Genomic DNA, 72,089 nt, shown 5'->3' with positions numbered 1-72,089 from the left:
AATGAACTGAAGATGAATTTATTCCCTCATTGTTTTTGTCTTAGTGAAGAAATGTCATGGGAGGTGTTGGCAGAAGTCTGACAAGAGCTGAGGATAATCATTTCCCTTCTCTTGGCATAGGGTAGAGCAATTAGCTGCTCTTGGAAAACGGGAGTAAAGTTTCAGGAAAAGCAACAAAAATGATTAGGTAATGTAAAAAAAAGAATCTGTGGGGGAAATGGCTTAAAACTGACATTGTTTATACCATGAAGAACACTAAGGTATCTTCACATATATTAGTTTCCATTTATGAAGCACATTAAAAACCCTTTCACAAAACACTGCCAGATTATCTGATTTTATCTTCATAATAACCTGTGAGCATAAGGTATTATTTCTATTTTATAGAGACATAGACTAAGAAGCAGAGTTTAAGGGATTTGACTCAAACCGCAGAGCCAGCTGATGGCAGAGACCAAAAAACAAAAAACAAAAAACGAACCTGTTCCAATCCATTCAACAAGGGCATTTTGGCTATCAGTCTTTATCTCCATAAAGGATGCCACCAAGGAAACTAGCTTTAATAAGTGAAATCAAAAGCACAGCAACATCAAAAGACTCCAGAAAGAGTTTCCTGGCATTTTCTGGACTTCTGGGTAAAGACAGAAAACTGAATACACATACCTATTTTCACTACCTATCAAAAATCCATTGAAATAGTAAAGGGATTTTTTTTAAAGGCACAACCCACAAAAACATGGAGAACATGAGATGAAACAGAAACAAATTCTGAGAGAATATAAAACAGAAGGAAATAAATATATGACTTAGCAGACACAAGAAAACTGAATCCTTAGCTGGCAGCAATAAACTCTGGAAATTGGCAGTATCAGGTATCTTTGGAAATGTGGGTAAAGGGAGGACTTTTAAAAAGAAAATTATCTGAACGTCTAGTAGATCTCACATCCCCAGTCTACTCTGAATAGCCAGGAAACCAGCAAAGCTCTGCAGCAGCAAAAGATTGGAGGTCTTTTCTTTAAAGAATGTAAGACAGAGGTACCTCCCTTCTGGACTGATGTCACTGAAAATAGCTCAAGGGTCAGCTACTAAAAATAGCCTACTAAAAATAGAGGACATTGCTACCCTATTGGGCTCACAGAATGCTGTCAGCCAGCAATCACCCTCCAGGAAGGAGACTTTAGATTCTTCTCTGCAGAATCTCACCAGCTCTAGAGGATATAAACATGAGAGGTCTCCCATTCCACAGGACTAGGTGGAGCAACCTGCAAGGAAGCTCTCAGTTGACAGTCTGCACTCATGTTTTCACATTCTTCGTGAAAATTAACCTTTTAGTTCCCTCTGAAAACTGAGCAGAAAACCACAGATCAGCAAACATCTAGGGAAAACTTCCTCTGTGTTTTTTTCAATGCCACTAAGCAATTGTCCAATTCTCAGTGGGCACTGACTGGGTATCCTACAATTTAACTCAATTCTAGCACTATCTACCTGGAAAGCATCAGATCCCACCTGTTAAGGACTCAGCCCCTCCCTTTCAGACTCCAATCACAAGTCCCAGTTGTCACCTGTGCTTCTGACTAAATGGCTATAATCAGAGGTTCCCACAACCCACTCCTTGGGTTCGGTTATTTTGCTAAAGCCACCCACAGAACTCAGAGAAACATTTGCTTATGTTTACCTTCTTATTATAAAGGGTATTTTAAAGGATACAGATGAACAGGCAAATAAAGAGGTGGTACACAGGGTGAGGTCCAGAAGGCTCCCTAGAGCAGGAACTTCTGTCTCCATGGAACTGGGGAATACCACCCTCCTGGCATGTGGATGCAGTCACCAACCCAGAAACTCTCCAAATCTTTTTGTTCAAGATTTTAAAGCTTAATATGCATTCCCCATGCCACCCACTTCCCCTTCCCAGAGGCTGGTGGATGGGGCTGTAAGTTCCAACCCTTTAGTCACTTGGTCTTTCTGGTGACCAGCCTCAACATTAGGCTGACTAGGGGCACCACCCTAAGTCACCTCAGTAAAGCTCAGGTGTAGGGACTTCCCTGGTGGTCCAGTGGTTAAGACTCCAAGTTCCCAATGCATGGGGCCTGGGTTCAATCCCTGATCAGGGAACTAGATCCCGCATGCTGCAACTAAGAGCCCACATGCCACAACTACAAGATCCTGCATGCCACAACTAAGACCTGGCGCAGCCAAATAAATAAATAAATAAATAAATAAATAAATAAATATTAAAAAACTAATAAAGCTCAGGTGTACTTAAAAGGGGCCCCTTATGAATGACAAATGACATTCCTATCACTCAGGAAATTCCAAGGTTTAAGGAACTCTCTGCCAGAAACCAGAGGAAAAGATCAAATGTATTTCTTATTATAACATACTTATAAACTAAAAGATGCAGGTGGAGGGAAGAATTGAGAGAGGAAAAAATGACAGAGAGACACTATGTAGAGAAGAATCACCCCACACCTCACCAAAAAAAAAGCAAAACAAAAACTATCAGACAATTTCCAATTTCAGATCACTGGAGACAAAGAGACCATCCCTCAAGCAACAAGAAAGGAAAAATGGGATTCAAAGTGACTTAATCTCAGTACTGCAAGCTAGATAACACTGGTGAAATCCTTTTAAAATTCTGAAGGAAAATTATTATCAAACTAGAATTCATTACCAAGCCAAACTACCATTTTTTATTAGTTATCTATTTTATACATATTAGTGTATACATGTCAATCCCAATCTCCCAATTCATCCCACCACTAACTGCCCCCCCGCCACTTGCCCCACTTGCTGTCCATACATTTATTCCCTACATCTGTGTCTCTACTTCTGCCCTGCAAACTGTTTCATCTGTACCATTTTTCTAGATTCCACATGTATGCGTTAATGTATGATATTTGTTTTTCTCTTTCTTACTTCACTCTGTCTCTAGGTCCATCCACGTCTCTACAAATGACCCAATTTTTTTCCTTTTTATGGCTGAGTAATATTCCATTGTATACATGTACCACATCTTCTTTATCCATTCATCTGTCTATGGGCATTTAGGTTGCTTCCATGACCTGGCTATTGTAAATAGTGCTGCTATGAACACTGGGGTGCATGTGTCTCTTTGAATTATGGTATTCTCTGGGTATATGCCCAGTAGTGGGATTGCTGGGTCATATGCTAATTCTATTTCTAGTTTTTTAAGGAACCTCCATACTGTTCTCCATAGAGACTGTATCAATTTACATTCCCACCAACAGTGCAAGAGGGTTCCCTTTTCTCCACACCCTCTCCAGCATCTGTTGTTTGTAGATCTTCTGATGATGGCCATTCTAATTGGTGTGAGGTGATACCTCATTGTAGTTCTGATTTGCATTTCTCTGACAACGAGTGATGTTGAACAGCCTTCCATGTGCCCTTCAGCCATCCTTATGTCTCCTTTGGAGAAATGTCCACTCAGGTCTCCCGCCCATTTTTGGATTGAGCTGTCTGCCTTCTCAATATTGAGCTGCACAAGCTGTTTATATATTTTGGAGATTAATCCTTCATCCGTTAATTCATTTGCAAATATTTTCTCCCATTCTCAGGGTTGTCTTTTCGTCTTGTTTATAGTTTCCTTTGCTATGAAAAAGCTTTTAAGTTTCATTAGGTCCCATTTGTTTATTTTTGTTTTTATTTCCATTACTCTAGGAGATGGGTCAAAAAAGATCCTGCTGTGATTTATGTCAGAGTGTTCTTCCTATATTTTCCTCCAAGAGTTCCATAGTGTCTGGTCTTACATTTAGGTCTTTAATCCATCCTGAGCCTACTTTTGTGTATGGTGCTAAGGAGTGTTCCATTCTCATTCCCCTACATGTAGCTGTCCAGCTTTCCCAGCACCATTTATTGAAGAGACTGTCTTTTCTCCACTGTATATCCTTGCCTCTTTTGTCATAGATTAGTTGACCATAGGTGCATGGGTTTGTCTCTGGGCTCTCCATCCCGTTCCATTGATATATATTTCTGTTTTTGTGCCAGTAACATATTGTCTTGACCACTGCAGCCCTGTAGTATAGTCTGAAGTCAGGGAGTCTGATTCCTCCAGCTCCATTTTTTCCCCTCAAGTTTGCTTTGGCTGTTCAGGATCTTTTGTGTTTCCATACACATTTTAAGATTTTTTGGTCTAGTTCTGTAAAAAATGCCATTGGTAATTTGATAGGGATTATACTGAATCTGTAGATTGCTTTGGGTAGAATAGTCATTTTCACAATATTGATTCTTCCAATCCAAGAACATGGTTTATCTCTCCATCTGTTTGTGTCACCTTTGATTTCTTTCATCAGTGTCTTACAGTTTTCTGAGTACAGGTTTTTACCACCTTAGGTAGGTTTATTCCTAGGTATTTTATTCTTTTTGTTGCAGTGGTGAATGAGATTGTTTCCTCAATTTCTTTTTCTGATCTTTCATTGTTAGTGTATAGTGCATTAATTTTGTATCCTGTTACTTTACCAAAGTCATTGATTAGCTCTAGTAGTTCTCTGGTGGCATCTTTAGGATCCTCTATGTAAAATATCATGCATCTGCAAACAGTGAGTTTTACTTCTTCTTTTCCAATTTGTATTCCTTTTGTTTCTTTTTCTTCTCCAATTGCTGTGGCTAGGACTTCCAAAACTATGATGAATAGTGGCGAGAGTGGACATCCTTGTTCTGTTCCTGATCTTAGAGGAAATGCTTTCAGTTTTTCACCATTGAGAACGATATTTGCTGTGGGTTTGTCATATATGGGCTTTATTATGTTGAGGTAGTTTCCCTCTATGCCCACTTTCTGGAGAGTTTTTATCATAAATGGGTGTTGAATTTTGTTGAAAGCTTTTTCTGCATCTATTGAGATGATTATATGGTTTTTATTCTTCAATTTGTTAATATGGTGTATCACATTGATTGATTTGTGTATATTGAAGAATCCTTACATCCTGGGATAAATCCCACTTGATCATGGTGTATGATCCTTTTAATGTGTTGTTGGATTCTGTTTGCTAGTATTTTGTTGAGGATTTTTGCATCTATATTCATTAGTGATATTGGTCTGTAATTTTCTTTTTTTGTAGTATCTTTGTCAGGTTTTGGTATCAGGGTGATGGTGGCCTCGTAGAATGAGTTTGGGAGTGCTCCTTCCTCTGCAATTTTTTGTAAAACTTTGAGAAGGATGGGTGTTAGCTCTTCTCTAAAACGTTTGATAGAATTCACCTGTGAAGCCATCTGGTCCTGGACTTTTGTTTCTTGGGATATTTTTAATCAGAGTTTCAATTTCAATGCTTGTGATTGGTCTGTTCATATTTTCTATTTCTTCCTGGTTCAGTCTTGGAAGGTTATACCTTTCTAAGAATTTGTCCATTTCTTCCAGGTTGTCCATTTTATTGGCATAGAGTTGCTTGTAGTAGTCTCTTAGGATGCTTTGTTTTTCTGTGGTGTCTGTTGTAACTTCTTTTTCATTTCTAATTTTATTGATTTGAGTTCCTTCCCTCTTTTTCTTGATGAATCTGGCTAGAGGTTTATCAATTTTGTTTATCTTCTCAAAGAACAAGCTTTTAGTTTTATTGATCTTTCCTATTGTTTTCTTTGGTTCTATTTCATTTACTTCTGCTCTGATCTTTATGATTTCTTTCCTTCTACTAACTCTGGATTTTGTTTGTTCTTCTTTCTCTAGTTCCTTTAGGTGTAAGATTAGATTGTTTATTTGAGATTTTTCTTGTTTCTTGAGGTAGGACTGTATTGCTATAAACTTCCCTCTTAGAACTGCTTTTGCTGCATACCATAGGTTTTGGATCATCATGTTTTCATTGTCATTTTTCTCTAGGTATTTTTTTGATTTCCTCTCTGATTTCTTCAGTGAACTCTTGGTTATTTAGTAACGTATTGTTTAGCCTCCATGTGTTTGTGTTTTTTTCCCTGTCATTGATTTCTAATCTCATAGCATTGTGGTCAGAAAAGATGCTTGACATGATTTCAATATTCTTAAACTTACTGAGGCTTGATTTGTGACCCAAGATGTGATCTATCCTGGAGAATGTTCCATGTGCACTTGAGAAGAAAGTGTAATCTGCTGTTTTCGGATGGAATGTCCTATAAACATCAATTAAATCTACCTGGTCTTTTGTGTCATTTAAAGCTTGTGTTTCCTTATTAATTTTCTGTCTGGATGATCTGTCCACTGGTGTAAGTGAGGTGTTAAAGTCCCCCACTATTATTGTGTTACTGTTGATTTCCTCTTTTATAGCTGTTAGCAGTTGCCTTATGTATTGAGGTGCTCCTATGTTGGGTGCATATATATTTATAATTGTTACATCTTCTTCTTGGATTGATCCCTAGATCATTATGTAGTGTCCTTCCTTGTCTCTTGTAACATTCTTTATTTTAAAGCCTATTTTATCTGATATGAGAATTGGTACTCCAGCTTTCTTTTGATTTCCACTTGCATGGAATACCTTTTTCTATCTCCTCACTTTCAGTCTGTGTGTGTCCCTAGGTCTGAAGTGGGTCTCTTGTAGACAGCATATATACGGGTCTTGTTTTTGTATCCATTCAGCGAGACTGTGTCTCTTCGTTGAAGCATTTAGTCTATTCACATTTAAGGTAATTATCGATATGTATGTTCCTATTTCCATTTTCTTAATTGTTATGGGTTTGTTTTTATAGGTCCTTTTCTTCTCTTGTGTTTCCCACTTAGAGAAGTTCCTTTAGCATTTGTTGCAGAGCTGATTTGGTGGTGCTGAATTCTCTTAGCTTTTGCTTGTCTGTAAAGCTTTTGATTTCTCCATCAAATCTGAATGAGATCCTTGCCAGTTAAAGTAATCTTGGTTGTAGGTTCTTCCCTTCATCACTTTAAATATATCATGCCACTCCCTTCTGGCTTGTAGAGTTTCTGCTGAGAAACCAGCTGTTAACCTTATGGGAGTTCCCTTAGTTATTTCTTGTTTTTCCCTTGTTGCTTTTAATAATTTTTCTTTGTCTTTAATTTTTGTCAATTTGATTACTACATGTCTTGGCATGTTTCTCCTTGGTTTATCCTGTCTTGGATTCTCTGCACTTCCTGGACTTGGGTGGTTATTTCCTTTCCCATGTTAGGGAAGTTTTCGATTATAATCTCTTCAAATATTTTCTCGAGTCCTTTCTCTCTCTCTTCTCCTTGTGGGATCCCTATAATGCGAATGTTGGTGCGTTTAATGTTGTCCCAGAGGTCTCTTAGGCTGTCTTCATTTCCTTTCATTCTTTTTTCTTTATTCTGTTCCATGGTAGTGAATTCCACCATTCTGTCTTCCAGGTTACTTATCCGTTCTTCTGCCTCAGTTATTCTGCTATTGATTCCTTCTAATGCATTTTTCATTTCAGTTATTGTATTGTTCATCTCTGTTTGTTGTTTAATTCTTCTGGGTGTTTGTTCTTTAATTCTTCTAGGTCTTTGTTAAACATTTCTTGCATCTCCTCGATCTTTGCCTCCATTCTTTTTCCAAGGTCCTGGATCATCTTCATTATCATTATTCTGAATTCTTTTTCTGGAAGGTTGCCTATCTCCACTTCATTTAGTTGTTTTTCTGGGGCTTTATCTTGTTCCTTCATCTGGTACATAGTCCTCTGCCTTTTCATTTTGTCTATCTTTCTCTGAATGACGTTTTTGTTATACAGGCTGTAGGACTGTAGTTCTTCTTGCGTCTGCTGTCTGCCCTCTGGTGGACCCAAACTACCATTTATAAATGAAGGAAAAAATAAATATATTTTCAAACATGAGAAATTTCCAAAAAATTATCTTCTATGAGAATTAAAAGGAAAGACAAGAAAAATCAGAAACAAGTTATACAATTCAAAGAAGAGGTAAAGAGCATCTCAGGATGATCATGAAAGAAGGCCCTGGGTGATCAAAGATACACCAGGCAGAGAAGCAATCAACAGATAGGTACAGATAAGAACAGTACAGGAGAGACTTCTTCTGGAAGACAAAATAGAAACCTGAATGTGAATGAATACATTCAAGGGCATTCTAGATAGTTGCCAAAGAGTCAGAGGTTGGATTAATAACAGGCAAGTTGAAAATTAAGCAAATAAACAAAAGATGAAAATATTAAAATCATGTAGTAAAGGAAAAGTAATCATATTTTTATGCATGGCTCAGCTGTGATTGGGGAATATTATCTTAATTTAGGAATAGTGAATATATTAAATGAAAATTTGATCATCACTGTATTGAGGAAGTACAGAAGATAAAGTTGCATGTGTATAGTGAGGCAGAGAGAGGAAAGAATTATAACCTAATCTTTCATAGACAGAAACCAATAGCTTGGAAAAATGAAAACATATAAATGAAATTGTGTAATTTAGAGACACTCACAGGCCCTGGAGTAAATAGTAGGTTGTGTGTCTCCAGCTTTGCTGGGAAATATGGAGCCTACCCACTCCACATGATGTCAAAAAGGTAACACAGCACAGTTGTTGAAAAGCATTTTGAGAGGTGAGCAAACCTGGATTCTAGTCTTGGCTCCACCATCTATTAGCTGTGATACCATGGACAAGTTCCTTAACCACTTCAAGGTGTAGTTTCCTCATTTATGACATGGAAATAATGATAATAATAATATCTAAACCATTACTAGACACTTGGTTGGCACTCAAAATGTATTTGTTGAATGAATGTTAATAAAGAGATAATATATGTAATATTTTAGCCTGATATATAATAAAGTCTCAGTAAAAATTAGTTTTGTGTTTAGAGCTAGTCTGTTTATTAGCATGTTCTAAATTTAAGCCCTCTCCCTTCTCATCAAGTTAATGGGGGAGAATTGGTTATTACACTGACTTTATTCTTAGCAACTCTACAGGCATGTTTAACTCCTCTCTTTCTTGGCCAATCTCTCACAACAATTACTCTATTCTATTAACTCTACTTTTATACTATCTCCCACAATATCACCTTCCTCTTCTGACTCCCCTTATTTTCTCTTGTTTATCTTCAGCAAGTTTCCTAAATGGTTTCGTTGCCTCAAATCTCTTTGTCTTCAACTATATCTTCCACCCTGCTGCTAGAGATACCTTTCTAAAACATAAATCCAATCATGTAATTTCCACGCTCAGACTTTCTAGAGCTCCTCGTCACTTGTATATGAGAGCCAAGCTCACTAAGAGCTTGCCCACTAAGCCACTAAAAAATCTCATCCAAATTCACCTAAATTTTGTCTCCTGAGAGTCTCTAACCCTCCTCTGCCCAACCAGCTTTCCTCCCCTGTATTGCCCAAGCATATGCTATTCCACAGTCCCTACATATGCTATGCTCTTTCTCACATCTGAGGCTTTGCACACACTGTTCTACCTGGAAAGCTTTCCCTTCTTCCCCTTTCCACTCAGCAAACGTGCTATAAATTAATTGTTTGTTGGTCTCCCCATCTATACTATAGGTTCCTTAAAGTTTGCAGTCTTAATTCCGGGTAGCCTGCCCAGCACCACACATATGGCCAGGCCCATATTAGTTGCTAAATAATTGCTTACTGACTAAAGGAAAGACATAGCCCTATATGAACAGTCACCCTCACTTTGGGGCTTTTGCCTACCAATAATTAAGGGAAGTTGATTATTCCATGTTACAAAATCATATTCCTTTTCCAAACAAAGGAATCAGATTTCTAGTTTCCCTTATTTACTGTCCAATACTCAAGGTGTTAAGTATGGAGAAATCTAATTTACTCACTGCTCTGTAAATGAAGAAGAGCTTCCACTGTACCTTAATTCTATCTCCTCTAAAAACAAAGTCAACTGGTACAAACATGCCTATTTTAACAAGCATAAAACTTGCATTTTAGGGGAGTATTTACTATCTTTTGTTTATTGGTTCTATTCCCACCCACCTCACTCCCTGGGAAGCCCAGGTTAACAACTAGTGTGTTTGCATTTTGCATATCTCTATATCTCTAAATATTGAGATATGTAGGTACATACACATATGGCACACCTGTATGCTGATGCAACAGTCCTCTTTACATGCTTTTCTACATCTCGCTTTTCTCACTCAGTGGAATCTGTGGAAAGTCCTCTAAGTATAATATTAATTCATGTTGCATTGGCTACATAATTATCCATTGTCAACTCAGATTTTTATGAAAGCTTTATCACCCTCTCATTTAAGCTACCTTGTTGGCCTGGTCAGTTCAGGCTGCTATAACAGAATACCATAGACTAGGTGGTTTATAAACAACAGAAATTTATTTCTCATGGTTCTGGAGGCTAGCAGGTCTAAGATCAAGGTGTCAGCAGTTTTGGAGTCTGGTGAGAGTCTGCTTCCTATTTCACAGACAACAGTCTTTTTGCTTTGTCCTCACATGGTGGAAAGTATGGGGGAAGGGGCTCTCTGGGACCTCTTTTATAAGAGCACTAATCCATTCATGAGGGCTCTGCACTCTTGACCTAATCACCTCCCAAAGGTCCCACTTCTAAATACCATCACGTTGGGGACTAGGTTTCAACTTATGAATTGGGGAGGGAAGGGGGGAGGGGCACAAACATTCAGTCTATAGCATGGCCAGTGAGAAGGAAGCACAGGAAAACTTCCTTACCAACGAAATGAAATGAAATCTATAATTCAAAATGGTTGGCAATTTCAGATTTCTGTCAGAATTGAGAAAATATAAACAAACAAAATCATTGCTGAATATAATCAACTATGAAACTTAGGTCAATGATTTAAATATGTATGTTGCTAGATGCATTTTTAAACAGTCTTAGGAATTTGCATTTGATTCATTTATATTCACTACAACAAAAACAGTATTGCAATTTATAAGGTACCTCCAGGCATTTCATTTGTTACACTGATCTACAGTAAACTGGCTTATTCCAGCATAATAAAGAATAGTCTTTGCTATATGCCATTAAAATAAATTAATCAAGGAATTTAAAATTGAGTTTTCACACCACAATCTTATTTTGTTTTCCCACATTTCTAAAGTAATAGCATCTATCATCATTTAAAACCAATAATATGATTTGTGCTTTGCAGAAACTAACAACAAATTAAAACCAAACTTTTACATTAGTAGCAACAGAAACCTCCAACAGTTTGAGAAATGAGTATGATTTTTCCTTCACTATTACTATAGCACATGAAATCTGGGAGCAAATGGAGCCTAGTACCATCCTGTGATTCGTTTAAAGGCTGTAACACTTCGGGACAAGCAAATGGCTTCTCACATCAAAAAGACATTAAATCGCTCAGCAATTTAGTAGAAAAGGCATATAACAGCTCTCGAATTTTAAAATACAATTCTGTGAAAAATTATCCTGGGGTTGCAGGAGACCCTGAGGCTACTGTAATGTACCTCTTCATGTGTTCTGTAAGTGATGGTAGCCTTCCCCAGGCTCTCCAGGGTTGAGAAAGGCATCAGTCCTGTTGCTCAAAATATTTAAACTGAGTGATTAATCATGAGCTGTGTCATAGGCATACAAAGTGATGAAGATGGAAAAACTGAAAAAAAACGAGTAGCTTTGTGGAGGAAGTGTAACCAACCCTTGATTAATTCTGCTAATGGAAAAGAGTGTTGTGGATAACACAAACATAATTAAATGTCAAATGAAAACCAGCCTGAGTATGTCCCAAAAATATAAACTGAAATTTTAAGATATGAAACACATTTTCCTCCCATGGAACTGTTATCCATGGGAGTGGGTCCATAATTTAACCAAATACTATCCTCAAAAGAATAATGTTTTGCAGTGTTAAAGAAGTTAGAGTAACAATATTTGACAAAGGGAAATACAGTCCAGATATGTTCTTTCTAGAATAAGCATACTTTTCTATGTACTTACCCACTTCCCCATGCCTATCCCCTAGCCTTTAACATAGAGAGGCTAAAAAACACAAAGATGAAAACTTAATTGTTGGAAATTTTTAAAAAATCTGCTAGGGTTTACCATAGTCATTGAGAACAGATACTCTGATAAAACAGATTAAAATAATCCTGATTTACTAAAGCTTTTATAGGTATACAAACTGGTCTGCTCCCCCAGATACACTCACCAAGACAGGGAGAACAGCCCTCTATTCATCAGTCATTTCTATCCAGCCTTGCAGCATGGACGTTCATTCAGGCTTTCAACAAATAACATTCAGTGGGTATAATGGCCCAGGCAGACTGCTAGATACTGAGGATGGATTGATGAACAAAACAAATCTTGGTCACTGCCCTCATGGAGTAAAACACCCAGCAACTCTTAACACGTAATAAGTGTACAATAAATATATTTTTTTCCTCTCCCCTCAGCTTCTTTTAGCTTGTTTACTCTTCTGTTAAATGAGAAAAACAATATATACCTTAGAACATTACTAAGACTAAGAGTTCCAATGAGAGTTCCAAACATGCTCATTGATTTTGAAATCTCTCTGCCTGCTCAGCCCAGCTGCTAAAATATCAACTGATATTAAAAAGAGGGGGAATGGGGTAGAGCATAAGCATTTAGGGCAAAATGCTAGCTGTCACTTCTGCTATAATGGGAAGTGTAAATAAGAACAGATATCAAATCTAGTATAAAATCCATGGGGGAAGAGATTTTTAGGAGTTTAACTGATGGTTGTCAATATTTAAGAACATTTAAGAAGTGAACTGAAAGGGCATCAGATTCCCAAGGAGATTGTTCTAAGTTTAGTGCTAACACAGTAGGAGATTCCAAAAAAGGTTGGGAAAATGTCAAATAAAAAACATACAAAATTAAAAATGATACTTGCTTACACCAAGTGAACTTTAGGAGTTGGGGAAGAAGGCAGGAAAATGCCTAGTCAACAAATGAGAATTATTCTTAAATATTTTTACTGGATCCCTTATTATTCACACTTACTGGTTGGTTTTATCACTATAAAAAAAAGAATCATAAGATTTTTGACAACCTACACACAAACATCCATGCCTCTAGAATTCCATCTGGAGAATTTTGCTATTTCTTGTTTGGGGCTATGGGTATGGGCATCAATTTTCTCCAATTTCCACCACCTATCATTCTGAGCATACAAAGCAGTTATATTCTCAATGGTGTAGTACCCGGTAGACATAAACACATAGAGTTGTTATGTATATGAGTGAAAAAATACAGGTGAGAACAAGCAAAGGTTTCTTTAGACTCCTCTCTGTACAGATTAAAGTTTTATAGGTTAAAGATTGAATTGAATTCCCTGGCGGTCCAGTGGTTAGGACTCCATGCTTTCACTGCTGAGGGTGCAGGTTCAATCCCTGGTGGGGGAACTAAGACCCTTCAAGCCACAAGGTGTGGCCAAAAAAAAAGGATTGAATTAAAGTTCAACTGAAAAAAAAGAACATATACCAAAAGCCAGGAATACTCTAAAAAAGAAAATAAGAAAGGACAAGCTCGCCCGATAATTAGACATGGTACGGAGCTATAGTAATTAGTTTGTGACTGAAGAAGCAGCATGTGTATCAATAGAATGGAAGAGAGAATTCAAAAATTGATGTAAACCCATTTGATAAATGAGTATTACAAATAAGTGGTCAAAAAGAATAGATTTTTCAATAAATGATTTGAGACAACTAGATGACCCATAAGAAAATTAGGGCTTCCCTGGTGGCAGAGTGGTTGAGAGTCCGCCTGCCGATGCAGGGGACACGGGTTTGTGCCCCGGTCCAGGAGAACCCCACATGCCACGGAGCAGCTGGGCCCGTGAGCCATGGCCCCTGAGCTGCACGTTCGGAGCCTGTGCTCCGCAGCGGGAGAGGCCACAACAGTGAGAGGCCCGCGTACAGCAAAAAAAAAAAAAAAAGAAAAGAAAAAAAAAAGAAAATTAAGCTAGATCCCTATCTGATATGTAGCAATTAAATAATTTCCAGAAATACCTAAGATTTAAACACTTAAGAATTTAGAGCGCACAGGGAGGTCCCTGGGGAGGACCCGTGGAGTCTCAGCACCAGCGGTTCTCTCCCCTCCAGCCTGCCTGCAGCTGTGCCTGCAGCACTTGGCTAAAAGTTCCAGCTGAGTCTCCTGACCCACCCGGACCGCGGCCCATCTCCTCCCCAGCTCTGCCCTGTGACCCCATCTCCTGCTCTCCTTGGAGGCCTGTCTTAGATTTCAGGCGAGGCTGTCACCCTATAAGCTCCGTTCCTTGATGGGCTTGGAATCATTTTGTAGACTATCTAGATTTCTCTTGTTAGGATGGGAGTGTGCCTCTTTCCAGCCTTCTGTGTCCTAAGGGGAAGCCAGAATATCTAACTTATTTATCCTAAGAAACTGGAAGGGGATGGGAAAGTGACAAAATGTGAACAGTCGAAATACTGGGTAGTAGGAATACGAGCTTTTGTATTGTTCCTTGTGCTTTTCTGTAGCTTTAAAATTTCAACGATAAATATAAATAATATTTGTAAATAAATATAGACAAGAAAAAAAAAAAAGAATTTAAACCATGAGTGTTCTAAAAGAATCAATAAATGCATTCAAAATCTGATAATGGGAAAGGCCTTTCTAAGCAAGATATAATTCAGAAATCATGTGACTACATTAAAAATTAGTCATTAAAAATTATATTCAAGACTAGGGAGGATATTCGGGATACATACAAGAAAGGAACAATTTCTTTAACATATAAGAGAAGTTATATGAATCAAGATTAAGATAATCTAATAAAAAGAAGCAAAGGATATGAACAAATAATTTATAGAAAAAACAAACAGTCAGTATGCATGGAAAAATTCATAATTCATAATTAAAGAAATGCAAACCAAAACAAGATAGTTCTGCCCACAAAATTGGCAATAATTTTTAAAGTTTAACAATGACCAAGGCTGACATTGTTGGTAGAAATATAGATGTATACAACATTTTAAAGGCAATTTGACAATATCTTCCAAAATCTAAAGTATATGTACCCTTGACCTAGCAATTCATTGCAAGGAATTTATCTACAGCCGCACTTGCAATACATATGATATAGAGTGTTTACTGCAGCCAAAAATGGAAACAACAAATCCTTTTAGTATTATAGTTCTTATGAAATAAAATATGACATCTATACTGTGGAATACCATACAGCCCATGATACAAGAGGGAAACCTATATTAGCTGATAATGGAAAGATGGCCAAGCCATATTGTTGAGTTACAAAGCAAGTGAACAATAATGTGTAAAGTATGATACTTTTCTGTGAATAAAAACCAGAAATATTTCTATATGCTAGTGTATGCATAATTTCTTTTCTGGAAGGAATCACAAGAAAACTATTAATAGTTAGTACTTGTGGATGAGACACTGGGAATCATTTAGAATGTTTCCATACTGTTTGACTAGGCTTATTATGAGCAGGTCATACTTACGAGCAGGCCATACTTTATTTTCTATGTCATAGACATTACGGGCAATTTCCTAAAATATATTTCACCATATCCTTAAAAATAAACAATGTTATTCTACATTAAAAGTTGTAAGTCAGTTACAGTAAGTCCCCTATATACGAACCGTCAAGTTGTGAACTTTCAAAGATGCGAACGTATTATAAACCTATTACAATATAGTAGTATATAGCCGATTGTGTTAGTTGGGTACCTAGGCTAACTCTGTTGGACTTATAAACAAATTGGACTTACAAATGCCCTCTCGGAACGAAACTCATTTGTATGTAGGGGACTTACTATATTTGGAACTCAGGATAAATCATCCATTTATCAAGATGAGGCTGAGAAATTTTCATCTAGTCACATGTGATGGCATGTTCTAGTTCCTATTTTCAGCTGACCATTGAAGAAAAAAGGGACATAGATAGCATTTCTGTTAATAAAGAAATTGGTTCTCTCTCCCTGTTAATTAAGATATCTGAAAACATAAGCATATACTTAAGAGTTTGCCTGTAGAATTTCCTTAATTAAAAAATCTATTGAGACCTAAGCAAGGCCTAACTGTAGAATCCAAAAAGGCCTCTGTACAAAGCAGGTGAGTGAGTTATGCTCAGGCTAAAAGACTGGCCCAGGCGACAGCAAGAGTCAATAACAGATATCTGAAGTTTAAGTGAGGAAAGTGCAGTTATTTACATTTCAGGCATTTGTTCAACAACAAATATTGGTTGAGCATCTACCACATACAGATACCACCAGGTCAGAAGCATTTAGTAAAACAGACTAAGTCTTGACCTCATGGATCTTATATTCTAACCAGAAGAAACAGTAAAGATAAATAAATACATAACTAATAAAGCATCAAGTAAGAGCCCAAGAATAAAATTAAGCAGGATAAAGAGATCGAAAATGAAAGAGTGGTTATTAGGGAAGGCCTCCCTGATAATTGATGTTTAGGTAGATTCTTGAACTAATGAGGAATAAGCCAACATAGACTGAAGAAGAGAATTCTAATCTGAGGGAATGGCATGTTTAAAAACCCTGACATGGAAGTCAGATTTGTGTGTTCAAGGAACAGCAAGGAAGCCAGCATGATAGGACTGTGGTGGACAATGCAGAGTGTTGTAAATGAGACACAAGGTGGCATCAGGGAATAAGCCAGGGCCAGATCATGCAGGGTCTTCAAGGAAATAACTTAGAATTTTACTCCAAGCATCAGGAAAAGCCACTGGAGTATCTTGAGCAGGAAACTGATGTGATAAGATTTATTTTCTTAAAGGATTCCTCTGGCTGCTTTGAGAGGATAGACTTATGGAGTGTACTAGTCAGGGTTCTCCAGAGAAACAGAACCAATAGAAGAGAGAGAGAGAGAGAGAGGAGGGGGGGAGTGAGAGAGAGAGTAGAGAGATCAATTTATTATAAGGAATTTACTGACATGATTATGGAGGCTGAGAATTCTCAGATCTAAGTCAGCAAGCTGAATGGAGACCCAGCAGAACAGGTGGTACAGTTCCAGTTTAAGTCTGAAGGCTGTGAGAACCAGAAGAGCTGATGGTGTAAATTCTAATCCAAAAGCTGGCAGGCTCAAGACCCAAGAAGAGCCTATTTGTCAGTTCCAATCTGAAAGCAGGAAAAAAGGCAAATGTCTCAGCTCAAGACAGTCAGCAGAAGGAGTTCCGTCTTACTCACAGGAAGGTCTACTTTTTATTCTAGTCAGGCCTTTAACTAACTGGATAAGGACCACCTCATTAGGGAGGGCAATCTGCTTTACTCAGTCTACCAATGCAAATGTTAATCTCATCCAAAACATCCTCACAGACACACCCAGAATGATATTTGACTAAATATCCGGACATCCATGGCCCAATCAGGTTGACACATAAAATTAATCAACACACAGGCAAGAAGAGAAACGGGGAGACCATGAGGAGGTTCTTGTCAGGCAAGAGATGATGATGGCTTGGACTTGGGTTGTAGCCATGGAAGTAGTGGAAAGTGGCAGGATTTAGAACATACTTGAAAGTAGAGCCAAAGGAAACTGCTGATCAATTTCATACAGGGTATGAGAAGGAAGAATCAAGGATGACTCCAAAGTATTTGGCCTGAGCAAGCAGCTAAATGGAGATGTCATTTACCAAGATAATGATAACAACAGCATTAAAATAACTAATAGTTAACTCTTAAATGATTCTTAGTAGGTATCAGGCACTTTTCCAAATGCTTTACATATATTGATTCACTTAATCCTCACATACATTATTTCATTTAATCTTCACTAATAAGGAAACTAAGGCACAGGAATTTTTAGCAACCTGTCTAAGGTTACACAGCTAGTCAATGAATATGTACTCACAACCCCTACTGCACTAAGAGCAGCTTTTCTTGTTTACTTTCCTTTTTTGGTGGGAAGAGGGTGACAATAAAGTAGAAATCAAGAATTTGGTTTAAGACACGTTAGAGTTAAGAACTCTATTAGATATCCAAGTAGAGATGTCAACGGTTTCATATAAAAGCCTGGAGTTCAGAAAAGGGATCAGCACTGGAAATGTGAATTTGAAACTCATACGGGTGGTATTTCAACTAAGGGACTAAATTAAGTCAACAAAGGAATGAGCATAGACAGAATAAAAGAGGTATGAGGACTGACCCTGAGGAACCCCAACATTTAGAGGTCAAGAAGATGAGGACAATCCCACAAAAGCAAATGAAAGCCAACAGTCTTCCAAGTAGAAAGAAAACCATGAGAGTAGACTACCCTGGAAGCCACATGAAGTCTTTCAAGAAAGAGATCACGTGTACGGAAGCCACTAAGAGCTAAGAAGACTGACCACTGAATCTCGCAACCATGAGTTCTTGGGTGATGTTCCAGAAAGTTTCACTAAATTTTATTACATTTTGTATTTCTTGTTTATACATATCCTGTAAGCAGAAAAAATTATACATTTTTGGTTTGTTTTGTTTTTATTTTTAGATTCTAAGGAGAGGAGCTGGCTAACCACTCATGAAGTTCTGATAATAATATGTTGGTGAATGGAATAAGGTCCTCAGTTTTGATGGCCTCTATTTTATCAGTTCACACAGAAATGTTTAGGTTCTAGAGAACCAACTCTCCCTGAAAGTTACAAATTTACTGATAGAATCTGATTTGTTAATCAAAAAGCCAGTGTATCCATTTTTATTAGGAAATACACCATTCTAACACCATTGAAGGTTGAAGGAGCCAAATGGAAAGGAGGTAATAGTAAAATGAGCCCTCCCAGGGTGGTATTACTTTGAAGAATTTACCATAGTTCAGAATCTAATCTTTACTCTGCCAGATATTAAACTCTGGGAGCAGATTAGACTTGAGAAGGCTGGCTCTCACTAATCACATTCAAAAGACTCAAATGAACTCAAAAGAAGTTCATCTGTAAGACAACTATAACTGAAAATTCAGGACGCAGATTAATATAGAAAACCAAACCATCATATAGTTGATTGACACAGATGGAATTTTTTTTAAATGTGCTTGCTACATGATTCATATTTTCAATGGCATATTTAATGAACATCCCTGTTATAGTAGCCACACAGGTTGTCTTTGGACCAAATAATCCCCTCTCCTGGCAGAGTGAACATCTGCTATTTTAACTTATCCGACATCTCCTTCCCTTCCGATAACAGTGTGAGTTTCACTAGACAACTTCCTCCCCTCTGTCCACACCCTTGACTCATTTGCCCTGCCTTTCCTATCTCATTTGTATCTCAGAGAAATCTAATCATTGTTGAGGGGAAAGGGTTTTCTTTATAGGGTATTCCAGCTAAAAAATGAAGAAGAAATGATAGGATTATAATATCACTATTCTGCTCCTCTTAATGAAATAATGGAATTAGGCAAAGATCACAGAAAGAGAGACAACTAAATAGCATGTGTTTCCTATTAGCAGTACACAACACACTCTACAACATATTTTTGGCAAAAAAGGAAAAATTATCAGACCTGAATCTGATCACCTCTTCAGATTTAACTACAGTCTATGGGAAATATAGAGGTACAGAAACATGTTTAATAACATTATAAGAACAAAAATCAGAAAAATCAGACTCCTCAGGGCAAAAAACAAACAAACCAGCATTTTCTTCAATAAATAAATTGCAACAAGAAAGACAGAGATAAAGGAGAGGCCACCAATAGATTAAAAGAGATTTAGATGATATATCCACAGTAGTAGTTTACAAAAAGTATCCCATTCTTCACCCCATCCTATGCAATATAACTTTGTAGTGCTTTCCAATCTGACACTGACTTGGCAATATCACTTGCTTTGGCCAAAAGAATGTGAAGTGATGGTGTGCCACGTTTAAGCCAAAACCTCAAGAAACTTGCCTGTTACTTCTTTGCTCTCTCACTCCTTTGCCATCACTATGAGAACGTGCTTGGGATAGCCTACTGGATGACAGACATGTGGATCTAGGTCAAATCATCCAAGACACCACATAGCCAACAGCCAGCCAAACCCAGATACACAAATAGCTCAGATAAGATCAGAATCTGCAAGCTGACCCCAGATACATTAGCCATAAATTCTTGTTTGTTTGTCCTGCAAAGTAATGTGTGTTTTGCTAAAAGCAATACTGAACAATAGATAAGTGATACATTCACCAAATTGCAATATAAAGATCTTCTTTGTATTCTGATTTGAACAAACTGTTAAATAAATGTGAGTCAATTGGGAAAGCTTAAACAGTGAATGGATATCTGTGGACATTATGGAAATATTCCTTTTTTTTTTTCTGTGCTGACATTATGGAGCTCATTTTTTTGCAGCATGATAATGATATTGTAACTCTGTATTTTAAGAGTCTCTTAAAGATACATACTGAAATGATACAATGTCTTGGATTTGCTTCAAAATAATCTGTGGACCAGGGTGGTGATAAGGATGGGGAAATAGATAAGATTGATCATGAGCTCATATTCACTGAAGATGGATGATAGCTATATAGGGTTTAATTACACTCTTTACTTTTATATGGTTGGAATTTTCCATAATTGAGAAGACATGCATCGGGGGAAAAAAAAACAGGCTTGCACCCAAAGCAAACAACAAAAACAACACTATATCAGGAGGAAAAAAAAAATAGGTTAGTTGAGGGTTTCCCCTGGTGGCGCAGTGGTTGAGAGTCCGCCTGCCAATGCAGGGGACAAGGGTTCATGCCCCGGTCCGGGAAGATCCCACATGCCGCAGAGTGGCTAGGCCTGTGAGCCATGGCCGCTGAGCCTGCACGTCCGGAGCCTGTGCTCTGCAACGGGAGAGGCCACAACAGTGAGAGGCCCGCGTACCGCAAAAAAAAAAAAAAAAAAAAAAAAAAAAATAGGTTAGTTGAAATTCAACTGGCTACTATTAAACATGCCATTTATTCATTCAAAAACTAAGCATGTGCCTAGTATTTGTCATGCACTGGGGATATAAGAGTGAACAAGGGGCTTCCCTGGTGGCGCAGTGGTTGAGAGTCCGCCTGCTGATGCAGGGGACACGGGTTCGTGCCCCGGTCCGGGAGGATCCCACATGCTGTGGAGTGTCTGGGCCCGTGAGCCATGGCCGCTGAGCCTGCGCGTCCAGAGCCTGTGCTCCGCAACGGGAGAGGCCACAACGGTGAGAGGCCCGCGTACCGCAAAAAAAAAAAAAAAAAAAAAAGAGTGAACAAGACAAGCAAAAGTACTTGCCACTGAGGAACTTACATTCTAATGAGGAAACAGACAATAAATAAGTACACAATATATCAGATAGTGATCAGAGCTATGGAGAAGATTCCTTCAAGTCTTTGCTCAAATCATATCTTCTCAATGAAACATCCCCTGGGTAAAGGGTTAACAACACCCTTTACCTTTTCCTACAAATATGCCCTTGGGTTAATATTTTAGCACTGTTTCCCTAAAAATCTGATAAAGGTAGAAGAGCAGTTGTGTCACTAAGCAACAGTGCTTGTGGTAAAAACAACCCTGGATTGATAAGTAGCATCTGGATTGAAAGTTATATCTGTGAACTACAAATTCTCCGTTGGAATCTATAGCTTTGGAATCCGTGAAAAGTGACAATTCTTGTAACGAAACACGTCTCTTGCAGGAACATACTGGGGAAACAGGGTTTCTAAGCCAGGGTGCATATTGTACTTACCCAGCTGGACCACCTCTTTTCACACCTGAACTAAAACTTTGGTCAGGGTGCAAAAAAGACTGGCTCCTGGATGACTGCAGGGATTGCTGCAAAGACTACTCCCTGCTGTAGAGAAACATTTGCCCGCCCGGCTGGCATGCTATTTTTCCTGACCTCTATCGTTCTAAGTAAAGCTTAGTGCTAGTATGGCCTGTGGTAGTTCAATTGAACCGGAGAAGACTTCCCAGGTGGCAATCATGTTAGGAGCTAAAGAGAAAATGAGCTGGGAATCAACCATGAAGCAGACCAGCAGGAGTATGGGAGAACTAGAAAGGTTCCAAACGAGATATCTGGGCATGTGGACAGTCCAGGAATGCAAGACTAGAGGTCAGAAGCTAAAGTCTGCAGGTACTAAAAGGGGCATCTGTAGCTTCATCTGCACAGCTACCCTCCCATTACCCACACACGTGTAGGATGCCTGCATTTGGCTTCCTGGCTTTTGGATGGATCCTGGGGAGCAAACTCAAACTCCCTACCACTGCTCTTGCACCTGTTGATGGCACTGATAACTGTCTGCACCTGGCTGGAGTGGGTGCCACAGCCAATCGGCAGCAATTCCTGGGAAGCCCATTCTGACAAAGCACAGTGGATGAGTCAGAGCCTTAAAGCAGCCAAAGCACTGCTGTGCCAAGGCAGCTCTGGCAAGTTAGTGGGAGCATGTGAGAAACTGCGTCTCTAGGCCCAGGATGAATAAAGCCTCGATTATTCAGGCTCCCTGTCTCTGCCTTGGCAATCAGGAAGTCTGGGTTTTCTAGGTGGGGCAGCTAAAAGACGGTGGAGGTTCTATCAGCCTCGGTTCTTGAGTGACTTTGTAGAGCCCAGAATGCCCCTTCCCTCACCATTAACCTTCAATGAACATGTAACATAAGCTAGAAATAAAGTTTTTTGTATTGAGCCACTAAGGACTTGGGAAATAATTGTTGTTGTAGCATAATCTAACCAATGCTTACTAATACAAAGCCCCATGTTGGTTTTTTGGTTTTTTTCATGTCTCTTACATTTTCAGAGGCCCTGCATACAGTCCTCAGACACCATGCCAGCACTACCTAGTAAATGAAACAACCCTAAGCCTACTAGGGGACACAGGAGATCAAATGAGAAGTTAAAGTTTAATCAATGCAATTCATTCAACAAAGATTTATTGAGCTCATGCTACATGGAAAGAGGATGAGATAAACTTCCTCTGAGTCACGTGGGCTCCATGAGAGTGTGGTGGATACTGGAACAGATTCAGAGTTCTGAGTAGGAGAAAGACAGTGGCTGCTCCGTAAACAACCACTAGTATCTGCCTCAGGGCAGCAACTCCAAAATTGATGACTTCTTTCACCAATGGTCCCAAACAAAAAAAGGATAAGACACTTCTGATACTAAGGAAAAGATGATTTCTCTGGGAAGATAAACAGAGACATTGCTCTGTGTTGTTTTAGTCTGCAGGTTATTAAGGAAGGCCTAGGAGGATGGGTTCTTATAAGGAAAAAGAGGCCGTTCCATTAAAGAGAGAGGAAAGCACTTTCTCTTCAAGTGGGGTGTGGAGAAAGAAACGGGCTACCTGAGAGATGTCAGTGACCAGAAAAAAAAATAAAAGGAAGAATGCAAGAAAAAAAGCTCTCAAGGATTCTGAGCCAGGAAGATTCTCTATCTTTGGCTGTTAGTAATCCTATAGTTAAAATATTACCTTGTACAATGCTCCTGTGAGGTTGAGAGACTGGGGTTCAGTCTCCTTTTTCTGTTGATATTTGTACTTTTTAAAATATAGTTTTCTGTATATTGCAACAGAAGCAAGCAATAATCACTTTTAAATTGATTTTATAGAGGTTAATTTAACTGCAGTAAAATTCATCAATTTTAGGTTTACAATTTGATGAGTTTTGAAGGCATAAAGTTGATCATTACTATCAAGATATAAAACATTTAACTTGCACCCCCCACAAATTCTCTGTTATTCCTTTGATATGTACTCTTTTTGAAATGTGGCCGTAAGAAAGTTTGCCAACCTCAGTTCCATGAGTGGACTCTCAATAGATTGCGTCAAAGGTGATAATCATAGACCCCTTGCTAGTGATTGGTTCAGGAATGAGTATGAAAATCTAATTCTGGCTTAGGAGAGGATTGCTATAAACTTCTGGGAAAGCATGGTCACCCTCTTATGCTCCTGATGGAGTAACTAAACGATGCTAGACATTTCACCATGAACAAATAGAAAACTGGACAAACTTTATGAAAGAACTGTTTTCAGACTCTAGACAACAGGTAGTGCAGGATTGTGATCCATTATGTTTACCCAATTTCTGCCCAGAGGAACTGTCTAGGCTGCAAAGCAGGGAGGTATAAGCCATGCAGAGAAGGCTCATCTACAGAGCCAGGGAGACAGAGATTAGAGTTTGGGAGGCTAAGCAGCTGAGATTTCTGAGGCAGAATACCAGAGAAAAGAGAACTAAACAGAGAAAATGCCAGAAATCTGCATTAGGGTCCCAAGTCTTGGCTAAATTCTAAGAGGCCACACAGCTGCTGGTCAAAGAGCAACTATAATGAAAACAACAAAATCAGGTTGCTAAAAGCTGAATACCTTAGCACTTCTCTCATTAGTCATGCCATCCTACTATTTTTATTAATAATCCTACAGCACGGGGGCCTCTGTTTCCTATACCCCATCACTTTCTACTCCCAACTCTGATGCACAGAGGAACTTCTCCCATAAAAATGCAATTATGATGGGACTTCTCCAGCGTTGCAGTGGTTAAGACTCCGCCTTCCAATGCAGGGGGTGCGGGTTCGATCCCTGGTCGGGGAACTAAGATCCCACATGCCGCATGGTGTGACCAAAAATATATATTAAAAAAAAGCAGGGCTTCCCTGATGGCGCAGTGGTTGAGAGTCCGCTTGCCGATGCAGGGGACACGGGTTCGTGCCCCGGTCCGGGAAGATCCCACGTGCCGCGGAGCGGCTGGGCACATGAGCCATGGCCGCTGAGCCTGCCTGTCCGGAGCCTGTGCTCCGCAGCGGGAGCGGCCACAACAGTGAGAGGCCCGCGTACAGCAAAAAAAAAAAAAGCAACAGTGTGAGTGCTCTAAGGTTAACTTGTGATTCTAAAGAAAAATTTGTTTGCCTTATGGGTGGTCCATTTAAGAAAATAAGGGCTCACCATTGCCATCCAAAGATGGAGCCTGAAATAGGTGTTCACCAGAACCCAGCAGGGGGTTGGGAAAAGGGAGGGGATGGAGGCAATAAAAGGACAGAGGGCAACAGAATGAAAAAGAGGGTATTTCTTGGCGCCCATCTGATGATTGCTCTGTTTGGACTGAAAGGTAACCCAACGGCAACAGGAAAATGTTCTATATCATTCTCTGAACTATGAATATGTTTGTAATAAGCCATTCATAAAATCAGATTCTTTCTTGTAATACCTGGACTCACCCATTTCCAAATGTTTTTAGACAGAGTTACAGTCTAAAATAAACCCTCTGGTTCTCAATAAGATAGAATCATTCCTCAACTATCACTTTGCTAACATCTGACTTAGGAACTACAAGGTATCCACAACCATAATTTAATTTCCAACATTCTATTTCAGATTAGAGTAAAACATCGCAAAGAATGGGATTAATATGCAGAGTACTGTAGAAGGAGGCTGGGGAGTAAGAAGACAAGCAATGGGGAGTTTAGAATCTGCACATAAGCAAGGAGCTAGGAAGAAAAGTTTTCAAGTCCTGTCTGCTTTTCAGTGCTGGGGTCATAGAATTTTCTTCCAACCCAGCAGGTAAAACAAAAGACAATGCCCAGCATCTCCTACTTGGCTCTGCTTGGTGCTCTAAGCTTAAAATAGCTACTATAGATAATGAATGCCATAGCATTGCTAATTTATTTAAATGAAAAGAGTCCTCATCCGTGATTTTCCCATCTATATCCACCTGTTAAACTGCCTGAAGCAGAGAACATGCTGGTGGTTACTAGACTATTACTTATACTCGTAGGTTTAGCTCATTAAAATGATTTTGGAGGCTCTCAGAACAATAAGCATGGCCTGTCACTATTTCTATTTTTATTTCTTTGAGATATCACCTAGAAAGGCTGGATTGGATTACAGCAAGTGACTACAGCTAAGTGTGAGGGGATGTGAAGAACAGAGTCTTCTTAAGCTTTTGCTACATTCTCAAGAATAGGTGGGAAATGACGCTGAGGAATTTAAAGTCAGTTAGACCTGGATTTGTCAAGGGGAATTTATTTAACCATTCTGAGCCCTGGTTCTCTTATCAGTAAAGTTGGACAATAATATATATGTTGCAGAATTACTGTTAATAATTAGAAGCAACAGGGACTTCCCTGGTGGTGCAGTGGTTAAGAATCCACCTTCCAATGCAGGGGACGCAGGTTTGATCCCTGGTCAGGGAACTAGATCTCACATGCATGCTGCAACTGAGTTTGCATGCCACAACTAAGAAGCCCATGAGCCACATCTAAGGAGCCAGTGAGCCACAACTAAGGAGCCCATGAGCCGCAACGAAGGAGCCCACCAGCTGCAACCAAGGAGCACACGTGCTGCAACTAAAGGAGCTGGCGAGCCACAACTAAGGAGCCCACCTTCAAGACCTGGCGCAACCAAAAATAAATTTAAAAAAATAATTAGAAGCAACATATATCTAATACACAAGACATCTGACAAGTGGTTGATCAATGGTACCTGTTATTATAGCTCTCTGAAGTTTGCCAAAAAATAAAATCCTCATTAAATCATGAGTTTTTCCAGTATATCCCCAATATTTCATTAAGGGCTTACAGATACAAGCACAGTAGCAGTTATATTGGTACCATAGAAAGACACATAACTATACAAAATAATGCTTATAATAAAGTGACTCTCCTGTCAATATAAGTAGAGTTGCATGAGGATTAACCATGAATGCAAGTGAAAGGGAAGGGAGTCTATTTCCAGCTCTAATAGCGTAACTTGTAGCAAACCAGTGAATTCTTCCATCAAGAAAAACTAGAAGAAACAAGATTTAAAAAAAAGAAAAAAATCTCTCTTTGAAAGCATTGAGAGCTGCTGAGGCAGCCAGGACTGAAGGGCCAAGATCCTAAAGAAAAGTGAAGAGAAAGAGGTAAGCCTGTAAGTTTCCCATTGGGGAATTTCTTAATTCTTAGTGTTGGCTAAAAGGCTAAGAATCTGAACAGAGTGTGTTCTTAAGAGGCAAAGCAGCTGAAAGAGTTTCTGGACAGAAAAGACAAAAAGTGGAGTCCAAAGACAACAGAGATGGGGGAGCGGCAAGCATGGCACAGAGTCAGCTTTTTAAGATACACAAAGCAAGAGGGTAAGAGTCTAAGGAAAATGCCAGTGAAAGCATAGGGGAGTTTACAATGGCCTAACAGTGCCAAGGAAATAAAAGTAAGAGCATATGACCCAGCAAAAAGAAGGGGCCCGGGCTTCCCTGGTGGCGCAGTGGTTGAGAATCGGCCTGTCAATGCAGGGGACACAGGGTCGAGCCCTGCTCTGGGAAGATCCCACATGCCGCGGAGCAACTGGCCCCGTGAGCCACAACTACTGAGCCTGCGTGTCTGGAGCCTGTGCTCCACAATGGGAGAGGCCGCGATAGTGAGAGGCCTGTGCACCGCGATGAGGAGTGGCCCCCACTTGCCACAACTAGAGAAAGCCCTCACATAGAAACGAAGAGCCAACACAGCCATAAATAAATAAATAAATAAATAATTTTTTTAAAAAGCAAAAAAAGCAAAATTCCTTTAAAAAAAGGGGGGGGGCCCTAATAAACACCCACAGTCTCTCAGTTAAGACCCTTGGAGGGCTATGTCCACAAGACTGGGGGCAAATCAGTTGGATATTTGTCTTAATAAAAATGACAACACAGATGATTCACGGCAACACAGTTGTTGATCACATTAAAGTGATCTGACCCACCCTCCCCCCAACCCTAGCTTCCTGCCAGAGAACAGGGTGAGCCCTTTCTGAGGGAAGATAAAATCAGGAACTGACGCAATTTTTTCATATACAATGTCCATCATTTAATGAAATATGACAAGGCATACCAAGAAATAAGAAAAAGAGAAAACCCAGATATAAAGTGACCTTCAGATTATCTAGATCACTGCTGTCAGTAGAACTTTCTGCAATGATGGAAATGTTCCATATGTGTGACATCCAATACAGTAGTGGCTGCACATATGTGACTGTTGAGTACCTGACATGAAAACTGAATTTATTTTATTTTAAATAATTTACATTCTTATTTGAATTTAAATAGCCACAAGTACCTAATGATCCCTGTATTGGGCAGCACAGCTTTAAATAGGATGCATACTTTTCATGCTGATAAAAGGGAAGAGATAATAAAAAACATTTGATTAATCCAACAAAGGAGGGAAAAAGGATAATAGAACAAACAAGACAAAAAGGAAAGAGACAGTATAATGGTTAATACATATCCCATTATATCAGTAATTATATTAATTACAGAAACAATATATACTGCAATAGAAAAACAAAGATTGTCAGACTGAAAAAAAACACCACACATTCAATTATGGAGATTTCGTCATATACTGCCTCTCCTTCACACTCTCTTCTTCTTCTCTAGAATGCTCATCATATTAGACATATGCTCACTCGTTCAGTCTATCCTCTATGTCTTCACCTTTTTTCCTATTTTTCATGTCTTTACTTATCTTTGCTGCATTTTGATTAATTTTCTCAACTCTTTCTTCCAATTCAGTAATTCTCATTTTTCCTGTGACATATCTACTGTTTAACCCTTCTATTGAGTTTTTAATTTCAATGATTACATTTTTAAGGGTTTTTTCAACTGTTTTTCAAATTCATATATTCTATTCTAATATCACAATATCTTACTCTTTCCTTTTGGTTTTTACTCCTTTGATCACTTTAATAATATTAAGCATAGTTACTCTACAGTATGTTTCAGATTGTTGTATTTTATCAAGTTCTTAAAGTCCTAATATTCCTCTTCATCATGTCTAATTATTCTCTCTCATGAATTATTTTCCTCTATGATTTACACATTTTAATTACTAACTCTTCATGGGAGTTCTTTGCTGCCCTGGACTGCTAGAAGTGTTGCTACAGAGAGTTTTGCTTTTGCTGGACACTCTAGGATTTCATTGGTATGAAAGATTAATGTTCACATTAAAATCCTAGGAAGACTGTCAAATGAGACTTAACATCTACATATAGAAAAAGCTTAGAGCTTTCATTTCTCAGGTGAATTTTCTTTATTTTTTGGTTTTAGTGTTTAGCTTTTCTAATTCCCCTTTCATTGAGACAGCAATCCCAAGGTCCTACCTTTATGCAGGGACCTAAGTTATAACTTTCTGCCTCACACAAGTCAAAGACTGCCTTCTGCCCTACAGCCTCTAGCTCCTAGGGGCTATATGCAGTCAACAGCATCCTTTGTACAACTATCCTTCAACTACATCTGATCCAGTAAAAACCAAACTTTGTATCAATGTGATGGTCTTACATTCACTCCTCAGTCAACTAGAAAGCTGAGCACTGAGAAAAATATCTCAAAACCATACTAATTGTTACCCTTACCAAATATGATCTCTCACCTTGGCTGAACCCTCATTCAGAGTTTCAACTTTACTCATCTCTGATCAGCTTGCTCTCCCAAACTGCGCAATGACTATCATATAATGGGCCCTCCATATCTGAGGGTTCCGTGTCCTCAGTTGGTTGAATCCGAGGATGTGGAACCCGCAGTAGGGAGGGCTGACTGTACTACACCATTTTATATAAGGGACTTGAGCATCTGTGGATTTTGGTATCTATGGGGGTCCTGTGACCAATCCCCCACTGAGGAAGTACTACACTTTCTTCTAAAGCTCCTACTCAAAGCAGATAATCTGGTTTCCTGTAACATCAATAGAATCAGACCCATCAAGCAGGATGTCTCTCAGTATTCTGCTTCCAGGCAGACATTCACATACATCACCACCTACTTTCCTTTAAGCTCAGAAGTTTGGTGTCCCAACTCCTATCCTAGGTACACTCCTCCATCTCTGAGCTCTCTCTCATTTCCTCCCTCTTTTGTGAGACCTTTTCACCAATATTCTCTCCTGTATCTTCAATCTCTCAACTGACTTCTTTCTCACACCTGACAAACATACTCAATTGTCCCTCTCTCCCTAAAAGACTAAAATAAAAAGAAATAAATAAAAATAGGGTCTTTTCTCCCAGAACCCACACCTAATGTCTGGCCTCTTTCTTCTTCTCACTGAAAACACTTGAAAGATTATTTATTCTTCTTGGCTGTACTTTCCAATCATTTTTCTACCACATGTAATCTGGCTTCTGCCTAACCACTTTATTGATATTGTTCTTATTTAGGTCATCAATAAATTCCTCGTTGGCAAACCTAATGGACAGTTTTCAATATATATTTTACAGGACCTCTCCACTGCACATGACATCATTGATCATTCCCTCCTCCCTATTTCCTCCTTCTCAAATTCCCTATTTCCTTTTTCTCCCATGGCACTGAACTCTCTGCCAATCACTTCTGTGGTCCTGTGTAATATTTCGCAAGGTGCTCTCCTTCACCCAGTATTCACCTTATGCAACGTACTTTCCTTGCTAGACCTCACTTAATATCTTGATTTTATTGACAACTTAATAACCAATGAATCCAGTGCTTCAGCAAAGGCATTTTCACACCCATACACATAACTTGTAGACAGACGTTGTCTTGTGGTCAACCCACAGGCCTCATCCTCTCTATGTCCCAAATCAAATTTGTCATCTCCTTTGGTAGAAGTACTCCTGCTCTATGTTCTCTTCTTCAATTGAAGACACCATCATTCACCTATGACAGAAACCTGGGAGTCATTCTTGACTCCCCCGTCTTCCTTACCCTTCACATCTATGTGCAGTAGTATAGCATGGTGACCGAGAGATTAGCACTGAACAGGTCCTTGCTCCTGATTTATTAACTATACTGGGCAAGTTATTAGATGGCAATTTCATAAGTTCAACCTAGTACTTAGTTCTCTTTAAGCTTATTTTCCCCCATCTACAAAAATGGAAAAGGTATGGTACACATTACAAAGAGGATCAGCATTAAGATTAAAGAAGGTAATACATGCAAAGCACTCAGCCTCTTGCTTCATACATAATAAATGCTCAATAAATGTAGCTAGTTTTATCAAACCCATCAAGCCCTATCTACTTCCAAGAGATATCTTGAAGTTATCTCCTCACTATTACCTCCTCACTATTTACTCATTCACTCATTAATTAGCAAATTATTATTGAACAGTCACATGTTCCACGTACTAAATTAGGCCTTGGGAATTCATGATGAACAAAGTAGACATTGCCCCTGCTTTAGTGGTACTTCCAAAATGGTGGGGTGGATAGACTGTTACACAGCTATTACATGAAGTCATAAAAAGTCATGACCCTAGGGTTTGTTCTGGTTGGTGAGAGTACATTCTCCAGGTCCCATCCCCTTTCCCTAGGGTCCTGGGTGAGGAAACACATGACAAGCCCAGAGATGAGAGAACTGTTGAAGAAACTCCTTCCAGAGCGATCTACCTAGACCACAAATCTGACTACGTCACCCACTGTGTAAACCTTTCTATGGTTCTTCATTGCCTTCAAGGTAAAGTTAGACTCCTTAAAATGACAGATAACCTACCTCATCTCTTAAAATGAGAGAAAGAGTGCTAAGATATATTTCAATAATACTGAACTATTTATATTTCTATATACATGCCATTTTTTTTTATGTTTTTATACCTTTGCTCCCAAGGCCCCTGAAACATCCTTCACCCTCTCTCTGCTTTGGTAACTCTTTATACAAGCTGGGATTCTTATGGAAAGAAGAAAAGGAAAGCAAGCCAACTCGAACTAGCTTGAGAAAAAAAGAGAAATTCATTATAAGAATACTGGGGTGTCTCATGAAACAGGACAGGGAAGAGGCTGCACAGCTATCATAGGTAACAACAGAACCAGAAGCTTGTATGCTGGGAGCATGCATTCTCTCCACAGCTTGTCTCTGCTTCTCCCTGTGAGTTGTCAACGTAACTCAGATTGTTGTTGTTTTTCCTCTACCACAAGGCAGAAAACAAGGCAGTTGACAGTTCTCAAGCTTCATTGGGACCCGTGTTGAAAAATCCTAGGGAGGGACACTGATTGGCCCAGCACATTTCAGGTGTCCATTTGTGGACAAAAACTTGTGGGCTAGGGACACAATGTAACAGTGAACTGAATGGCTGTTCTTGCCTTAACCACGTGGATGGGGGAGGAAAGCACCTAGAAAAGCTGAGGAGAGAGAACAGGACAGATTAAGGAACACAATGAGTAGAGTACATTCCTACTCATCCTTTATGACAGCTCAGGTGGTCCTCCTCCAGGGACACTCCAGACCCCCTTTATTGGGTTGAATGTCTATATTCTATGCACCCTTACTGCCCCATATGTATGCCTAATTGTCTAATACTACCATTAAAATATTCAATGATCTGCTTCTGTGTCAGTCTCTCATGAACTCCTTGAGGACAAGTGTGTATCATATTCAGTTTGATTCTTCAAACTCTGAGGATACAAAAGCAAAGCAATAATGAATGTGTAAATTTATTAAATATTTCTGGAAAAATGAGTAGGTGATTACTCGAACTGACACACGAATTTTATTTATGAAACTCTAGCTATAAAAAGTCATCATTTCAAACTTTCTCTGAAGTCACTACACATGTATCCTCTTACACAGCAAACTCCAGTGACTAATAATTCCAAACCTTATTAATTATCTTTCCTGAAGTAATTATTAGAAGTGAGAGAATCTATATAATGGATTTGATTATACATATTTAAAATCACTTAATTAACCCAATATTCTGAAGAAAAGCACCAAAAATCTCCTACTATGCTTAAGAACTTTCCAATCCCAGCTCATGTGACAGTCAATAAAGTTAAATAAAAACGCCAATTCATTGACAGAGGCATTCTCTGTTCTCCTTAAAAGTACAGGAAAGAGTAGCTCACCACGGTCAAGGCATTTATCAAATATGTACAAAAAATGAACAAAAGGTAAAACAGAGTGAGAAGAATCTTGGTGAAAACTGGCAAAACAATGTTCTGCTCTCCCTCTGCTGGCTCCTAGGTAGTATTGCTCTTCAAAGGCCTGCCCAAAGGCTCAAATGAGGGTTCTCTCATAGAAGCCCCAAAATATTTAGAATTGTTCACACTGTTCATCTAAATAAGCCCTCCTCAAGCCAAAGCATCCCCCCAAAGCCATCAGTATCTTTTCTCCCTATAATTAATAACAGCTAATAATCTGAAAAAATAGATATATACATGTGTGTATAACAGAATCACTTTGCTGTATACCTGAAACTAACACAACATTGTAAATTAATCACACTTCAAAAAAAATAAAATGGAATTATAAAAACAAACAAAAAATAATGGCTGATACAGAAAAGACAAAATAAGTAGACTAACGGCTGACACCTAATTTTTCAAGAGAGTAATTCAAAAGAACAGAGATATATGTAATATTATATTTTCTGGTTTTCTAAGAATATGATCCTTACTCATAGATCAAGAGGCAACCTGATAGAGTGGGGAAAACCTGCATTTTGAGTTAGAAGACCTGGGTATGATTCTTGAGCTTTCCCGATTATCTACTGGTTGTGTAACCTTTCCTACTTGTCACTTTTATATTGGTCGCATAACGTTACCGTTTCTGGAACTGAGTTTCATCAACCACTAAATGAAGATGCTAGGCAACAGAACTGTTGGATCCTTTTCTTGTTCTAATATTTTCTGATTTGAAGCTCTGTTGAATTACAAAATTTTAATGGTTTCTGCTTTTTCTTGACACCATTTGAGTCGTTCTCAGACATAAGCAAAATGGTTGAAACCTTTCCTGTCATCATCGGCTTCTTTCCTGGATGCAGTCCCAAACACACTGTGGACACCCAGATGAATGTTGACTGACATATCAATGGTTCTGAGGGCAATGAAGAGCCCCGGGGCTTTACTTCGGGCCGAATTCTCTCCTGCTTTTACGTCTAGAACTCTGAACAGCAGCTGTGAACAGATCTGTATCTCCTTGCCCACGCCACCCTGACAACTGTCTGAAACCTTTGCTTCAAACGGGAAAAATGAGAAACAGCTAAAAATGTACTTTCAATCTGTTCTACTGTCCAGTCATTAGTTAAATTCCCTATACCACATTTCTTTAAATCAACTGACTCTTTGATATTGTTGCAAGGAAGGAGGGTACAAAGTGTTGAGAGGGAAGTCAGGAGGTACAGTTTCAAACAACTCCACTTCTCAGGTTAATGTCCATCTTTCAAGACTAAAATACAACATGTCGTGAACGAGAGCACATGTGTGATCTGCTCACGCCAGTGCTTCCATGTATAATTGGCAGTCTATAAATAGTAGCAAACATAATTTTAGCTACCAGTTATTGAGAGCTTAATTGTGGCAGGTATATATGTATATATATACATTACATACTTAAGGAGATCATATATATATATATATATATATATACATATATATATATATATATATATATATATAGTTGTGCTATTGTGATCTGCAATAAGAAATTTTTATGTGGTTTTGGTCCCTTTTCCTGGCACAGAGCTCCCAAGATCCTTAGAACTCCCTAATTGATAAGAGTAGTAAACAAGCTCCTAACCATTACACCAGAGTTTTGTTAATGAGGGGACTAAGGGAAAGCCCCAAAGGCTAGTGGCTGGTTGCCAGGGGAACCAACTAGGTGAGTAGAGGGTTGGAACTATAGGCCTCATCCCACCTCTGGGAGGGGAATGGGGCTGGAGGTTGAGTTCAATCACCACTGGTTAATGATTTAATTAGTTATGCTTAATGAAGCCTCCAAAAAAACCCCAAAAAGACTGGGTTGAGAGAGCTTCCCAGGTTGGTGAATGCAGGTAAGCTTCTGGGAGAGTGGTGTGCCCCAGAAAGGGCATACAAGGCTCTGCACCTATTCTCACCTGCCTTGTCTTATGTATCACCATCTGGCTATTCCTGAGTTATATCCTTTTCTAATGAAGCAGTAGTCTAGTAAGTAAAATATTTTCCTGAGTTCTGTGAGCTGCTCTGGCAAATTAATGGAGCCAGGGGATCATGGAAACCTCAGATTTATAGCCAGGGGGTCAGAAGCACAGGTAACAACCTGGAATTATGATTGGTGTCTGAAGTAGGGAGGGGGCAGTCTTGTGGGACTGAACCCTTAACCTGTGGGATCTCACACTATCACCAGGGAGATAGTGTAAGAATTGAGTTAAATTGTAGCTGGTGTCGTGGAATTGTTTGGTGTGTGGAAAATCCACACATCTGGTGTCAGAAGTAAAGGACTATATAGTATAAAGAAAAACACACAGGAGGAGGTGTGGTATGTGTGTATATATATAAACTGTAAAAGATTCATAAAAAGAAACCTCAATTGAATGGAGTTGGGAGACCAGAAGGGGGCGCTCTCACACCCTGAGATGGTAGCAGAGCACCCCCAATAGGAAGAAGACAGACTCAGCCAATGAAAAGCCATGGACTCTTTGTTTACTACAGCCCTCCCAACCTCCTTTCCTCTCTATAAAATCATTGCCTCCCCTTGCTGTGCACAGACTTGCACGTGGCTCCCATGGTTGCAGAGCCTGAATTGCAATTCTCTGCTGATCCCAAAGAAACCCATCTTTGCTGGAGAAATATCTGGCAGTCTATTTGTTTCAACAATACCATAGAGGTATATACAGACATAGATAATACCACAGAGGTATATGTGTATACACAGAGGTTTGAACTGCATGGGTCCACTTAACAACGGATTTTTTTTTCAATAGTAAATACTACAGGACTCCAAGGTTCATTGAATCCATGGATGCAGAGCCATGAATAAGAAGGGACAACTATATATACTGTTAAAAGTAAAACTACAGGCCCAAAATGACATCACTTGCGGTAAAGTCCATAATGTCAAACCTAGATTTAATACCTAATCTAACTGCATCTGAACATTCTGCAGAAATGTAATCTCAATCAACCAGTTTGGAATTTTCCGGTCAGCACCTTTGAGGTAATCTGTCAAATGGGCCCTCTTCATCCCCCCCACCCCCATCCCGGAAGAAGAGGCAATCTGCATAATAAAACCTCTGCCATTCCTTTCCCTCCCTCCCCCCACTCCCCAAAAGGTGTCCCTTTCTTTCATTTGCTAATAGCTCCCTTGCCTCACCCCTCTTCCTACAACAATCTTCCAGTTTGTACACTCCTTGGGATGCCCTTCTAGTTGTTAGAAGACATGCTGCCCAATTCATAAACCCTTGAATAAAGCCAACTAGATCTTCAAATTTACCAGGTTGAATTTTGTTTGACTAGCATATACCTAAACTCTCAATGACTGGAAGCTATAATAATTCTTGCTAGTATATATACTTGTCAAAGAACAAAATTCAACCGAGTCCATTTTAAAGATGTTATTTTTGGGAATTCCCTGGTGGTCCAGTGGTTAGGACTCTGTGCTTCCACTGCTGGGGGCCCAGGTTCAATCCCTAGTCAGGGAACTAAGATCCCGCAAGATGCACAGTGCGGCCAAAAAATAAATAAAGATTATATTGTCTTTATTCAGCGATTCATGTACGGATTAGCAGATTAAGAGAAATTTTGAGGAACTGTACAGAATGAAAGGCTTTTACAGGTAAAAGGGAGCAAGAACAGGGAAGTCATACTAGGCATTTGCTGACTGATTAAAGTGAGGGTATTTTCCTTATATGGAGCAAAGGGAAGTCTAGGAGCCTGGTTAGGTAACGTCCTGAGCAGGCAAGCACTGATTGGTTTACCTTGGCCTTCCTTATTTTGGGAGAGCCAAGAATAGAAACTTTGTTAAGTTTTGGTTTGCTGACAAGGGACTTACTTAGCATGAGCGATTCCATCTTGGGCCAAAACTGGTTACTTTAATATATATTATTATACATATACACACAAACATGTATATGTATATATGTTTGCTACATACATACACACACACATACATGCATATATTTATTCCCCACAATAACCCTATAAGGCAGATGATATTATCTCTATTTTACAGATGAGGAGTTGAAGCTTAAGTTATTAAAGTAACTTCCATAGGTTATGCCAGCATAAGTGGCTGATCCAGGATTTGAACCAGGCATATAATTCCAGAGCCCACTTAGAGTTGTTTTGTGCGCCAAGTGGTGCAGTGAAGTAACTTAGTGTTAGAAAACAATTACTTATGCAACCTCCAGAGTAACTAAAACGAAAAACCAACAATAACAACTGATAAACCCAAGTGCTGGTGAACATGTTTAGGAGTATAAATTGGAGCTGAATGTAGTGTAAATTGATGCAACCACTTTGGAAAACTCTTTGGCAGTATCTACTCACACTGAACATACCCACTGCCTATTATCTAACAATTCCACTATTCACTAAATATCCACTACATACGTTCACACAAAGTGTGGAATACACGTGCACTAAAAGACAGAATGCGCACAGCATCATTATTTGTAAAAGCCACAAATGAAATTAACCCAATGTCTATCAACAGTGAAATGGATAAAATAACAGGTTCTCACCTTCATGTAATAGAAATATCATTCAGTAATGACAAAAAAAAACCTACTGCTACACCCAGCAGGGGTGGATATAATGTTGTGTCATGGAAGCCAGACACGAAAGAGTATATTCAGTACAATTTCAAATTCCAAAAACAGGCAAAAATAGTCTATGGTAAAAGTAGTTAGAATGGTGGTTACCTTTGGCAACAGGTGACAATAACTGGGGGCAGGGAGGGCAACTTAAAAGAACCTTCTGGGATAGTGGAATTTCTTGACCTGGGTAGTGGTTATATGGATATAAAAATTCATCAGAAGTACTTGTGTACTTCTGTGTGACATATTAAAATTCAATATGAAAGCTTACAAAAAAAGCTTACAAAGAAGAGGAGGAGGAGGAAAGCAATTACTAAGAATCCATCCTTGTTCATTTCCCATAACCCCTTTCAGAGCACCAGGCCATCTCATCTGAAACTTGGGACCCATTTCATGTTAATACTTCATGTTTTTCCTAGTTTGTGGTTCTTGTGCAATCACCTTCTTCCTCACATACATATCTAATCAGTTAGGAAATCCAACTAAATCTGCTTGCTTAAGTTCTATACTCTCTTGCTTTCTTAATTCCCTTAGTTCAGGGTTTCTCAATCTTGGCACTACTGCAATTTTGAACCAGGTAGTTCTTTGTTGTGAGGGGTTCTCTTGTGCACTGTAGGATGTTTAGCAGTTTCCCTGTCCTCACCCCACTAGATTATCAGTAGCACCCTCTAGCTGGAATAACCAAAAATGTCTCCAGTCATTACCAAATGTCTTGAGGGCAAGGGAATCACATCTCACTCCACAGAGCCACTGTCTTAGTTGATCGAAGACCTCATTATTAATCACCTGCAATAGGGCAAGAGATTCTACCTGGCCCTCCTGGGCAGGACTGTACCTCTTCCCTATTCTTCACACTCTGTACAGTTTTACAGTTTTCTCCAGGATAAAATCTAGTATCTCTAATATGGCCAAAAAAAAAAAAAAAAAAAAAAGGTATTATCTTTCCTCTACTTACCTCTCCAGCTTCCTACCTCAGCTATACTGAATTCCTTGCAGTTCCCTGAAGGATGGATGAAAGTCAGAAGAAGTGTTAGTCAGAAGTGTTAAGTACACTAGCAGTTTAGAGGATAAATGCAAAACTCCTAGGATATTTTATATATAGAAAATGAGTAAGCATGTACTTTGTGAAACACAGACAGAACTGTGTTAAATATACATAGTAAGTTAGTAAACTATAAGGCATATCAAAGTTAAAATAAATCAAAAATATGATGGAACGGAGCATCATTTAGAGTCAAAAAGGAATGGAAAAACTAAGATATGAATAATTATGCCATCTCTGGGATGACAACTATGTCACCCCTAAATCAGCCATCCATACGTGACACCTAGTACAGTCTCTTACATGCTCTACCCAAGAAAAACAAGTAAAACCCGTGTCTGTTCATCAGGCTAATTAGTAAGCTCTGGTTGTGACCAAGCACGTTTCCCTGCATCCATCCAACAGAGCAGGTGTGTGCCATTGGCCCAAAGCACTTTCACCTGTGGACCTCCTTGCTGTAACCTCAACGCTAGTCCTCATAAGCATAAGATCAGTGGAAAAGGCTGATGTGGCAGATAACACATGAACACTGCATAACTCATGACTCAGCTGATGTTGCCCTTCCACTTGCTTGCACCTTAGCCTAAGTGTGTCAGCTTGCCCCAACTCTTTCCCCTTACTTTTCACTAGATATTTAAATTGATTCAGTAAACCATGTTATTCAAGCATCTTAATTTGTCCTGTGAGCCTTCTGTTTCACTACCTCTAAGATAGATTGCCTAACAGTTTACTTGGAGGCCACCATTGCATCAAGCAGTTTTCCATAGACAATTCAATTCAGGCATTAATCTCCTCCCAGAATTTCCCTGTTGTAGCACCTCTCATTTTATCCTGTCCATATCCTTGCGTTTCTGATGGCATTTATCACAACACACTGTGATTAACTATTTATTCCTCTCTCTCATTAGCCTGAGCTCTTTGAAAGCAGGTATAAATTTCATTCTTCTTCTCCCATGATAACTTAGCAAAGTGCCAATCACAAAGTAACTAGTAAAAGAACTACTGAATGTCACCTCCTGTGGACACAGTTGAGGGGATTACCCATTGTTCTTGCCTTGCTCCCATTTCTAAGATGGGTGTAAATTAGGGAGCGGCAAAACCCTGACTAGGTTCAAAGCAGCATGGAGGTGTTAGGAAGGACCATTAGAGAGGTTCCCTGCAAAAAACAACTTACAGTAGGTGTGTATAGTATTGCCAGCAAGCTTGGGCTTTGGTGGATCTTATTTCCCTGTCTCACACTTTTCACCTGGCTAGTTAAAACAACAACAGTGGGGCGGGGTGGGGGAGGGGGTCCTCCTACCCCCACCTGAAAATGGCTGCAGGCTCAGACGCTTTGGTCTAAGGGATCTAGGGCCCTCAATGATTGTAGGTGAATAAAATCTGTTTTAGAAATTAATCAGCTCCTAAATTGGCCCAGACAGTAGGATTACAAGAAAGATACTGTGTGTGTGTGTTTCCCTTCTGAAAATTTGCAAGCATCTTCCTGGTGCTTACACTCTACTCAAAGTAATAAACATAGCTATTCTTATAATTTATAATAAAGGAGATGCATTTGGGAATATATTTCGCTTGTGTGAAAGAAATCAAAATGTGAGACCCTAAATAAAGGGTCTCTTCTGAAGGTCTTTTTAACTCATTCACTTCTCCTTCAGGGATTAGGAGGGTTGGGGTGCAAGAATGTGGCATCACGCACAGGCGTAGAGATTCGCGAACACAACCCAAGTTAGCCAAACTTGCATCTTGTAAAAGGTGGCCCCAGACACCGCCCAATTCCCTAACGTCCAACAGAAGAAAAAAATAAAAATAAAAAATCCAGACAGCCTCTGAAGCAAACATTGCCTCACCTTGGTTCATTCGCCAATTCACGCCGCCCCGCCCTTTCCGCCCCGGAGGCTGTGGGCCAAGCTCCGTTCCCCTCTAGGCTTCTCCCAGCCCTCTCTTTATGGTAGCGCTGAGACTCTCTAGCCTGGCTCGCCGCCCTCTCGCTGGTAGCGCCGGGAAGAGCCGAGAAGCCGGCGGATAAGGCCCAGCTGAGACTTTGCGGGTGTGGCCCGGACCCCGGCGATTGAGAGCTCCCGCTAAAGGTGGGAAGGGCTGGGGGAGGCTTTGGGGAGGAACGGGGGCGTGGAGACCGATCCCTGGGTGGGAGGAGGGCGCGGGCCAGGTGATGGAGGTCCCCAGGAGAGGAGGGGGAGCAGGTCGGACACGTGAGGGGGATTTTCAGCTGCTAGCTGAGGCCTCCGCCAGCCTACCACCCTGCAGCGTTCCCCACTTCCTCCGGTTCAGCTGCGGCCCCTTGTGTCAAGGCCCAGCACGGTTTCTACCACCGCATCTGTTGACCCCGCGGGTCGTCGCCTCTCTTAGGGAGACCTGGAGCCCTGCTAATTTTGACTTAGGCTTGTCTTATTTAGAGGAGAGCTTTGCGGCCTAGAGCCCCATCCACAGCTTATATCTCTGCTATTTGGTTTTTATTTTTTAAATCGGAGCCCTCCCAGCCCTAGCTGTTTGGTTGAGGCCGGATGCCGAATAAATAGTCTTCTTTCTTCCATTCCCGTACCGTGAACATGGTAGAGGCGCATATGATGTATCTGGTGGCTTGCAATATTCTGATACAGCCGTGAAGTAGGGGCGTTATGCATATGAGCACAGGGTTGAGGTGGGGATAATTGAAGGATCCTGAGCACCTAGTCACATTGATTTGGGCAGATTCAGCCTTCTTTGTGTGAGATTCTGGCAGTTTAGGAACATGTATTCATTCGAAAGATGTTATCTACTAAGTGCCAATATTGTGCTAGTTAGAGAAGCTACAGCTGTAACAGGACCCTGGTGATTCCTTGCCCTCACGGAGCTTAATACATAATGGGAAAAACTAACAAAGAAGAAAGCCTGTGATGAGTGCTATGAAAAGGGATGTCCCTGAAGTTCCTTACTCTTTTGCCTTGAGTGATAGAGAAAAAACACCATGTAGCTCCTGTCTTCCAACAGCTGAAAAGAAATAGAGTAAAAGTTTCAAACACAGAGGAAGAAGGACCTATAACAATAGTATTTGGGTAAGGCACAGCAGAAAGGTGAAGACGCTGGCACTGTCATGAAGGATTAGTTAGCATTGCCTGGCTTTCCAAGCAAAGAGACAATATGAAGACATAAAATATAAAAGAACTTTGCTAGTAGACTATTTTGACCTGGAGTATGTGACGTTTGAACAAGTAATGCCATGCTAAAGAGTCCAGACTTTGTTTTCTAGGAAGAGGTGGAAGTGTTTTCAACAGAATAGCTTACAGTTCAGTGTCACAATCATTTACCCAACTGTTTGACAGTTTTAAGTATAGTATTAAGTACTGTTTGACAATGTTGACCACATCCAGAATTCAGGTAGAATAAAGAGAGCTTTGCTCATTCATCTTAGTCTGGAAACAATCTTTCAGTTGTTGAAATCAAGGGATTCTGTTCTCTTTGACGGTTTAGGACCATAGGAATGGAGAGAAATCACAAATGGTGTTTGGAGACCTGAAGGGTTTGCTGAATTGTGCCAAATGTGAGCAGTAGGCAGTATATAGATGGGTCTTATTGTTTTAATCCATTCATCCAGCCTATGTCTTTTGATTGGAGCATTTAGTCTATTTACATTTAAAGTGATTATTGATAGGTATGTACTTATTGCCATTTTGTTGATCGTTCCTGGTTGTTTTTGTGGTTCTTCTCTGTTCTTTTCTTCTCGGTCTCTCCCCTCATGTTTTTTTTTTTTTTTTTTTAATAAATTTATTTATTTATTTATTTATTTTAGGCTGTGTTGGGTCTTCATTTCTGTGCGAGGGCTTTCTCTAGTTGTGGCAAGCAGGGGCCACTCTTCATTGCGGTGCGCGGGCCTCTCACTGTCGCGGCCTCTCGTTGCGGAACACAGGCTCCAGACGCGCAGGCTCAGTAGTTGTGGCTCACGGGCCCATCTGCTCCGCGGCATGTGGGATCTTCCCAGAGCAGGGCTCGAACCTGTGTCCCCTGCATTGGCAGGCAGATTCTCAACCACTGTGCCACCAGGGAAGCCCTCCCCTCATGTTTTGATGATTTTTTTTTTTCAGTGTTATGTTTGCTTCCTTTCTCTTTGTTTTTTGTGTATCTATTATAGGTTTGTGGTTACTATGAGATTCATGTATGTTGACATATATATATATATATCAGTTTATTTTAAACTAATTCTTGCATAAGTTTGAATGCTCTAAAAGCACATTTTACTCTTCCCCCCATGTTTTATGTTTTTGATGTCATATTTTACATCTTTTTATTTTGTGTATCTCTTAAATACTTAATTGTAGTTATAGTTGATTTTACTACCTTTGTTTTTTAACTTTCATACCTGTTTTTAAGCAGCTGATGCACTGCCTTGACTATAAATTTGCCTGCACCAGTGCAGTTTTATTTTCATATACTTCCTTATTTCTTGTTATGGCCTCTTCTACTCAAAGAAGATCTTTAACATTTCTTGTAAGACTGGTTTAGTGATGATGAACTTCTTTAGTTTTTGCTTGTCTGGGAAACTCTTTATCTCTCCTTCAATTCTGAATGATAACTTTGCCAGGTAGAGTAATCTTGGTTGCAGGTTTTTTCCTTTCTGCACTTTAAATATATCATGCAAAGTGTCTGCTAAAAAACTGGCTGATAGTCTTTCGAGGGTTCTTTTATGAGGGTTCTTTTGTATGTGATTAGTTGTTTTTCTCTTTCTGTCTTTGAAATTCTCTATCTTTGACTTTTGCTGATTTAATTATAGTTTGTCTTGGTGTGTCTTTAGGTTTATGTTGTTTGGAACTCTCTGTGCTTCTTGAACCTGGATATCTGTTTCTTTCCCCAGGTTAGGGAAGTTTTCAGCCATTACTTCTTCAGATATGTTTTCTTTTTCTCTTCCCCTATAATGCAAATGTTAGTATGCTTGATGTTGTCTCTGAGGTCCCTTAAACTTTTTAAAATTTTTTGCTTTTTGCTTTTCTGCTTGGATGACTTCCACTATTCTGTCTTCTAGATTGCTGACCCAGTATATTTTTCATTTCAGTTATTGTATTCTTCATCTCTGTTTAGTTCTTTCATATCCTAACTCTTAAGTTCTCAGTGTGTTCCTCCATTTTTCTCCCAAGTTGGTTAAGCATCTTTATGACCATTACTTTGAACTCTTTATCAGGTAAATTACTTATCTCTATTTCCTTAGGGTTTTTTCCTGGACTTTTATCTTGTTCTTTTTTCTTTTTTTTGGAACATATTTCTCTGTCTCCTTTTGTTTAACTCTGTTTTTGTATTAATTAGGTGAAACATCTACCTCTCCAAGTCTGGAAGGCATGGCTTTGTGTAGGATTGTCTTCTGTATGGACCGTGTGTGCCAGGCAGCTTTGTCAGGCTGGTTGGACCTGGAGCAGGTGTGGGCCAGTGTGTCCTGGAGCATGTTCACATTGGAACCACCATAGTGGGGTGACTGGAGCTGGAGCAGGCATGAGTGGAGCAGGGGAGGGATGCGGTCCCAGGGCTTTCCATGCTCAGACCACCTTGGCAGGACAACTGGAGCTGGGGGGTGGGGTGGGCCTGGGGCATGCTGGGGCAGCCTTGGCAGGTCAGTAAGAGTACCTGGACCATGATTCTGTCCACACTATTAAGGTGTAAGGGGAGCACACAAAAAATGGCACTTTCTGGCACCTTGGACCTCGGAGACAGTTTCAGCAGTTCTCTGCCCATTTGGCAGACACTTGAGGGTTAGTAAATGGATTTCCTTCATCTAGAGCATAGGTGCCCTTTAAGCAGTTGCTTCTTTGCTCTGCTGTAGTGTGCGCAAGTCTGCGTACAGGCCCCTCAGTGATATCCCTCCCTCCTGAAGGTCCTCGTCAGGGTTGGGGTTCCCATTGATACCATGCCTCCATCTCTTTTACCCATCCCCTGTGTCATCCTTCTATCACTTGTTCTGCAGCCCTCAGTTCTTCTTTGGCAGGAATGGATCTGTATGTAGGTACAAATTCAGGGTATCCGTGGGAAGAGATGAGTTCAGGGTCTTCCTACACTACCATCTTTGACTGGAACCTCCCAAATATTTTATTTTAAATAATACAATGGACCATATTTTTGTTTTACGTTCACTTTATCTTTCTTGTGGGGCCTGGGTCTTCTTGAGGTTTAAGACTATCCCACTTGGCCATTTAACCCTTCTGTTAGTACCCATTCAAGTGTCCTGTAGGTAGTTAGTATTTGAAGATAATGGGCACAAAAAGTTACCAGTTGCCAGAGGCATGATTTGTGTGTGTGTGTGTGTGTGTGTGTGTGTGCGTGCGTGCGTGCGTGCGTGTGTGCGCGTGCGTGCGCGGGCAGGCACGTGCCTAGGACTGAAACTGCTGATTTGCAAAGTAGGGGTGAAGTTTTTTTTTTTTTAATTAAATAAAAGGTAAATGGGGAAATGCCTTACAAATTTTGTAAGACCCCTATACTGAAAAAAACAAGACATTTTTCCTGAAAGGGAAAGACTCTTAAAAATTGACCTAAAAATTCAGTCATTTTTTTTCGTTAAATTTCCTCTTAATGCTCTTTTTCCCACTAACTTGAAGAGTGGTAACCAAGCACCACTATCTCCCTCTGCTTTTGTTTTGTTAGTGGAAGTGATGGTTATGGTTCTGCTTTGACTAACTCCTATAGGAGGCCTGTGATCATGACCTAGAACTTGTGTTATTAGGGAAACTTGCTACTATCGTGGCCTTGTATGAGGTCACTCAGCTTCTTCAGTGCATCCAACCTACCCACCTTAGAGTTGGGTAATGAATAGCAAGAGATAGTGTTTAAAACTTATTCCATGGAATCTATAAAAACAAATAATTTTAAAATATAAGGTTTTTTTTTTTTTTTTTTCCTTTTTGCGGTATGTGGGCCTCTCACTGTTGTGGCCTCTCCCGTTGCGGAGCACAGGCTCCGGATGCGCAGGCTCAGCGGCCATGGCTCACGGGCCCAGCCGCTCCGCGGCATATGGGATCCTCCCAGACCGGGGCACGAACCCGTATCCCCTGCATCGGCAGGCGGACTCTTAACCACTTGCACCACCAGGGAGGCCCAAAATATAATGTTTAAAAATGAACTCATAGATAAAGAGAACGGATGGGTAATTGCCATTGTCGGGGGTTAGGGTGGGCAAAATGGGTGAAAAGGGGGTCAAAAGGTACAAACTTCCAGTTGTAAATAAGTAATGGGGATGTAACATCCAACATGATAACTAGTTAATAATACTGTACTGCATATTTGAAAGTTGCTGAGGGAGTAAATCTTAAAAGTTCACATCACAGAAAAGAAACATTTGTAACTGTGGTGACAGTTGTTAACTAGACTTATTGTGGTGGTCATTTTGCAATATATACAAATATTATATCATTACATTGTATACCTGAAACTAATACAATGTTATGTCAGGTAATACCTCAATTTTTAAAAAAAGCTTATTCCCTAACTTGTCAGTGTTCAGATATATGAGGAGCAAATGCTTGTGTTTACTACCTAAGGTATAGAAGAAGGGGTCTAATAAATCTATATTTATTTCATTCTCTCTCGACTCTTCTGGGAGTGCTATAAAAATATTGGAAGTTAATCTTAGAATCACAAAACATACTCTATTTAGGTACTGAAGGAAAGTATTGGCAATTCTAAGGCAAGAGAAAATTGAAAATGCAGAACTTTTAAAAGCAAGTGTCAAATAATAAAATCCAGAGTTAGTAAGGAGAGACTTTATTGAAAGGGTTATTGCAAGAGGGGAAAAGGGATTATAGCAGTGGAGAGAATTCTCTGACCAAAAGATTTACCAGCTTCTCAAGGGATGAGTAAACAAAGATAAAACAGAACTGCTTGGTCTGATTGTAGATCCCAGATTGTTTTGCCCTGAGGCCAGCCTATTTTCTGGAGGGGTCCTTTGATGGCTCTGGCTGAGGGTAGGCCAAAGTTCAGGGACCTAGGGGAAGGAGAAAAACTTAAAATATGGTTAACAAGCATTTTGTTCCAATTGATTATTTTCAACAAACAGTTCAGCTAATTATTCATAAATTTATAAATGAGACAATGGGAATTTGGAGGTCCTTTGTCCTGGTCATAGGTAAACAAGGGGATGTTCTTTTTTTTTTTTTTTTTGCGGTATGTGGGCCTCTCACTGTTGTGGCCTCTCCCGTTGCGAAACACAGGCTCCGGACGCGCAGGCTCAGCAGCCATGGCTCACGGGCCCAGCCGCTCCGCGGCACGTGGGATCCTCCCAGACCGGGGCACGAACCTGTGTCCCCTGCATCGGCAGGCGGACTCCCAACCACTGCGCCAGCAGGGAAGCCCAAGGGGATGTTCTTGAGTCTTATGGAAGCCATATGGAGAGGAGTAGGAAGGTTTCTTTAACCGTGGCTATTCAAGAACCAGGAGCACAGGTCTCAGGTAAAATTTGACTTGTTAAAAAGGCATTTTACTATTTGAAGTGGAAAATAATTAAGTGTACAAATAAAATTCATTGAAACATTTATCCAGGAAGGCCTTAGGATACTCACTGACATTCAGGAATTAAAAAATCCTCCATCACTATGTGTAGTTTGAAAGCACTTAAAGACCAGTCTTATTTGTATCAGTTAAATTTTCCTAAGGCGGTGGGGGGAGTGGAAAACAAATCTAAATTACTCAGGTCTAAATGAACACATTTGGGGCTTTTTGTTTGTTACATGGTTTTCATCTTAACCTATAAGAAGCTGGATTTTTTTTTTCATTCCATCAAAGTGACTTGGCTGGAGCAAATTAATTTTTTCCTATGTTTAAAATATAATTTTCCACAAAAAAGGGAGAAGGAAGTAAAATCATGACTGTCACACAGATATAAAATTAGCAACACGTGGTTTTTGTTTACCGTATTAATGAGGGGACTAGTAAGATGTTATATAATCAGTTCAAATGACAATCAAAAGAACAGACACATTTATTGATCAGGAATATTGAAATAAATGAGCAAATAGAGGCAAAACTGTCTTCTTCCACAATGGGCCAGGGGCGTCAATTGTACCTCTACCAGACAAAATTTACAAGAATATAGACAAGAGTTGTTTTGCATTGCTGTTAATTTTGTACAGTTGTCAGCTGTAAAATAGCTCAAAGGCAATGAAAGACTCAGAGCTCTCATGTAATGGGAATGTGAAAACCCTGAAGGTTGTACTCTTCAACAGTGCAGTTTTCCACTGAAGCAGGTATTTCTTTCTATACCTAGTTTATGAAATTTACAACACCCCCCCTCAAATAATCTTCCCTAAGTGTCGGACTTCCTGGAAGGTAAGTACATGTCTGTGTGTGTGTGTTTCTTACTCTTTTTTTTTTTTTTTTTTAAATAGTGTTTATTTTTACTTGTTGACAGTTTGCTTTATTTATTTATTTATTTTTGGCTGTGTTGGGTCTTCGTTTCTGTGCGAGGGCTTTCTCTAGTTGTGGAGAGCGGGGGCCACTCTTCATCGCGGTGCGCAGGCCTCTCACTATCACGGCCTCTCCCGTTGCGGAGCACAGGCTCCAGACGCGCAGGCTCAGTAATTTTGGCTCACGGGCCCAGCTGCTCCGCGGCATGCGGGATCCTCCCAGACCAGGGCACGAACCCGTGTCCCCTGCATCGGCAGGCAGACTCTCAACCACTGCGCCACCAGGGAAGCCCCTCTTACTCTTTTTTGATAGACTCTATAAATATAGAAGATGCTTGGTTAATGTTTTTAATTGAATTATCTAAAGCAGTGCGTCTCAAACTGTACTGTGCTTACATATCACCTGGGTATTTCCTTTTTAAATGCAATTCTGATTCACTGAGTGGGGGGCTTTCCTGAGATTTCTCTTTTCTGTTCAATAATAAGTTCCCAGCTGATGCTAGTACTGTTCAATAGTTCATGGACAGTAAATAGTAATGTATTTCTGACAATTGAGGAAGATATTAGATAATCATTACTGGAGAACATGGCACCATTACTGCAGGTGAAGGGAGCAACATGAAGCTACTAGACTATCACTTGAAGAAAAAAAAAAAAAAAAAAAAAACTAATTGTGGGCCACATTGCCAGAGCACAGGCCAAAATGAGCAAAAGAAACAGTTGCTCGGAAACAGATCCAAAAAACTCTATAGCAGAACTTTAGCTTCAGAGAAGAGAACAGAAATGAGGACACTGGGAGATGCAACAGGGGAGGAGCAACCAGAGGGGTGTAAGTTTTAGAAGGCAGGCAGTAACCACCGAAGATCACAGCCTGAAGTTTTGTGTTCCTTGAGCTAACCTGACTTTTTTTTTTTTTAAAGCAATGCTTGAACGTAAAACTGCTTTGACACAGGTGTGTACACTTTTACCGTGACAGTTTCACTCAAGTTAGTGGTATCAATATGCCATTGAGCTTTAAGCAATGTGTAAAATATATTTCGTACTGCAACTAGTGATTTGTCTTCTGTCAGATGGGGCACTTTAATTTTTAACTGAGCAGGTCCTGTAATTTGTTCATAAGTAGTTCAGTTTTCTTTTAGCAGCAAATAAGAGGTGGAAGATAATGTGAAGCTGACATCAAAGAGATCTCTATTTACTGGAATATGCAAAAAAAAAAAAAGGCATGGTAAATGAGGCCACCAGATTTAGCACATAAAAATACAGGATGCCCAATTAAATTTGAATTTCAGACAAACAGCAAATTACTTTTTAGCACTATTTGGGATATAATTAAAATTATTTATGCATTATCAAAAATTCAAATTTAACTGAGCATCCTGTATTTTATCTGGCAACTCCAATGGTAAATAATTCTACCCTAACAGTGATACCTGAGAGATGGCTTTTTAGAAAATAGTGTAATTGTGCAGCAATTTAATTCCTTCAAGTGTTCCTCCATTATGCACTCAAAAGTACACCAAGATTTCAAAATGGTTAGAAGCCATTGTTTACCCAGAAGGGGGTGTTTTCAAAGTCTGATAGGGTCATGGCTAACTTGAAGGAAAAACAAATTCCGGTCTATGCTCTCCAACTAAGAGTCTAGATTCTTAGTGGTTTAAGGTTAATAAAAGAATTTATGCAATTGTGGAAGATGTCCAAGCAAATACTTACCAGAAAACTTAATTTAGTAGGAGTTAATCATATTTCCAAATTTCCAAGAGCGTCAGATCACTTAGAAATAAGGATTCAACCTCACTGGTATAACTTGAGTCTACTGATAAACTCTTGTGAATGACGTCGTAATTTAGCCAAGATTAAAGGAAAATAAAGGAATAGAAGCCCCTAGTAGCAAAAAAAAAAACCTCCCTAATGGGCAAAAATGTTTTATTGCCATGGACGGATAGAATTTCTAAAATAAAATTTCCAAGTCACAAGATGCTTTTCCTATCAAATATGATCAGGGTATAGCCCAACTTCTTGAATGCTAAGAAATAGTTTTACGTTCAAAACATCACATTATACATTAGTGGCTACAAATTGGTGATAGTTACCTACAAAGATAAAGAATCTGTGGCATTAATAAGACATTAAGCATTAGCAGTTTCCATAATGTGCTGTGGGGATAGTTGATCAAATGTCCTTCCTGTTGACTGTTAAGGAAGGTCAGAGCCAGATTTGTGACACTATCTGCTGAAGTTTAATACAACATAGTTTGGTGGTGGTATTTTGTAACCATATCTCTGGCTTCTTCTTTTCCATTCCTTAATTTATCTTAACCCACTTCTCTGTTAAAAAAAAAACAAATAGGGGCTTCCCTGGTGGCGCAGTGGTTGAGAGTCCGCCTGCCGATGCAGGGGACATGGGTTTGTGTCCCGGTCCGGGAAGATCCTACATGCCGCGGAGAGGCTGGGCCCGTGAGCCATGGCCGCTGAGCCTGCACGTCCGGAGCCTGTGCTCTGCAACGGGAGAGGCCACAACAGTGAGAGGCCCGCGTACCGCAAAAAAAAATAATAATAATAATAATTAGATTTATACAAGCAGTTTCATCTGATGTGATTGGGACCTATACTTGGTAATTAAATTTTAAAAGTTGGTTAAAATATAATTTAAAATATACTCTGTTTTAATCAGCTTTTAAAATTTTAAGTTAAAATGTTCAAACACTTTAAATTCTGGGGTTTTTTGGGAGGGATGGCAGTGGGGACCGTGTCTGGCCAGCCCTCATGTCCAGGTATTTCAGGTAACAGTGCATTTCCCAACCAGGGCCAGACCAGGGTGAGGCAAGAGAGGCACCTGTGGTGCAAATCTGGGGGGGGTGCCCGCCTTCAGGTACGCACCAATGTCTTCTCCCAGGCTCAGCCCACTCTTGACCTCTACTCATCCCCCATAAATTCTGTTTTTTAATTTTTTTAATTTTGTATTTTAACTTAAGACATAGAAATGTATATTTACTCACCATTTTTTATTACATGAAACTAGTCTTTTCTTTATATATGGCTTTACTGATTACAGTTTCTCTCTGCAGAAAACATATCAGAAAGTATCTAAGCTTTCTAACCCTTTTTTTAATGTGGAGCAAAGCTTATAAAAACACTTGAAAGATTTCTGGATCCTTTACTTTTTCAGTACCCCGCCACTGCCCGGATTTCAGTAGTTCACATCTATTTTCAACAACAGTTTTTTCCTAGCGACTTGTATTTGTTAAGACTTGTCTTACGAATTCAACTAAATTTTTGTATTTGCTTTGAAAAATATTTAGTTATGAAAATTTTCAAACAGAGCACAGAAAATAATGAAAAACTTGTGTAGATACCACTAAGCCTTTTCTTCTATAAATCTCTCTTAAAAAAAAAGTCCTTCCTCTTTAGAAGTATATATACCACAGACTTGGTATCTATTATTCTTAATGTATATTTTAGCATGTATTCAAGTTCTTATCCAGGAACAATGCATACTATTGTATATGTAAAATTTTACGTGATATACTATATGTCCTTTTGCAGCTTTTTCACTTACGATTATCTTTGAAATTTATTCAAATTGACTCATTCATGCAGTTTATTTTTAACTGTCCTGTAGCAGTCCTTGTTGAGTAACCTACAATTTCTCACCCTTTACCATTGGGTTATTTCCAATTTTTCACTGTCAAAAGCAATGAATGCTGAAAGACTTTGTATTATGCGCAAAGTCCTTATGCTCACATGGGACATAAATTTCTCTGGCACAGACAGCTAGAGCTGAAAATGCAAGGCCCTGGGATGTGGACTTCTTGAGTTTTGCAAGAAATTACCAAAAACTCTAAAGCAGTTGCAGCAGTTTACATTCCTACAAGGTATAAGGAGCATATAAGAATTGGCCACATTTTTGCCTTCACTATGTTACCAGATTTTTTAAATCTTGCCAAACAAATGTTTGAGAAGTGGTATTTCATTTGCATTCTCCTGATAACTATGAGGTTAAACACCTGCATTTGTTGGCTGTTTTGTTCTCTTCCTCTGTGAATTGCCTGTGTATATTTGTTTCATTTACTAATGGGTGGTCATTTTCTAATTGATTTGTAGAAGTCAGGGTTTTTTTTTGTATATTTGGAATAATAATCCCAACAACACCTATCCAGTGTCGCTTCTTTTCCCTTCCTTAGAGTTATATAGAAATGTTTAATTTGGACATAAAATCAAACGTGTCCATCTTTTTCTTTGGTATGTCCTTTCTTGTTTGAGAAATTCTTCTCTACCCCAGTGTCACAAAGTCTTCTATGTTTTCTTATAAACATTTTTACAGTTTTTCTTTTCAAGTTTTATTTTATAATAACATCTGGAATTGATTTTTGTTTGTGACAAAAATATTTTAGTCTGTCTTTTTCCATATGGTTAGCCGGTTGTCCAAGCATCTTTAATTAAATCTTTCTCCCATTAATGTGTTATACCTATTGATTTATAATACCACATGTCATACACCAAGCCCTCATCTTTTCATGGATCTATTTGTCTGTAGTATACTGATACCACACACTTTTAATTATAATAGCTTTATAGTAAATAAATTTTTTGTTTTGTTTTCCTTCAAGATTATCTTGGCTTTCTTGAACCTTTACTCTTCCATATAGACCAGCTTGCTAAATTCCAGGGAGTGGGGGAGTTGTGGAATACCTGGTGAAATTTTGATTGGAATCATATTGAATTTATAGATAAATTCCTAGAAAATTGACATATTTACTATAGTCACACTTGCCATGATTAATTTCTACATTTATTTAAGGTGTCATTCGTCTTTCTGTTTGATCGTCTTCTCCATAAAAGTCTTACATATCTTTTTCAAGATTTATATATCTTGTAAGATATCTTTGTAATGTTTTTGTTTCCAGCATGCTTGCTGAATTATCTTACTGGTTCTAATAGTTTGTCTATTGAACCTCTTGTATTTTCCATTTAGATATTCATATCTTTGAGTAATATTTCTTATTTCTTCCTCTTCAATCTTTATATTGCATACCTTTTAATACCTTTTAATTTGGTGTTGAAAGGAAACTGTGATATAAGTATTCTTGTGTAGTTCTAACTTTACAGAGAATGCTTCTAATGTTTTATAATTAAATATAATAATGTTTTTGTAGGATCTTGGTAAATGTCTTTCTATTCCTTGCTTGCTAAGAGTTTTCTTTCTATTATGCAGATATTGAATTTTATCAAATGCTTTTTCAGTTTCCCAGATAAAAATTTTGCAGCACAAATCTGACTCTCTTTAATGTTTTCTCTAGGGTGATTTGCTAGACAAAAATCAAAACGAGGAAATTTGCTAGAATCAAAAATGATGGATCCATGTTCAGTTGGAGTCCAGCTTCGTTCCACAAATGAGTGTCATAAAACCTACTATACTCGTCATACAGGTTTCAAGACTTTGCAAGAATTGTCATCAAATGACATGCTTTTACTTCAACTTAGAACTGGAATGACACTTTCTGGGAACAATACAATTTGCTTCCATCACGTAAAAATTTACATCGACAGATTTGAGGATTTGCAGAAGTCATGTTGTGACCCATTTAACATACACAAAAAACTAGCCAAAAAAAATTTACATGTAATTGATTTAGATGATGCCACTTTTCTGAGTGCAAAATTTGGAAGACAGCTTGTACCTGGTTGGAAACTTTGTCCAAAATGTACACAGATAATCAATGGAAGTGTGGATGTTGATTCTGAAGACCGGCAGAGAAGAAAACCTGATTCAGATGTATGTATAGTCATTTTTTCTCTGTTACTTCTACAATGTGGGGTTATAATTATAAGGAAATCACATTTATATCACTATTACAGTTGAGCCTTGAACAACACAGGTTTGAACTGTGCAGGTCCACTTATATGTGGATTTTTTTCAGTCAGTACAGAACTATACAATCTGTGGTTGGTTGAATCCAAAGTTGCAGAGGGCCAACTGTGCGACTTGAACATCCTAGCATTTTGGTATCCACAGAGGATCTTGGAACCAATCCCCCTCAGATACCAAGGGAAGACTGTACACTAACTAGCAGGTGGTGAATATAAAGTTGGGGAGGTGAAAATGTGTTTCTAAATATTTGTGTAAACCCAGATTGTTTGGTAAAGAAAGTTGGCTTAGGAAAAGAATAACATAATATTCCCAAGACTTTCAAGCCATAGCTCCTAGTGCTAAGACATTCTGGCACAGCCAGGACTTAACCATCCTAGCTCCTTTTCTGATACCAAAGTGACTCAGTAGGATATGCCAGCCAGGAAGGGTCTGAAATGTAGCAGGATGAAGTCCCCTTTTTTTTTGAAGGACTTGAAAACTGCTGCTTTAAAAGGAACTTCGGAAGTGACTTGAAATAATTGTTTCTTATTTCAGCCTTTCTTTCTACTTTGGCACTATCCCATTCTTGTTTGGGATTTTAAGATGCTTGTGAATTTCCTTTGCTTCTAGCTCTCAATTCTTACTTGGTATGGTCAAGACTAATTTTAGGACTCCCTACTGTCAAAAAGCATACATTTTTACATTGTAAGTATTAATTATTTTATAACTCTCTTCCTAGTCACATGTTACCTTTAAATTATTTAATCATATCAGAACAACTTAAGATTTCATAAAGCTGTCTCTGGTGCAGAACAAGGACTGGTACGTCAAAGGAGCACTTCTCAGATTTTCTATTTATAAGCAATTTATAATTCTTTCTGCTGGCATATTTTTCTCAATTTTCTCCTTTCCTTATATTAATAAACCAAATTAAAATTTTAAATTACATGTAGTGCTTTTCCTTCATTATCCCCTCAAAGGCATATCTACAGGACCCAATGTATCTTGCAGTTTATACTAGGTACTTGCTGCTGTCACTTTAGATGTCTTCTCCACTTCATTTATCTATTGGTCATGTGGAATGTATCACATAAACCTTTCTTCCCCCCAGATAATGAAATTAAACCCTTAACCGTCAAAATTTTTGTTTTACCAATTTTTTAAAAGGATTATAATACCGTTACAGAACTTGAAACTTTATTACTCCTCAGATTTAAAAATGTATGTAATCGAACCTTTTCCTAAGGACTCAAGATCACTACTAGGAGCCTGTGCTGTGTGCTGTGGGTTATACAGCAGTTTTTCTGCCTTCTCTCCCATGTTGGCAGCAGCCATTGCCATTTTCACTGTGCCTGTCCTCCTCTCCTCCTAATATGCCAGAGACTAAAATTAGATAATGAAAATATCATAAATAAGTTAACCAGTAAACTTTGAATATGGTCCCGGACCATGGGCCACATAAATTTTGTTGCACTTGGGCACTAAAACCCTTTTTTTTCCCTTTTTTGTGAGTTCCAGACTGTTTTCCAGGCTAAGGAATAATCTAGATGAACATTAAGTGAAATATTAATCTATATATGGTCTGATATTAAGATTTGAGTTGATAATTTGTTTACCTTTATTCAGGGAAGAACTGCTAAAGCTCTGAGGTCATTACAATTTGCAAACCCAGGAAAGCAAACTGAATTTGCTCCAGAAACTGGTAAAAGAGAAAAAAGAAGGCTTACAAAAAATGCAGCTGCTGGCTCAGACAGGTAGGCTATGTGTTATTTAAGGTATATGTTAACTTGCTTCACATCTGTATTGTTTTCCTATCTTTCTCTTAAGTTTTGAGTGTTTCTGGTTAGATATTTTAAATTCGATAATCTGGAATTACTAAGAACCTCCAAGGGCCTCATAGAAAATTAAAGCATCCCCTTCCACTCTAAAAAATTTATTTCTAAGAAAGTATCAATGAAGTAACAAGACAACATTTTTGGCACAATAATTAAAATAATTTAAACTTATTATACTTCTCTTTTTTTGTTTTTGGCTGCGTCGGGTCTTCTTTTCAGTGCGCGGGCTTTCTCTAGTTGCGGCGAGCGGGGGCTACTCTTCGTTGTGGTGTGCGGGTTTCTCATTGCAGTGGCTTCTCGTTGCGGAGCACTGGCTCTAGGCGCATGGGCTTCCATAGTTGTGGCATACGGACTCAGTAGCTGTGACTCGCGGGCTCTAGAGCACAGGCTCAGTAGTTGTGGTGCATGGGCTTAGTTGCTCTGTGGCATGTGAGATCTTCCGGGACCAGGGCTCGAACCCGTGTCCCTTGTATTGGCAGGCGGATTCTTAACCACTGCGCCACCAGGGAAACCCTGTACTTCTTATAGCTAAAATAATCCACTTGTTTGAAAGCACTAATATATAATCAGTATGTCTCTGCTCTATAGGTGGCAGCTAAAAAATAAATTTTATGAGAATACAAGGTTACTTTTTATTTTTTACATGTCTAAAATAGAAAGTTACAGTACAGTCAATAGAATGAACAAGAAAACTAAATGGTTTAGAATATGACTTTTTAAACTGAGCATTTCTAAAATGCAAATTGACAAAGGAATGTTAGTGTAATCATTCATAATTATTTTCTACATAGGCCATTTATTCCATCTGTGAAGGTTTTCCATTGAATCATGTAAGTGTTTTTAGGCCAGATTTGCTAGAGTCCATTAAAGAACAAGAAACAGATTAATTGCAATATAAAAAACAATTGGATAGTATACTGTGATAAAAATCTGTGTTCACAAAGCAGTAGCTAGATTGGTTGCTAATAAAATGTACCACTATTACCTAGCCTTTTTTTTTTTTTTTTTTTGGTAAGGAAGGGGTAAATAGTTTTAACAATTATATTATTGTTTTTAGACACAGTTCTTGTCCATTCCTTTGGATATGTTTCAACACTTTACAGTGAGGTCTCTTCTTCTCACAAGGAGCTCATTAGCTATTAATTGTAGAGTAGCTTTGAGTTAGGTAAGCCATGTATCAATTTGGCGGGGTTTCATCCCTAATTCAAAACATTTTATCTCCTTAAGTTTTTTTCATTAACTGTTTTCAACTAAATATTGAGCAATAATATATTTGTGAGATGTGACACACCTTGTGTTTTGTATTACAGACAAGTGATCCCAGCGAAGAGTAAGGTCTATGATAGCCAGGGTCTCCTGATTTTCAGTGGAATGGACCTGTGTGACTGCCTCGATGAAGACTGCTTAGGATGTTTCTATGCTTGTCCTGCCTGCGGTTCTACCAAGTGTGGTGCCGAATGCCGCTGTGATCGCAAGTGGCTATATGAGCAAATTGAAATCGAAGGAGGAGAAATAATTCATAATAAACATGCTGGATAATTTGTGGTATCAAATTACGGGATCTTTAAAGTTCCTTTCTCTATTTCTAAAATTCTAAGGTACCTTTTAAAGTTGATTGCCAAGTGACAGACATGCACTCAGTGTGCACTAATGTTGCTTTTAGGGTGCTTTAAGATAAATTATTTGATGTAAAGTTTGATGGACTGTTATTACTCAGCAGTCAGCTTCAAGCCTGTCTGGGTCCATGTAAACAAGCAGTGTATAGGCAGTCCTCAATTTGCACAATTCCCAGGTCCACAAATTTCAATGACAGTGATTTAGTTAAATAAGCCAGTTCCCTAACAGCACAGTTCAAATTTCAGTCACCATGGTATATTAATTGTGAGTATTTACATGAAGTACAAACTTCCTTGCCAGCTCTTAAGTCCACAAATCACTATGCAAGTAACAGATGTGCTTCAAGATCAGTGATCAGTCACGTTACTTCTCTCAAATTTTGCAAGTGATTGGTCACTGCACATCTGTTACTCAGTTTGCTCAGACAGCAAAGCACAGAGTTGTGTTGACTCCTGCCACCCATGTGACATTTTACAAAGTGGATAATCAGAATTGGCCAACAAAGATGAAAGTGCAGTGAAGAAATGATAATGCTAGAAGTGTGACTTGAATTGAACATACATAGAGTTGTAGAAGAAATCACTGATCATGGGAATGTTGACACTGCTGCTATTCTAGAGCTTCTAGATATGCAGCTAGAGGAACTTAGTGAAGGCAAACTTATCATCATAAATGAGAAAAGGAGGAACATGTCCCAGAGGAAGTGATGGTAACAAACTTCACATTAAAGGAAATTACAGAGGTATTTCACAACATTGAAAGCACAAACGATAAAATGGTGGAAGCTAATCTAAACTTAAAGGAGTCTGTCAACTTGCAGTGGTATAGGAAAGATGCTTACCCAGTACCATAAATTACTTGACAAAAAGGCAAGTACTGTTACTCCTGATGAGTTTTTTACAATGAAATAACACTTTAATTTTCAGTGTTTCTAATATAAATTACAGTGTACTAAGTAAATACTTTTTTACAACTTTTTCATTTTCTTTTACGTTTATAACTGACACTTTTTAATATTTTGACAGATTTTTTTCAAGGTCACAGAACAATAATAATTTTCCCCATTAATTATTAAGATTACTTTGATTGCCATTTTTATGGTCCTACACTACCGCCCATGCAAGGCAAGGACTACCTATAGGTGAGAATAGTACCTACTTCAGGAAAAGTTAATTTTGATACAGCTAAGTAATTGAACTATTTTGGAAATAATCTACATAACTAAGTACTATAATACATCATTTCTTCTCTCCACTTTTTTTTTTTTTTTTTTTTTTTTTGCAGTATGTGGGCCTCGCGCTGCTGTGGCCTCTCCCATCGCGGAGCACAGGCTCCGGACGTGCAGGCTCAGCGGCCATGGCTCACGGGCCCAGCCGCTCCACGCAGCGGTTGAGAGCCCGCCTGCCGATGCAGGGGACACGGGTTCGTGCCCCGGTCCGGGAGGATCCCACGTGCCACGGAGCGGCTGGGCCCGTGAGCCATGGCCGCTGAGCCTGCACGCCTGGAGCCTGTGCTCCGCAACGGGGGAGGCCACGGCAGTGAGAGGCCCATGTGCCGCAAAAAAATAAATAAATAAAAAATAAAAAAAGTTTTAATACTGTAAACCTTTCATTGCTTAGACTGTGTTCTTGGTGAAAATTTGTGCTTGGTGGCAAAAATCTTTCTATGTATAAAATATGGATATACATACAATATATAAGCAGATATGCATTATATCTGTGGTATTTCAATTTAATAGGGTGTCGACTAGGATTAAAAGTGCTAAAAACAGCTCCTTAATGGAGTAATAATGAAACAAGATAGAGAAACACTGGTTGAGACAGAGTATAAATTATTTGGAAATTGATTGAATCTTGATGTTGGAATGTGTATGGGTACCCTTTGGAGGGTGGGGGTGAGTGGTAACTTCTCTGCTCTTTTTTTTCAAGACAGCTATCCATCAGTCTGTCTAAAATTTTTTATTGTCTAGGACACGGCCTCTAAACTAGCTTTTTGTTTTCCTTAAGTATAGTACTTTAATCAAATGAGCTTTTAGCAACTTGAAATACTTTTAGCTGTTGAAAATAGATTTATACAGCCAATTTGATGAATTGACCAAAAGAGGTTTATTTTTACTCCTGTATACTTTGGTCTCTGTTTAAAATGACTGGTTTTCCTTTGATGGAGTACCATTTTCAACCATGAATTAAAATGTCATTTTTAAGTTAGAAGTGTTTACTGACCCAATTATTAGAAATAGTTTATCAATTCCTTGACTGATATGTTTCAACAGAGCACTGACAAAAAGAATATTTTGGCTTTCTATACTTAAATCAGATGCTAGATTCTTTTTTTTTTTTTTCCTGAATTAAGGAAATATTTTGTCACAGAAGAGACGAACACAGGCTCCTAATTTTATCTGAACTTCTAGGTTATTAGACCTTCTTAGTTGAGTTACTGCCATCATTTTTTTTGCTTCTAAATATGACTTAGTGTATTGCTTAAGCTCTTCATAGGGACAAGTTAAAATCTTAGCTTTTTTGTTTGTTTAAAACAGGAACAGGGCCTCCCTGGTGGCGCAGTGGTTGAGAGTCCGCCTGCCGATGCAGGGGATATGGGTTCGTGCCCCGGTCTGGGAGGATCCCATATGCCGCGGAGCGGCTGGGCCCGTGAGCCATGGCCGCTGAGCCTGCGCGTCCGGAGCCTGTGCTCCGCAACGGGAGAGGCCACAGCAGTGAGAGGCCCGCGTACCGCAAAAAAAAAAAAAAAAAAAAAAAAAAAAAACAGGAACATATTTTCAACAAAATAAATGACTTTAAAATTCAAATTGTTACATTTCAACATTCCTTAGTAGAAGAACATTTCTCTTATTTTTCAAAGATGATAAGTTTTTTAAGGGAAACTTTCTTGAACTATTTTGCAAATATTTGTTCATTATGCCTATTTAGGAGACCACACTTTTAGTGAGCATGCAAAATGTTTACAGAGAAAGGTATATCTGATTTGGAGTAGGCTATAATAAAAGCTGTGTTTCAGAAAAACTACATCACAAGTCCACTTACTGTTTTAATATAGAATACAATGAAATTGTCTAGATCCTTTTTGTACTTTGTGTAAGTATGATTCAAAGTGGCTAAATTATTTTAGAATGCTATTAATCTAAAAGCAAAAACAAAAGTTGTATGAAATGTGTAGCTTTGGTTATAGGTGGGTCCTGGTTGAAAAGTTAACATAAGACCACAAACGTTGGTCTTCCACAGTGTTGGTCACAAACGTTAGAGTAAAAAATACATGTATGTATTTGAATAAAATGAGTGTCATCCCAGTGATCTTTTTCCCATTTGTCTTTTACAAGTATAAGAAAATAGCTACTTATCTTTGGAATATTATATATGAGATTCTTCTATTTTTTAAAATATTATGTCTATTTCTAGATAACAAGCTGCTCTACAACCTCCACAAATTTCAATGACAGTGATTTAGTTAAAAAAGCCAGTTCCCTAACTAGTTTTAGTCTATTCTAAAACTGCTTTCCTGGCGTGGATTCAACTAAGTAATTTTTAACAGATGTATTTTGAAACATGCATACATATATATACATATAGAGAATGATTTATTCAGAGAATATAACTTATAGTAAGTTCCAGCATGGTTCTTAACTTTATGGAGGTCAAAGACCCCTGTGAGAAGCTGATGAAAACTATGAACTCCCCAGAAAAATGCATTTGAGTACTCATAAATATTCCACGTTCAGAACCACTGAACATGTATTGAAGTACCTGGGTAATAGGCATTTTCTGTAAACCATTTGATTTTTTTTTTTTTTAAGTGAGGATGGCTGTCTAAAGTGTAATTTGGTTTTTTATGTAATGTAGGTGGGTTTTGTTAAGCGAAATCAGAACGGTTCAGTTTGAAAGAGCTCTTGCTACCCTGAAAAGGCTAAATCTCACTGTGGCCCACCGCTCCCACCTCCAGAAAGGTAATTACATGTCGAGTAGCAATGTAGAAAACTGACGTGTCTTACATGGACTGAGCTTTTGTAATTAGAGATTTTCTTGCATTATGGTTATGCTGTTAGAAATAGCTTAGCATCCTTATACAAATTCATGCGACACTGCTTTAGTTTTTGCTGACATCTGCTGGTATTTTCATGAAAATAAACTCTGCTGCTGCTACTTAATGGTTAATCTCTTTGCTTATAAGTTAAACTATGAACACTGGTAATTACATTGAAGTGGGATATTTTTTAAAATTCTCAAAGTAGAATGGCTTCTCTTTTTAGCATTCTTAGGTCTTGCCCAGCAGCGGTCAACAAATTTTTAAGAATATGAGTGAGGATATGAAAATATACATGGACACTTCTGGGTTTTTTATTCTTATAAAGTTGGAGAGGCTGTGAAAAATAATGCTTTTACCTGTTTTTTAAAAATCATCAAATACTTCATTGAACACTTAGTTTAAAAAGTGTAATAGATTTCTGTAGAGTATATACCCCAATTTGTAGATTATCTGTAACAGCATAGTTAAGAGGATTGACTAATCTTACCAGAAGATAAAGGAGATTTATCAAATAAAACAGATTATTAACTCAGTTGGGTTAGTAATTCTCCATCTTTAAATTCAATTTGAAAGTATTTAATTACAGCCCTATTAAGTGGCACAATTAAAATTTATTAATTTTTCCCCCTTGAAATGAGGGAATAATTTCTTTGTGAAATAATGATTAGAAACTTCCGTTTTCCCATTTTTTTTATCACTACAAGCAAACAGATGTTTTATTAAAAAGTTGCTGTAATCTTCCTAGACTATGGTTTTAAAATAAGTGGACTTACTAAAAATAAAATGTTTGCAAACATTGCTGAAATAGCCAAAACCTTCCAGTACTCCCAATTTCTAACAACTAATATATACATGAAAACACGAAGTTTTGGGCTCATGATTTTCCTTGTAAACAGGCTGGATGATACTTTCTTTACTCAGTTATTTTCAGAGGCACGTTTTGAGGTAAGGGCACATTTTACTTTAAAGAAAGTAAAACCAGGCCTTGACTCAGAGTTATGGGATGTTTGCCTTATCGAGAGAACTTATCTAAAACCAAGATTGAAGAGTTTGGCCTTTAAAAGAAGACCTGAAACAATTCATATTGTAAATACTAGCTCTGTAATTATCCCTTAGTTATCAACAGCCAATCAGTTATATTGACCAATTTGATAAATACAAATTAAATTTTGGTTTCAGTTATCTTATATTCTAGTAGCCCGAATGTATGATTTGGGCTTCAGGGTAGTATTGCAGTTACTTTAAATATAAAATTTGTTTGGCGGCATAAGATAAAGTTACGAATAGTGGCAGTACTGGTACCATGTAAGTGGGTTCTACAAGGTTCTGGGTAAAGTACAAATTTAATTTTGGCATTAAGAGAGGTAAAATGTTCAGGGATGTTCAGTGAATTGTGGTATCCTTAAGGTTTTTAAGTAACAATCTCATGCCTTCCCCAAAGGTTATTTAGCCTTTTGATTTGGATTGGACTTTACTTGTTTTTCAGCTCAGCTTAGTATAGTGAGATCAGATCAGTTATTAAAAGAGAGTCTGCAAACACAGAAAACAAACTTATGGTTACCGAAGCGGGAGAGGGTAAATTTGCAGTATGGGATTAACAGATACACAGCACTATATATGAAATAGGCAAAGAACAACACTGGGAACTATATTCAATATCTTGTAATAACCTATAATGGAAAAGAATCTGAAAGAATATATATGTATAAATGAATCACTTTGCTGTACACCTGAAACTAATACAATATTGTAAGTCAACTGTAGTTCAATTAAAAAGTCACCCCACACCATGCAAGGGAATTTTAAATTTGTATAATTCATAGTAATTCAATCACAAATTATTTGTTGTTTTAATGTCTTTTTTCCTATTACCCACAATTCAGAATTCCCTTGCACAAAAAAAAAATAGATTGGCCTAGAGGGCCAATCTGAAGTGATCTGGAGAAAACTATCACGTGAGCTTTTTTTTTTTTCTTTTTGTTACATGAGATTTTTTTAAAATACCGATAAGCTTCTAGTCACTTATGGCTTAGGGAATGAGACTATGGAAAGAGAATCTCTGCATAAGATACAGACCCTACAATCTGGTGCATGCAAATAAGATTCATTTTTTTCCAAAATATTATGGCTCATGGCATTCCTAAATTAGGCCTCAAGAAGACTCCTATAGGAAATATTTAAAGGGAAACATTTCCAAAGTTTTTCAGTTAAAGTTTCCAACTCATCCTCAAAATGTATAGCTGAACAAATGTTTAATTTCTCTTTGATATCTTTTTGTGTCAAAGAACTACACATAGATTTTAGGGTCAGAGACCAACTAAACAGCCCTAACAGACCAAGCCTCCCACTGTGTGACATACCCACAACCCATGTTAGGGGGCTCAGACCTTTTAAGGGAAATGGCCTTAGGAGATTCTTAACATCCTGCATTTTGTTTTCCCCTGCTGCCAACTATTGGGCTTGGAGAGAGATCTGACCCAAGGAAAGCCAGTCTTCATATTGGACAGCAGAGCTTATAAATTGGGCAAATGTTAAGGAAACACTGCCCAAATGGTGAAAGTGATTAACTGAGCCAATCATTCTCTCAAGAGTTTAAACAGAAGATAAAGGAGAAAAATTCAGTTTGTATAAGGAGAGGTGAAATGACAGAATAGCTAAGACACTATAATGGAACACAAGGGTTCTATACCTACACACTATACCTTCAACAACTGGTGAAGCTGTCACTGAATCACCAGAGCTGCTGTCAGATCAGTACATCTGTTGTATCTCGAAAATACCCAATCTCAGTGCAGCTTGGCCACACACAGTCAACACCCCTCTTATTTTCATATGTATCCGTGCAACAAACACCACTACTTAAGAAATCCTTAATGAGGAGATAGCTCTTTCACCCAAAGAGTCTTACTAATTACGTCTGCCCTTCTAGTTAAGAGAGTGGAGGTGTAATGTTATGCTGTGTTAGCATTGTATCGTTGGAGAACTCTAGACCAGTGGTGCTCAAATTTGAACATGCATCAGAATCACTTGGAGGGCTTGTTAAACCACAGACTACAGGGCCAGGGTTAAACTCAGGGTTTCTAATTGAGTAGGTCTGGAGTAGGGGCAGAGAATGCATTTCTAGCAAGTTTGCAGGTGAGGCTGAAGTCGCTAGTCTGGAAACCATGCTTGAAGAATGACTGCTCTATCAAAAAATACTTTTACCTCGGCCTCACCTGCAGATATTTGATTCAATTGGTCTGAGTTTGGCCTGTGCATTGGGAGTCCAGCCCTTCTGGCTCAGTGTGAGAATCGCTCAGAACTCAAGTAGGCTGATGTTATGTGTCAACTTGGCTAGGCGATGGTATCCAGTTTTTGGTCAAATATTATATACTCTAGCTGTTGTTGTGCAGGTATTTCACAGTAGTTGAGGCACGCAGGCTCTAGGGCGCAGGCTCAGTAGTTGTGGTGCACGGGCTTAGTTGCTCTGCAGCATGTGGGATCTTCCCAGACCAGGGATCGAACCCGTGTCCCCTGCAATTGGCAGGTGGATTCTTAACCACTGTGCCACCAGGGAAGTCCCGAGCCAGTTCCTTAAAATACATCTTTCTCTCTGTATATGTATATGCACATCCTCTTGCTTCCGTATCTCTGGAGAACCCTGGCCCCTGACTAATACAATAGCCTAATTAGTCTCCATTCCAAATTGGTACCCAGAAAGGTCCTGGCTCTAAATCAAAGAGTATAAACCTTTCACTAATTTTTTTTTTCTCTATCTCTCCTTAGAAGAGTCAACGAATATATAGCTCAGTCATTTTTGACTCCTTTCTTCTGTTCATATTATTAAATCCATTTGGTTCCCCCTCGGAACATTCTTGAATCTGCTTTGGGGTTTTTCTTCATTTTTATTTTGTCTCTACCACTCCAGTTAAAGCTCAAGTGTTCTGCATGCCCAGTATCAATTCCCCCTTTCGGTGTTAGACTGAAATTTGCCTTTGAGACATCACCCTTATACTCAGCCCATGTAGTTCAGGTGGAATAGACCTCACATTCTGGTTCCAGGAGTGGGTACATCACCAGCTCCAGCCTTTGAGAGTGCAGCATCTCTGTAGACTTAGTGTTTTAAGGGTGGATAATGTGGTTAGCAAGGCCAGTCAAAGCCAATAAACATCAGCTTTGCTGGGACTAGAAAAAAAGAAGGTTTTTCTATGAGGGCTGCTCAGCTTGTAGATTTAAGACTGGACCTATTGGTGGCTAATTGGGATACCACCTAAGAAGAATCTGCCTTAGAATGAAAACGACATGGTTAAAAGCAGAAACCAATGATCAAAACACACAGACAGGATTTGAGTCCCTGGATCCAGTTATGTCGGAAGTCAACCCAGGAATTTTCAGTTACACGAGGCAATCATTTTGTCTTTTTTCCTATGACTGGACATTAAGTGAATACAAGGTGGTGGCCAGATGGAGAGTTAGCTCTTTTCATCTGAGGATAAAGACCACCAGAGCTCAAGGGTAAAATGACCTGTTTAAAACTCATGCTTTAGAAACAATAAATGCTGGAGAGGGTGTGGAAAAAAGGGAACACTCTTGCACTGCTGGTGGGAATGTGAATTGGTACAGCCACTATGGAGAACAGTATGGAGGTTCATTAAAAAACTACAAATAGAACTACCATATGACCCAGCAATCCCACTACTGGGCATATACCCTGAGAAAACCATAATTCAAAAAGAGACATGTACCAAAATGTTCATAGCAGCCCTATTTACAATAGCCCAGAGATGGAAACAACCTAAGTGTCCATCATCAGATGAATGGGTAAGGAAGATGTGGCACATATATACAATGGAATATTATTCAGCCATAAAAAGAAATGAAATTGAGCTATTTGTAATGAGGTGGATGGACCTAGAGTCTGTCATACAGAGTGAAGTAAGTCAGAAAGAGAAAGACAAATACTGTATGCTGACACATATATATGGAATTTAAGAAAAAAAAATGTCATGAAGAACATAGGGGTAAGACAGGAATAAAGACACAAACCTACTTGAGAATGGACTTGAGGATGTGGGGAGGGGGAAGGGTAAGCTGTGACAAAGTGAAAGAGCGGCATGGACATATATACACTACCAAACGTAAGGTAGATAGATAGTGGGAAGCAGCCGCATAGCACAGGGAGATCAGTTCGGTGCTGTGTGACCGCCTGGAGGGGTGGGATAGGGAGGGTGGGAGGGAGACGCAAAAGGGAGGGGATATGGAAACATATGTATATGTATAACTGATTAAATTTGTTATAAAGCAAAAAAAAAAAAAAAAACCTCATGCTCTTGGAACATATGTATATATTTCAAGGAAGGAGAGCAAGCAGCTGTGACCTGCAGCCACATCTTTATTCCTACTCCAAATTCTTGCAGAATCTTCTCACTCTATAGTTCTTATGGACTCAACCTCCTTTAAAAGACAAATGTAGCATAGACTGTGGTAATTTGCCACTAGGGTCTGAAATTCTAGAATAAAAATAAGAGACCTATAATTAAGATATCAGTGTTTGGTATTTTTGTTGGTATTACTTGCTTTTAAGGCACTTAGAGTGTTTGAAAATTACACTGAAGCATTCCCTCTGTAATCCTATGTTCCATAGTTGGAACTCAGTCCTAAGTTAAATGATCAAAAAATTTTAATAGCTGGGTCTGAATTAATTAACTTTTCAGGAAATTAAAGGTAGATCATTGCCTCAAATTTGTGATTTATAATACACTGCTAGCAAAGTTAGGTTTAAGTATTAACAGCTCCAGTTCTTCTTCCCTTCTGCCCTTACAGGCCATTGAATTCTCCATGGTTGAAGGCAGAATGTGAGGCAGTGGTTCCACCAGACAAAAGAGAACCTAACTCAGTATAGTTTAACATCATCTATATGTCACTTCCAATGATAATAGTGCCAGAAAATTAAATGTATAGCGACTTTTATTTATTTATTTATTTATTTATTTATTTTTATTTGTTTATTTTTGACTGCACTGGGTCTCCGTTGCTGTACGCGGGCTTTCTCTAGTTGCGGCGAGCAGGGGCTACTCTTCGTTGCAGTGCGCGGGCTTCTCATTGCGGTGTCTTCTCTTGTTGCGGAGCACGGGCTCTAGGCACACGGGCTTCAGTAGTTGGGGCACGCAGGCTCAGTAGTTATGGCTCACGGGCTCTAGAGTGCAGGCTCAGTAGTTGTGGCACACAGGCTTAGTTGCTCCATGGCATGTGGGATCTTCCGGGACCAGGGGTCCAACCCATGTCCCCTGCGTTGGCAGGCAGATTCTTAACCACTGTGCCACCAGGGAAGCCCTGTATAGTGACTTTCTGATATTTGATAGTATTTTAGATAACTGGATATTCTTAATCATTTATGGTAGGAATATTTAGATGCTTTCCTCTTTTTTTCATTCTACTATTTTGATGTATTTTTAACTTTTTTTTAGTTTTGAAATTAGGTAAAATAAAGTATAGATTATCTTTGCCATGAATTTCATAGGTTCACATATTTCTGAGGTTTCTGTTCCAAAACATCTTTGTATGGATATCCTTGATTTCCTTGAAAAAGTATACAGCTCTAAAATTTGGATAATTTAGAGAAATATTTGGTTTGTTAAATCTTTGCTGTTAGCCAAAGCTTTGGTAAAAATAAAGACACTTCAAAAAAAGAAACAGGTTTTATACTTCCACATTGTTGGCTTTTGTGCTTCAAAACTTAAAATAGCTTATTCTGTACAATTAATAACTGGGGCAGACCTAATCATAAAATATGAGTTCATACGTAAGAGTCTAATTCTTAGCAATGAGCTACCTCTGTTAGGTATTATTTCATCTTTACACCTGGCCTACTTAACTGCTTTTTTTTTCAACTATACGATACAGTGTTATTAACAATAGTCACCATGTTTTACGTTAGATCCTCAGACCTTATTCATCTTATAGCTGAAAGTTTGTACCCTTTTACCAACCTCTCCCTATTTCCTTCCCCCCTGCCCCCCAGCCCCTGGCAACCACTTTTCCACTTTCTGTTTGACTTTTTTTTTTTTTTAATTCCACATTTAAGTGATACCATGCAGTATTTGTTTTTCTCTATCTGGCTTATTTCACTTAAGCTGCTACTTTTATAATTATGATGAAAAAACTGAGGCTTAAAGAATTTAATAACTTTCCTAAAGTCACATAGCTTATAAATGGAAGAGAGGGAATCAAATGCAGTCTATTTGACACCAAAGTGCGAATGCCAACCTATATTCACTATATTCTTTCTCCTTTCATCTTATGTATGTGAAGTCCTTCCTATTCAGGATGCATTGGAGCTATTTGATTCTGATAGTTTAAGTATTATTATAGTTATTATTATAGTTAGGTATTATTATAGGTTATTTAAGGTGTATACTGAAATTAAAGATTTTACCTACTTCTATCCCCAGCACTCAGCCACCTCCATAAAAAATGGATAGAAAATTATTGCCTGGTCAGTCCCAAAATGTCTTTCTGCTTCAATTCTGAGGAGTCACTTTGAAGAGTAAGATATACACCTGATAAGTGATAACAACAGGTTTTCATTGTGTAGTTGGGCACATAACTGAATTGTACTTTTGTTCCAACTTTTAAAAACCCTTTGTATCCATCTCCGTTGTATGATGCCCATATGTCCAGAAGAGGGCGATGTTTTACTACAAACTTGCAGTGAAACGTCCACTTGCTTTGGGTAAGGTCTTTATTTAGAAACAATTTCTTAAAGTAGAGTTGAAGTGCCATTTGCTTAAGTGGTTTGGGAGAAAAAATGTTTCTTCTAAATATTACATGGAGAGGAGAAAAATTTCCACCTCATCTTTATATAAATTGTTCTTTCAACTGGAAATCAAACATTCTATTGAAATATGGATTGCAGTGGAACATTCCAGACCTAGACAATATTTAAATTATAAGTATTTATAATCCAGAGAAAAGAACATGGGCTCTGGTGTCAGACAAACTTGTTTGAATGCTGTCTCTACTACTTCCTGGCTTTGTGACTTCAGACAGGTTATTTGGTTTCTAGAGGCCTCAGTTTCCTTGCATGTGAAATGTGAATAGTGGTAAGTACCTGATAGACATATTGTGAGGATTAAATGTTCCAGGTTAATACAGATGCATAATAAATGGCAATTTCATATTCAATAGAAATAGAAGTGCCTGATAAAATTCAGGAGGCCCCAGTAATTTGAATTTTAGATAAGCAACAAATAATTTTTTTGTGTTATGCCTCATGCAATATTTGGAACATACTTACAGCTACTGCATAAAATATGCTAAAGGTATCTGTTTATCTGAAATTCAAATTTAACTGACTGTCCTATGTTCTTATTTGTTAAATTTGGCAATCTGAAACAGGAAACTCTGACACAAAGGGGAAAACGTAAAATAAAAATGGCTAGAGACTTTGGTCCAAGACTTTTAGAACTCTATTAGTAAGTCACTTGACATTTCTAGTATCTAGGAAAATTAATATAGGCAATATTCTAAATTTTTGAATAAGTAGCCAATCTGAGCAAAGTTACATGAATTTTTTTTAAGATGAGCCTTAGTCATTTCCATTCTCCACTGCATTAAATATAGGCACATACTACACATTCAATAAATCTTGTTGAGTAAAATATTTTAAAATATAAAAAAGTTAGACTTCAGGGAAGAAATCACAAAGCCAGAGATAAAACTGGTAATGTAGTCTAATAGCTGTGTTTCTACCTTCTTCCCTTCCTTTTCTTCTCCCTGCCCCCAATGAAAGAAGTCAGCTCCCTCCTTTCTTCTCTGACTGAGGAAGTGAGTTTGGCCATTTAAGAATAGGTTTGGGGAATGAAGGAAGGGAAAAAGAAATAAAAGGAAGTGTTTTGTTCACTGTCCTCTGTTTTCTCTTTAATGGGTAGGAAGTCTGCTGCAGAAGAAGGAAGGCAAAGGCCTAGGGGTTGCAGGAAGTGCAGTGTCCAGAGCCTGGACCCCACCAGGTAATGTCCATGGGTGCCAAGGCAGGGCCAAGTTGAGCTGGCCCTGTGGCAGCCTGTAGTGAGCTCTCAGAGGGACAGGACAGCAACCCCAGGTGTGCTCTCCCTGCTCTCTCCACTCTGCTCCTCCCTGCTTCCCCTGGGAAATCCGCACCAGGCTGAGCCAAGAGCAGCACCAAAGGGGAGTAGTTGTAGGTCCAGCCACTTTGCCTGTTCTTAGCCTTTGGTCTGGGCCCTCACACCCCAGCACCCAGGAAGTACGATGTATCAGCTCCATTGACCTACGGAGGGCATCATGACTAAACAACCAGAAAATGTAAATGATGGCACTTGTCAGAGGGAAATCACCTCTAAATGACAAACATGGCTGCCCCTGGGGCCTAAAAATAGAGATTTTGTACAAGGATCTTTGGCACATAACAGCAAAATTTGTGGACTAATTTTCCAATAAGGAGAAAACAGTTGAACAACTAATGGTATAATATTTATGTATCAATATAGTGCAACTAAATAAGTTTTTTGCAGAATTTTTAATGATTTGGGGCAATACTCATGACATAGTGTTAATTATTTCTTTTTAAGGAAGGATACAAAACAAGATAAACAGTACAATTTCAAATTTGTTACAAAGCAGAAAAGCAGAAAAACAGAATGAAAGAGACTCCAAAATGTTAATAGAAGTTATCTTTGATTTATGTCATTTTTAAATTTTTTCTATCATATGTTGTACAATTTTCAGATTTCCTATATTAAACACTATTACTCTTATAATAATGGTAATATAGCATTACAAAAAGGTAGTGGAAGTCGTTGAGGCTAATGATTTGTAACCCATCCTTGTTACATAGAAGATGTAGCATCTAGCTCATGGCTTTTATGGTCAAAGTTGAAGGACTTTGGGCAAGTCTCTTGACAACTCTGACCCTCCGTTTTTGCATCCTTAAAATGGAAATAATTGAATGAGGTGGGGGTGACTTTGTGCAGTTGCTGTGATGATTGAGTGAGATGATGTATGTAAAACTTTGCTTAGCTTAGCCCAGTCCTTGGTAAAGAGGAAGCATTCCATCAACTATAATAATTATTATTAGGAAGTAGAATAGATGAGTAGTTACCTAATTCTAGCCCTGGCTTCTTTAAGCTTTCCTTCCTTCTTTCCTCCCTCCCTCCCTCCTTCACTCCCTCCCTCCCTTCTTTCCTTCCTTCTTTCTTTTCTTCTCCCTTCCTCCCCTCTTTTCTTGCTGCCTTCCTTTAGGCAAAAAAATAGTTGATATTGACTATCTCGTAAGATTTGACTTTGCTTCTTGTTTCACCCCATCTCAAAAATTTGGAGCAAGGAAATGGACCCCAGACCCTACTGGCAAATGGATTCCCAATGATAAAAAGACAAAGGAAGGAAAGTGTGATTCTTTGGGATTGGGAGAAAAGGACAGCCCACTTGACTCTCAGGGACAGAGTGATTCTGAGCCTGTGTCTGTGCACCAAGGAGGGATGGGCCAGCACATGGTCTTTGGGTTCCGGTACATCACAGAGAGGCCCAAAGAAGAGCACAGGTACCAGATCTGGGCAGGAGTGAGGATCTCTTGGTTGGGCCGTCCAACTCAACCCTTGCCACTGAGATGTGAAGGGCAAGAGGAAAGGAAATGGAGCCACAGTGTCAGGGATTTAGGTAAATGTTTCATTTGAAACTTTTAAATTGTGTTCTAGGCAGCCAGAAACTCCAGAGGTAAAAATAACATTAGCAGAATCCCTTCAGAATAAAACTGGAAATGAAGAGCCCCTGTGAATATCTATGCAACGGCCACCTGAGCAAGTTCTGACCATGGCTGGGTTTACCAAGTGTACTTAACCCTCATGTTGCCCTCACAGTTTCCAACCATATGGCCCAAAGCTCTAACTTTTTTTTTTGGCTGCACCCTGCAGCTTGTGGGATCTTAGTTCCCTGACCAGGGAACGAACCCTGGGCCCTGGACAGTGAAAGTGCAGAGTCCTAACCACTGGATTGCCAGGGAATTCCTGGCCCAAAACTCTAGGAACTATTTCTCTACATTCCCCATTAAGGGAAATCCCTCGAGAATTTTCTGAAAAGCAGGGTTTGGAGTGCTCAGAATATAAATAAACAACCCCGAATGTTTTAAATATCTAGGATCAAGGTTA

At 38.8% G+C, this 72,089-nt stretch overlaps 1 protein-coding gene across 3 annotated transcripts; it reads left to right on the top strand.

Moving 5' to 3' along the window:
• The first annotated feature begins 40,208 nt into the window (after window positions 1-40,208).
• ARL14EP (ADP ribosylation factor like GTPase 14 effector protein) lies at window positions 40,209-56,849 on the top strand. Of its 3 annotated transcripts, XM_060104190.1 has the most exons (5): window positions 46,499-46,661; window positions 47,476-47,537; window positions 52,911-53,386; window positions 55,088-55,215; window positions 56,607-56,849. In XM_060104190.1, the coding sequence occupies exons 3-5, from the start codon at window positions 52,961-52,963 to the stop codon at window positions 56,833-56,835; spliced, it is 783 nt and encodes a 260-aa protein (XP_059960173.1). In that variant the 5' UTR covers window positions 46,499-46,661; window positions 47,476-47,537; window positions 52,911-52,960; the 3' UTR covers window positions 56,836-56,849. The 3 variants fall into 3 exon arrangements, with proteins under 3 accessions (XP_059960171.1, XP_059960173.1, XP_059960172.1); XM_060104188.1 differs by lacking the exons at window positions 46,499-46,661; window positions 47,476-47,537 and adding an exon at window positions 40,209-40,330; XM_060104189.1 differs by lacking the exon at window positions 47,476-47,537.
• The last annotated feature ends 15,240 nt before the right edge of the window (window positions 56,850-72,089 follow it).

Source organism: Mesoplodon densirostris, chromosome 7 (genome assembly GCF_025265405.1).
Source record: "Mesoplodon densirostris isolate mMesDen1 chromosome 7, mMesDen1 primary haplotype, whole genome shotgun sequence".
Lineage (NCBI taxonomy): Eukaryota > Metazoa > Chordata > Mammalia > Artiodactyla > Ziphiidae > Mesoplodon > Mesoplodon densirostris.
The sequence above is the reverse complement of the archived record's forward strand: the minus strand, read 5'-3'. Positions and strand labels throughout refer to the sequence as shown.

Bases quoted from the DNA above. Each gene is read 5' to 3' on its own strand.
- ARL14EP (XM_060104188.1), top strand. From the start codon at position 52,961: ATGATGGATCCATGTTCAGTTGGAGTCCAGCTTCGTTCCACAAATGAG. The intron at 53,387-55,087 runs GTATGTATAGTC...ACCTTTATTCAG, and splicing joins GAAGAAAACCTGATTCAGAT to GGAAGAACTGCTAAAGCTCT. The intron at 55,216-56,606 runs GTAGGCTATGTG...TTTGTATTACAG, and splicing joins GCAGCTGCTGGCTCAGACAG to ACAAGTGATCCCAGCGAAGA.